Genomic DNA, 72,089 nt, shown 5'->3' with positions numbered 1-72,089 from the left:
TTTCTCATCTCTGTCAGCACCAAGACCGGTGATTGCTTCCTTGATCTATATACCTATTGGTATGTCATGAGCCCAATGTCTCTTTCCAAGACTAGGTAGTTCATTCAGGAAGTAAAGCATTAAACAAACAATCAAATTTCCATATCTGAAAGTTCCTTTCTTAACTCCCTTGATCTTCCCAAGGTTCAACATTAATTCACTCCTCATCCATTCACATAAATCATATTTTGCATTATTCCTTAGCATCTGATATGAAACATGAATAAATGAACTAGCAACAAAATTCAATCTATTGGATTGAGTTACCTTATAATCTATTATCATGCTTCCAAATTTCACATCAATGTTGGTGATTGTGCTGATCCTCATTGATCTATTATCAGGAGTTGCACCAGTGAGTTTCTCGAACTCTGTGTTGGAAATTTTCTTGCCTGGTTCTTATCCGACTTTGGGTAAGTGAGTGACTACTTGAATAGCCTCCTTCATGATCATGTAAGGCCTATTCGACCAAATAAACTCATTGTGAACCCTGATCAGAACATATATGATAACTTCATCCTTGAATTCTAGTATGTACATAATACCAGTTAACCCTAAATCCTCAATTGATTTGTATTCCAGTTTGATGGTTTCAGAGTCTCCTAGTATCATGGATTGATACATGCTTTTTATGTCCTCTGTGCCTAGATCCTCGAAGGTGCAGTGAATGTATGCCCTCACATCTTCAACATACATCACACCGTTAGGAACCCTAGAAAATGCTCCCGCAGAGTCTTCCTTCTTAGCAATTTTGGGAACCTCCTTGAATACAGGCCTTAACCTATCCTTGAATTAGACAATGATGGGATTCGCCTGAAAATTTGACTTTTCTTTGCTTTGAATTCTTGAATGCTCGGAAAATGAATTCACTTACCCCTTTTATCAGTGAATAAAACCCTTATCTTTCTCTGTAATAAATGCTTCGCAAACAACCCTACCGGGTGTCGGTTTCACAGTCTTGTGCCGGGTGAACCTTTATTTATGATGAACACAACTCTCCAGATCTCCTTAGATCTCCTCTGGGGTAATATGCAGGATTTTGCAATGACTTTTCCAACCCCTAAGGGTTATGCCTTAGTTACTGATGGAATTTCCTATCGATGGATGGATACCCTATTCTACTGGTGGAGTTACTGGTGTAGATCCATCTCCACTTGGTTCTTTATATTTTCTAATCCATCTCTTGGTGCGATCTTGTTGTATTTCATCTACCTTCTGCTTTCCTTTCTCATTATCTTTATCATTGCTAACCGGTTGAGTCTTGCTTCTACAATATTTAGCAATATGACCTATTTTATTGCATGCATAACATGTAACATTGTTCTTTTGAATTGCTTTGACAAATATGGTGTCATTCCTTGACCTACAATGATTAGAAAAATGTCCAAACTTTCCATATGCATGACATTTAACATTCATTCTGCAATCTTTTGATCTATGACCATATTTCTTGCAATTAGTGCATTGACTGGGAATAAAATTATAATTTTGATTTGCTTTATTTCTACATTGTTTAGCGATATGCCCAAATTTATTGCAAACAAAAAATCTACCATTGAATTTATAAGTATTAGATTGCCTTACCGGTTTCCTCTGTTCTGATGAGTTTTGCATACCGGTTGTCTGATCTTCATGTGCAGTACCGGAGCTTTCACCTTGTACAAATCCAAGTCCTCTAGAATCATCAATCTGCCTTTGTCTTTTCAATAAGTCATCCAACTGTGCAACACTAATCCTGAATTTTTCTTTATACTCACTTGCATTAGTTAGATCATCTCTCAGATTAGTTATTTGTCTTTCAAGTTCTTGTTCATTATTCCGGGAGTGTGCCAAATTAGTTCTCAACAGATTATTCTCATGAGTCAATCTACCACATTCATCAAATTTTTTCTTCAGAGATATAACAAGATTATCTTCCTTGTTCTTTATGTCCTCAATATCTTTTGATAACTTCATAGTCAGATCTTGCATTTCATTCTTCATGAGCATGTTTCCTTGACTTAGTTTCTGACATTGTTCCTTAAGTACATTCTTCTCCTCATCATTGCAAAAATTATTTTCTCTTGGCTTGAGCTGATGATAACATTTCTTGTAGGATAAGAATGAACTCATTAGCAGAATTCAATTCATCTTGCAATTTAAAGTTTTTTATCCTTTCAGCATCATAATCCTCAAGAGCCATCTCAAGTTGCTTCTTGGTGCAGGAGCATCTAGTTGAGTAAAAACTCTCCTTTTTGAGTATTTCATGCTTTCATGTTTGTAATGTCTTGTGTTAGGTTTATGATGTTATTTTAGGTTGTTGTTTGTCTTTTCTAGTGGTTTTGATCTCATTCTGTGCTCAAGAGGTAAAGTTTTGCCTTTCAGGACTTGAGTTGACAATTTTGGCAAAAATGTGTAAAACTGCCTAAAAGGTCTCAAAATGCTTTCCAAAGCATTGAAACATGTTTACTAAGTGTTTTTAAGAATGTCTTAGGTTTTTAGATGAGTTGATGAAGTTTGGTTGTAAAAAATGTCATTTTGTGCAACAAAAGTTGCCCACCTTGTTGAAAAGTTATCATTTTTGAAGTAAAAAATGTGAAAAAAAAATCCTACAGCTATATGTCCATATAGGACATCATAAATAACTAAAAAATCTTTAAATAGACCACCCTCAAACTTTTTTAGGGTTGGCAAATGTGGAAACAAAGTCATTCTCAATAAAAGAAGTGAAATTTTTTGGGTTTTATGGCAATTTGAACTTGTTTGGATGCAACAATCTGTAATAAACTATTTTTGTCCATACTATACTTGTTGAGAAGTGTTTTTGATGTTCATTCCAAGAAATTAATGTAATTGGTTCTTTGTTTTTCATTGAAAAGAGAGTTGTGGTTAATTGTTTCAGTTTTGTTACTTCACTGCCCTATCAAGGGTTTGTACTCCATAATGGATCAACTTGACTAAAAACCTCATTGGGCTCTAATGGAGGAACTTGGTCAAGTTGATGAGAGATTGTACAGTGTAAATATCTTCTTGGTTGGCCAGGGTTATGCACAAGGAGTTTATGTGAGATCCTACTAGGCAAGTTAAGTGGGTAACTTGGCTAGTAGATTGAAATTATGAGAAAAATGTTGTTCTCAAAGTCTATTTGAGTTAACAACGTTGGAAAAAGGTCTACACCTTCCCCATGAGTGATTTGAAGCAAGTTGGAGCACCAAACTTGATCCATTTTGCATTATAAAGTGTCACTATTTGTGAAGGGCAACGAACTCCCTGTTTTGGGAAATATAATAGTTTTTGGCACCAAGATTGTCTTTGAAACCTTCCATGCATGAATATTTCACCATACTTGTTTAATGTAGAGTTAAATTATTTTTAAAAGGTTTATTTATGCTATGGTGCAGGAATTTTGGAAGTCCTAACCCTCTATTGTGCAGAAAAGACAGTGAAAGATAGTGAAAACAGTGAAAATGATTGTTTTTGTCATCCTCTACAACTAGTTTGCTAAATGTTTGTCAAAATGACAAGTGGTAATTGTGGGATAATGTCTTCCAAGGTATGGAAGGGCCCAAAAACCAATCTAGGGCCTTGGTTTGAGAAGGAGTTGTGAAATCTAACATTGCAAGCTCAAAACCCTCACTAACCCTCTTCATGGAGCCTAAGACCTAAAAAGTCCCTAAGCCTAGACCTCCTAAACATCATTCAAGACAATTTTTTTGGAAGAATCACTCATCATTGGGCTGGGTGAACAAAAAAAGTGCCAATTAGCCCTCCACGGGCTACTAGCCTTCTTGGACTTCAAAACTGCAATTTCAAGGACCCGATTGGTTTGGGGTTGTTGGAGCTTGTGAGACCTTTGGTAAACTATCCATGAACATTAAGAAATACCCCTCCACCTTCTTGACAAAGGACATAAACTTTTGGGGTTTGCAACCTAGCAAAGGGGGTTGAGTAGAAGAGCAAAAATTGCCTACGTGCTATAAGAAAATACATGATCAAAGACAAAACCTTTGCCTTGCTTGATAGAACCTTTGGAGGAGTTTTCCTAGTCTTGGTGCAGTAGGTATGAATGTCTAGGAACTAGAGTATTGAAGTTAGAAGAGTATACAATCAAGGAGGAGTGAGTTGAGTAAGGGTATAAGCCTTCATTAAAGGATGGATATTGGAGAAGCTATGCATGAGATACTTAGCATTAAAACCTCAAGATAATTTTACAAACATACATGACAGTCACAAACAAGACTCTTGTAAACCAATTGAACCATTAGACCTAATTCACCTTGTGGATTACTTCTCTAGCATTCTCCCTATCATAGTGGTATCAGAGCTATCAAAAGATTTAGGAGAAAAGGATCATTAGGAGAAAACATGGTGACTAATGCTGAGTTAGCAAAGAAGGTCGAAGACCAAGAAGAAGAAAATAGAGCAGTCATAGAGAGGTTAGAGCAACTAGCAATGAAATTAGCTGAAGTAGAAGTCAAAATTGAAGAAGTACATGATAAGGTTGGAGATCAGGGCAAAATGGTGGCAATAGAAGATGAGGTTCCCATACCTGACCCTGTTATTGAGCAAGAACCATTCTTGAAGGCTTTGAGAGCTATGAGTAGTAAAACCTTAGAGGGAGTGGCTCTTTTCAGTGGAAAGATGGATCTAGATGCTCTTATAGAGTGGATTGAAGGTCTAGAAAACCACTTTGAATGTGATGGAATAATTGAAGCACAAAGGTTAAGGTAGAAAAGTCAAGGTTGAGAGGGGCAGCCTTAACTTGGTGGAAGTTCATCCAAGAGGAAAGGGTGAAAGAAGGTAAGCAACCAGTAGCCACCTGGAAAACAATGGTAGCCAAAATTAGAGAAACCTATCTTCCTGAAGACTATGAAGTGCAACTTCATAGGAAAAGACAAAATTTGAGACAAAAAGACTTAGATGTTAGTAGCTACACTAAGGAGTTTCAAAAACTATGCATGAGATCCAAGGTAGTAGAGGATGAGAGTATAAAAGTGGCAAGGTACTTGAATGGATTGAGATGGAACATCCAGGAAGAGATGAGTTTGCTATGCCAATAAACAATACACAAGTGTTATCAACTAGTACTTAAGGTGGAAGAGAAAAGTAGGAGAAAGCAAGAAAAAAACAATAGAGGTAGAGGCAGGGGTAGAGATGGTAGAGGCCAAAGAGGAAGTTTTGGTAGAAGAGGAGATCAAAGACCCCAAGGAGAATCCAAACTTATTGAGAAAAGTGGGGATTCATATAGCAAGAGCAGCTATAGAGGAAGGGGATCTAGCAACCCAAGTAGAGGTAGATCTAGTGGACCAGGAAGGGGGTCCTACTTCTCCACCATGAAATGCTACAACTGTCAGAAATTAGGGCACCCTACCTATAGATGTCCAGAGAAACCCACCTCATCACAAGGGGTGAAAGAAGAGTGAATTATGTGCAAGAAAATGCAGCAAGTGGTAAGACTCATGAAGTGAGCTTAGCATCAGAAGATGGGGAAAGTCTAATGATGAGAAGAGTTTTGATAAAAGAACCAATCAAGGAGGAAGCTACTCAAAGAAGGTTATTGTTTAGAATTAAGTGCAAAATCATGGGAAAGGTATGCAAGGTGGTCATAGATTCTGGATCCACATATAATATAATCTCAGAAGAAGTAGTTGGTAAAATCAAACTTGAGAGAATCCCACACACACATCCCTATAGGGTCACATGGTTGAATAGGGAGCAACATATCCTTGTAAATGAACAAACATGGGTAGAATTCACCATAGGAGGGTATCAAGATAAGATCCTATGTGACATTCTTCCAATGGATGCTTGCCATCTACTTCTTGGTAGACCTTGGCAATTTGATAGGAAAGCCATCCACAATGGGGAAAAGAACTCCTACTCTTTTCAGAAGAATGGAGTTACATACAAGATTCAGTCCATAAATGATGAGAAAGAGGGCAGGAAGTCAACAAATCATAATGTCTTAATTGTGAGTGAGAAAGAGTTTATAAGTACACTTGAAGAAGGTGAAAGAGTGCGATTTGCACTCATAGTGAAACCCAAGGAAGAAAAGATAGCAAATAAAGTTGAGATGTCATATGAGGTGCAAAAGATCCTTGATAACTTCAAAGAAATAATCAGTGATGATACACTTGTAGCCTTACCACCTGTAGATCAAGAAATTGGGAAATCATCAAAGCAAATAGATATTAGCTAACCACAAAGCCAAATTGCAATGAAATAAATCCTAATTACAATCAATGAAGAATTGAAAACAAGACATTCAAAATAAATGAAAATCCATCACCAATGTCTCTTCCAATTGACCTCCATTGTCCTTCTTTCTCCTTCAAATTATTTTGTTTGTGGATCTCACCTACAAGTGCAAAATGCAAGTATGAAAGCAAGCAAGATTGACAAGATGAAAATTGTAGCATAAGGATACTAGAAGCATGGTTTTTTTGATCTTAGAAACTCATCCAATTTATAGACAAATTGGAGAGAGGACAAGATTAGCATGAAATTGATATTAGAGGTAATTGATTTCAAAAATGGCAAAATTGAGTTGAAGGAAGAAGGTTATGACACCTTCTATGTCATGAATTATGACATATTGCCAATGCAAAGGTTAGAGGACTAAAAGCCTATGACATCTTGCTATGCCAATGGTATGATGCATGAGAAATTCATGCTTCCACTAAAGCACAAAAATAGGGAGAGACTAGAGAGGAATTGATTAGGTGGAAATTGAATTTAGCAAATTAGAAAATGAGGTGGAAATTAGGAATTAGGAAAATTAGAAATGATGAAATAGAAATTAGGTGAATTAATTAATAGGTTTTCATCCATTAATTAATTCATGAAAGAGACCTAGGACTAAATAAATAAATTTATTTAACCCACAAAGAAGAAGAAAAGGATTAAATGAACAAATCATAAAACCCTATAAATAAGATAACAAGGAATTAGGTCAAGACAATAAGAAATTAATGTAGGTTCGATCATGATTCTGATTGACAAAGGACCAATGTTGATAAATGATTGAGATTGGTTGACAAAAATCAATGACAAATTGACCAAGATTGACAAGGAGACCAAATTGATAGGCGCCAATTGACAAGGAACAATGACTAATCGATCCAAATTGACATGATTGAAAAAGACAAGGATTGATGACGAATCGATCACAAAATGACAAGATTGACAAGGATCGATGATGAATCAATCACAAAATGATGAAATTGACAAGTTGATAATCACAAATGATTACTAACAAGCTAAAGATGATTGAAATATTGACAAGAGGACAAAACCCTAATTCTATCATCGATTAGAATTGACGATGTCCAAAATGATGATAAATGAGCATGCACATTGATGCGACAAGATAAGATCGACCAAAATCATGACTGAAGATTGTTATCGACAAGACCTAATTTGAAAGCGATAAAAATGAGGAATGCAGAAAAAGGGCTCGATGCTCGCAAATGATAAAGACTAAGTGCGCAACATAGAAGAAATGTTAATGCGACGCAAGAACCCTAAAATAAGGCAATGCATACATGTTAAAGTATGACTCCACAAGCGTTGACCATTTTTAGACGTCTACATTTTGTCCCTCTTTGAGAGAATGCAATTCTAAGCGTTGTTTCAAAGAACAATAATGAAAATGCCCCAAACAATAACAATGACATATACATGCCCCCTCGAGGAATTGGCTGGAAAAATCTAGAAAAGAGGCCAATTAGTCGATAAGAATAATAGAAAATGATAGGTTCGGACAGATCAAGAATTGAAGGTCGGATGCACAAATGACAAGCAGTAGAAGGTGCAAAAGACTGAGACTAGCATAAGATGGAGAGCATGCACATTCATCTAGGCACTGACAAAGATCTATAAATGAGACAAGGAGAAGGAAAAGAGCTCATTTGCACTAGCCAAAGTGGAGGAATTGTTTCTCAGGAAAAGAACCCTTGCAGAGAGATGGCAAACATTCCAATGGTAGATCACGTTGGGGAATGTGTACGCACCTATAGATGACCGGACGACGTGGGAGCAGTGGTATGTAGCTCAAAAACCCATATTGTCAATTTCATGAATTTTGCTTGATTGCGAGACATTGCAGGCCCACAGGAAAGGAAAAAATGGACATCTATGCCTATGTGGGTGCATTCTGCGCCTATGTAAGGATGTTCTACACCTATGTAGGGTACATAGGCACAACTTGATGCTGCACAGGTGCAGGACAAGGCACACAAGCGCAATTGTGCACTGAGAACACTAATTTGACTGAAAATAATGTGTGGATGATCCCGAAAAGAGGGATAAGGGTAGGATAGGTCAAAATAGATAACAAAAACCCTAATTGGGGCATGAAACAAAGAAATATAGCCCTTAGGAGAAAACCCTAAAACTAATAAAGTGTGCCCCAATTAGGATGCAGAGTCGATAGTATCCATTGATTACATGGGAAAATAGACCCGACTGCTTCATGTTGCGACACAGACTCAGGAGCATGGACAGAGATACATTAGCAGGACTTGGATTATACTATATTACGTACATGCCCAAGATTAGGGCAAACACAGGACTTCTCACTGCATTGGCAGAGCGATGGCATTCAGAGACTTCCTCTTTCCATCTTCCGACTGGAGAGGCAATAGTGACACTAGAGGACGTGTGGCGTATCCTCTGCATTCTGATTCATGGGAAGATGGTGGTGTATGACCCAGTGATAGGGAGAGACTCTTTGTGTAGATTATTTGAGTGCGACGCAGATGACCTTGATATCATAGAGAGGGAGATCCACTGGGAGACCATGGCAGTAGAGTATGATCAGCGATATGTGGTGATAGCAGTGGCTATAGCATGCCTATTAGTAGGTGACAGATGAGGACATGGATTCCCTATTGGATGGGGAAGAGTGCTAGAGTGGATGGCAACAGAGGGGACTGTGTACACATGGGGACCATGTGTGCTTGCTATGCTATATTTTGAGCTACATCAGATAGCATATCAGAGGGTACAAACTTTGAGCTGTGGGGTCACACTATTACAGGTATGGGCATTTGAGCACATAGCCATATGTCAACCGATTGCAGAAAGATAGGTAGTACCACACCGACCATATGTGTATTACTATGGGGGTACACTGAGACAGGGTCCATTCGGATACATATTGTATTGGTGACATGAGCTGGATAGATTGAGAGAGTTCACATGGAGACCATATCATGATTGCCCTGGATGGTTAGATGATGGTGATGAGCTATCATATTGCAGATAGGAGAGATACCTAATTGGACGACCAGTGAATCACCAGAGAGTGATTGAGATGTATCTGCTAGAGAGAGTTAGACGATAGTTTGGAGAGAGGCAGGATGTACCGATAGGGACTGCACACTTTGCTCGATCTCATAGAGAGACGAGTCAGTGGGGGAGGATGATCCAGCCACACATAGCATATGTTGACTTCACACAGCTATAGCAAAGATAGTGGGATTGGAGATCAGATGTTGTAGATGTCGGGATGATAGAGGAGTATGAGTGATGGTTTGCATGATGGCGGCCAGTGCCATTGACGGATCCTGATATTCTAGTACCTAGGAGACAAGAGGACTTCCCACTCGCTGGAGAGGAGGAGAGAGATGATGAGGATGGAGATGAGGATGAGGAAGATGATGAGGATGAGGAGGATGATGAGGAGAGAGGGGATGATGAGGAGGAGGACAAGAGGGATGATGAGGATGATGAGGAGGAAGAGGAGGAGGACAAGAGGGAGGAGCCAGATCTAGCCCATCATGAGTCATTGTAGGATATACCCATAGAGCCAGAGACAACTAGCATAGAGGAGATGGATATATGTAGGGCCACCATAGTGAGTCAGCATGATCACATTGCGACATTAGAAAGACAGAATGCTATCTTGAGGACAGAGCAGGATCAATTCAGAGCAAAGATAGGTAGACTAACAATGACTCGAGATATAGCGATAGCCCAGGCACAACAAGCAGAGTAGAGAGTGACCGAGTATGTTGGGTTGATTAGAGATGCTAGTGTGCATGAGATGGCATAGATGTTATTAGAGGCAGGAGATGAGATGCACCATTTGAGGACTCTATATGAGAGTGCAGTTCCACTAGAGCAGAGAGCAGCATCATATCAATCATGATCGAGGACAGAGAGCAGGCCACGCTCTTGAAGGTTAGTGAGCAGCATGGGGGTGAGTGGACCGATGAGGCCACCATAGCCAGGACCAGGGATAGGAGGAACTTCATCCTTGAGACATGGTAGGGATGAGGAGGACAGAGGGAGCACCCAGTGATAGAGGCACATTCTCTATATGACGAAGACATATATAGTTTGACATTATGTACTCATCCTGCGGGCCATATGTAAGACAAATAGTCCGATTTTGTACTCCGATGTTTGGATATATGATATGATATGCAGCTATATGATGGAATGCAATGTGTTATGACTTATGGTTACTTTCCATGTATGGATGTCTTATGCACTGTTTATGTACCATTGTGAAACATGTATGAATATTGTTAATGTTTTTAGATGCATTTATAAGATGAAATGGATAAAATGCTTTGTATGGACTTGATATAATGCAAATGTACTAATCAATGAATGTAGGATGCAGCTTATGTTTGTGGAGATCGAAGAACTTGACCGAACGGACTGCCCAGACTGATGGAAGAAATGTTAGTAAGAAGAAACTGGACAGAGTACAGTTAGAGATGAAGGAAAACTTGCTTTCACAAATGCACATAAGTAGGTGAGAACCTTTATTTAATGTAGCAAAGTGGATGCAGAGCATCATGGCATTGAAGGCCAGAGCTGGAACGCAACCCCTTTTGCAAAAGATAGACACATCGCACACAAGGAATGAGTGAAGCATCCTAGGGTGCATACATCAAGGGTCAAGGTCTGTGCAGCATTCACAAAGTGGTCATACTTATCACAGATGCCCAATGATGTAGTTGCCCCAGTTTGTGACAAACATTCCACAAACAGCAAACGCAACAAAAAAACAAAAGGGACCATGAACCATCACGGTTACTCTAAATCACTCAGTTACATCATCGAGCAACATAGGAACATGATCGAAGCCAAAGATAAATCAGTTAAAAGATAAGACGCACAAATTCAACCAAGTCAAACAAACAGTCTGATCGTCATTGTCAAAAGTGGAAAATAAGAATGATCATGATGTCTAGTTTCAGGGAATGCGGTACCCCATCTAAGACAAGACACAGTCTGATTTTGAGTATACCACACCCTGTATAAGACCCATGATAATAGTGGCAAGGACAAATGATATTGATGTTGATTGATTGACATGACATTTTTGATCAATTTGAATGTTTGGTTTGATTGAAAAGTTCATCTGTTAATGCGTGATTTTATGAAAGCACAATGTTGGAGTGGTTGTCGTTGGAGGTATGCTCAGCGATCTGTTTAGGCACAAAGGGGACCATTTATTGACAAAATGCAAAATGCCAAAGAAATTGTTTTTGGATTTTGATGTTTTTCACTTTGTAGGAATTTTGAGTTTTTTACAATTTTTTTTGATTTTTTTTTTATTTTTTTTGTATTTTTTAGTTTTTGATTTTTTTGTATTTTTCAGGATCATATTTGAAGAACTGCTGATAGAAAACTATATCTAGTACTTTCGAAGGTGCATGCTATTTACAGGATTAGACAGAGGTTCACCATCTGGGGTTGCAAGCTGATATGCCCCCGAGCCATAGGCTGCAGTAACTATGAAAGGTCCAACCCAATTAGGCTCAAAATTTCCTTTGATGATGTCAGTAGATTGTGTATTCTTCAGGTTTTCCTTGAGGACCAAATTTCCCACTTCGAAGTGTCACCCTTTGACCTTCTTATTATAAGAGCGACGGAGATGGTTTTGATATGCTTGCAAATGTGTCAGGGATGTCTGACATTTCTCATCTAACATCTCAAGCTGATGCAACCTAGAGACTCTATGTGTCCCATCATCAATCAAGTGTTGGAGGGAAACACGCAAAGAGGGAATTTCCACTTCTAAGGGTAGAATGACTTCTGCACCATACACCAAGGAATAAGGTGTTGCGCTAGTAGGGGTGCAGATGGAAGTGCGATAAGCCCATAGTGCTGTATTCAACTATACATGCCAATCTCGACCAGCGTTATTGACAACCTTTTTTAGGATCTTAATGATGGTTTTATTGGATGCTTCGGCTTGACCATTACTTTGTGGATAGTAAGGACTGGAGAAACGGTGTTGGATGCGAAACTTTTCACAGAGTTCCTTGACACCTTTATTTTTGAATGGATGACCATTATCTGTGACTATTGCAAGAGGAACCCCATATCTGCATATGATATAATTTAGTAGAAACTTTGAAATTTGAACACCAGTGATATAGGTCGTAAGGATAGCCTCGATCCATTTGGTAAAGTATTCTATGGTTGTGATGATGAATTTGTGTCCATTTGCAGATGTCGAGTGAATCTTGCCAATAAGATCCAATCCCCATTGAGAAAAGGGCCACGAAGATATGACAAAGTGAAGTTCTTGGGCTGGCACCTGAATGTAATTTCTATGTATTTGACATTTGTAGCATTTCTTGACAAAATCATGACCATCCTTTTCCATAGTGGGCCAATAATATCCAGCACGAACCAACTTTTTAACTAGACTCAGACCATTGAAATGGCCCCCACATATACCATCATGAACCTCGCGTAAAGCCATTTGATCTTTGTCAGAATCCAAACACCTGAGGAGGGTGTGGTCAAAGGAACGACGGTAAAGAGTGTCAGTGATGATGACATATTTGATGGTTTGGCATATGAAGGCTCGACGTTGGTTAGAGGAAAGGTTAGGTGGTAAGGTTTGGGAGTGCAAATACCGATAGATGTCATTGTACCATGGGGAATTAGGACCAACAAGAACACACATCACATCTACTATCAAAATTTCAAAAGAAGGGACAAGCAACTATTCGACCAAAAATTCACATCTGTCCATATTATGGGGCATATTTAACATGGAAGCAATAGTTGACATAGCATCTGCTGACTTGTTTTGTATTCTTGGAACTTGATTGAAATGGATATCAATAAATTTTGTCTTTAAGAAATCCACCATATGCTTGTAGGGAAGAAGCTTTTCATCCTTTGTTTCATAGTCATCATTCACTTGACGGATGACTAACTGGGAATCTCCATAGACTTGCAAATGTGTAATGTTTCATTGGATTGCTACTTGGAGTCCTATGACCAAAGCCTCATATTCTGCAATATTATTGGTGAAATCAAAAGTTATTCTGTAGGATTTAGGGATAGCATCACCTTGAGGGGTGACAAACAATATACCTGCTCCCGAGCCAAATTTGGTATGGGATCCATCAAAATATAATTTCCATTCATTAGAAGATGTGACAACAAAGACCGATTCATCTGGAAAATCAGTCAACATTGGATGATCATCATGAATAGGTGCCTCTGCAAGTTGATCCACTATGATTTGTCCTTTTATTGCCTTTCTCTCAATGTACTCAATATCAAACTCACTTAGGATCATAACCCACTTTGCCAGGCGACCTATCAAAGCTGCCCTACTAAGCAAGTATTTCAAGGGATCAATTTTTGCAACTAGCAATGTCTGATGATTTAACATATAGTGTCAAAGCTTCTGTGTTGCAAATACCACTGCTAAACATGCCCATTCAATAGTTGAATAATTCAGTTCATAGCCCACTAGTGTCCGACTGATATAATAAATAGCGCGCTCTTTGCCTTTCTCATCTTGTTGGGCCAAGAGAACTCCCAGTGTCGTTTCAGTTGCAGAGATATACAATATGATTGGCTTCCCTACTATAGGAGGCATTAGAATAGGTGGCGACATCAGATAATCCTTAAGAGTTTGAAACGCTGATTGACATTGCTCAGTCCATTTAAAAGTGACACCTTTATGCAATAAATGTTGGAAGGGATGACATTTGTCCACCAATTGAGCTATAAACCAGCGGATTGACTGTAGCTTCCCTTGTAGACTTCTTAGTTGACGAAGATTGGAAGGAGGAGGCATATCCATTATTGCTTTAACTTTTTTGGGGTCTACTTTGATGCCTCTGTGAGAAACAATGTACCCTAATTATTTGCCAGCTGTAACACCAAAGACACATTTCTTTGGGTTGAGTTTGAGCTTGTAGGTTTCCATTCGATCAAAAATTGGGCCAAGGATGGCTAGATGACTATCTCTTGTGATGGATTTGCATAATAGGTCATCAACATAGTCTTCCATCAAAGTATGCATAAAATCATGGAAAATTGTTGTCATATTTCTTTGATATGTTGCTCTAGCATTTTTAAGGCCAAAAGGCATCACATTCTAGCAGTAGGTACCCCAAGCACATGTGAATGCAGTCTTGTGTTGATCTTCAGGAGCAATGCGAATTTGATTATATCCGAAAAAATCATCCATCAATGATAGCATCTCATATTTGGCAGTCATGTCAACTATGATGTCTATATTCAACAATGGAAAGTCATCTTTAGGGCATGCTTTATTGAGATCCCTAAAATCCGTACAAATTCTTATGCCCCTAGTTACTTTGCTAATTGGTACCAAATTTGAAATCTAATCTGCATAATCAATTGGTTTGATAAAGCCCACATCTAATAATTTTTTGAGTTCTACTTTGACTAAGAGAGCCACCTGGGGATGCATCTTTCTGAGTTTTTGTTTGACGGGCTTGGCATCTAATTTTAATGGCAAGTGATGAAGGACTAATTCTGGATCAAGGTCGGGCATATCTGCATAAGACCATGCAAAACTAATCTTCTTTTTAAGAAAGAAATTGACAAAATCTGTCTTTTCTTGTTTTGATAGAGAAGTAGCGAAATGATTGACCTTAGAGTTGTCAGGTGTACCCAAACTTATCTCTTCGGTCATTTCCACAAGCAATGTTGATTTATCTTGACTTGATGAGGGTATGTCCAATCTTCCACCTTTGGGTGCCTCAGAGAGGTTTTTACCCGTAGGTACGTCTTGTATTTTTACTTTTCCATGGTCAGAGAGCGCCTTATGGTTTTCACCCAAAGACTAATTCTTTTGATTTTTTACTGTTGCTTTTTCTTTTTCATTTTTATGACTAGAAGATGGAGTTGACTCCCCAAAATATGCTGTGGAACTAAATCAATAGTAAACCCTACCTTATGATCACCTTGTGGTATGCCTTCTCGTAGTCCAAGAAATTCAGCAATTGCTTCATCATTTTGAAAACAATCTAATATGAGTGGATCTTGTTGGTCATGTTGGATAAGCTGAGGATAGACAAGGGGCATGTCATCATCAGTTTTAAGGAGAGAGAGGGTCGAGATGGTAAAGATGTAAATGTCTGTGGTATCACTGTCTAAACTACTCATATTTGATTTGGAGCTTGGGTCCTAGAATGACTCTATCCAAGCATTAGGACATGTTTTGGGTGGGGAAGTTATTTCATGTTTGTCTTCCATGGGCAAATCATCAGGGTCAAGGAAAACATTTTCAAGGGCATAGGAGCTAGAAGAAAAGGAACTCCACTCCCATTCATTGGAATCAGTTTCAGGTTGGGTATCCTCAAGTGTTGTTTCATCATCAGAGTCATGCCCCTTTCCACACGTGGTCACTTTGGTAGACGAGGGTCCAATTCACAATGGTACAAAACCTAATCCTAAAGTTGGATGTCGCATCTTGGGAATAATAGGTTCTAGTCTTCCTTTCTTGTCAAGGCCCAAACCACTGCAGCCATCATATCCCTTTTTCTGTAGTATAGTAAACCCTTTGCCATACCGCTCCACTAGCAACTTGACAGGTGGTGTATCAGTTGGATCCTTATAAAGCCAATCTATGACATCATCATCCAAAGTTTCCTTGTCAAGTTCACCCCATCTTGTAAATGTAGTGGGGGGCTGATATTGAATGACTATCTTAGGTTCCTTTTGCAACAAATATGGTTTGCCATGTGATTTTGGAGATATTGGTAAATTCCCAATTAGGAAGGTTTGGGCCATTGAATACTCTCCACATCCTTGGTCCTGTATCTTCAATTTTCCTTTGACAGCATCTAACAACTCATTAGGATCCACATAATTATGTGAGTGGGCCTCTCTATTGACTGGGGCTTGTTGCTGCGGGGAATCCTTTAGATTAGCACAAAATTGAAATGGATTACGATCTCCTAGAATTGTTATCTCAGTCCCATTATAAGGATATTTTAAACACTGATGATAAGTAGATGGAACTGCTTTCATTGCGTGGATCCATGAACGACCATGAATCATATTGTAAGGGAGATTGAGGTCTAGGACCTGCAGGAAAGTGTTTGCTATCACTGGACCGACTCTGATTGGCAATGAAATTATCCCTTTAGATGGGCGCTCAACATCATCATATGCTTTGATTGTTATTCTTTTGGAAGAATCAATGGCATTTTCTATATAACCAAGACCAATGACTACTCTCAAAGTACAAATGTTAAGACCTGATCCGCCATCTATCAAGACTCGTCAGATCTTGCAATTATGGATAAAGGCTTCAAGATGTAAAGGATCATTATGAGGGAGCTTATCAGGGGAAATATCATTATTAGAAAAGGCAACATGTTGGGAAACAGCTAGATGTCCAATTTGGGCTTGAAACTAGTCAACATCAATGTCTGTCGGGACAATGGACTCAGTTAAAGCTTTATCTAGGACTGCACGATGCATAGGGGACATTTTCAACAATTCAAGAATTGATATTTGTGTAGGTGTCTTCCCCAGATGATCTAGGAGATTATACTGACTTGTAGGAGTTGATTTGGGAGGAATTGCAGGAGCTCCTTTCAAGACTATTTTGGATCGACGAATGGTGACTACGCAAGAAGGATCTTGTCCCTTTATTCTTATGGTGGAAACATACTCATTTGACGCTCGAAAACAATTGATGACATTGTTATAACCAGTTTTTGCATAATTAAGATTCGCTGTTTGGGTAGAGTTTGAAGAAGACGCTTTACCCTTGTCATGATCAAGTAAAGGAGTTTTGAAAATTGTATGATCAGTGTTAGAGGTCACATTGGGTGGGTCTACCTCAATTACTCCTTGATCTAACAAGTCTTGAATCATATGTTTCAATTGAAAACATGATGCAGTTTTATGTCCTTTTGATCGATGGTATTCACAATATGCATTATCATTCCACCAATGCAGCTTTACCAATGGTTCTTCCTTGACATCTGGTAATTTGATAAAATTTGCTTGTATCAATTGTTTCATTACTGACTCAATAGGCTCTCCCAATGGTGTAAATTATCGAGGGGGCCCATCCCTTGATCTGAAAGGTTTTAGTTGCTGGTTTTGTTGCCGACCTTGTTGTTGATTATACTATTGGTATTGTGGCTGTTGAGTAACATTGCTTGCTTGTGTCTGATTTTGTTACATAGCCAACACATTAGGAGCGCTCAATGTCTTTATCATGAACATGGGCTGATTTGCATTCACTGCTCTTGTGTCGACAAATCCATCATTAGTGACATTCTTGTTTTTGTACCAAAATCTATTTTTCTCCCCTGAATTGTTTGTGTTATCAATGTCTTTGTTGAGTTTAATGAGTCCCTTAGCTACAAGAGTAGTTTCAATGTTCATCCCTTTCTTAATGAGCTTCTCAATGGTGCTAGGACTTTTCAATTTGAGCTCATACATCATTTCTGGGACCAAATTTTGAATGAATAAGTTCACTTGTTGTTCTTCAGGTATAGCTAGGGAAGAATGATTGTACAAACTTCACCATCTTTGCAAGAAAGTCACTAATGGTTCACCTTGCTTTTGCTTGGTGTTACATAAATCTGACATGGTCACTTCATTGTCAATGTTGAATGCGAAGTGGGATATAAACTTTTGAGCCAATTCCGACCATGTCTTTATGTTCCCTGGCAAATGTGAATACCAATCCATGGCTTGTCCTGTGAGACTTCGTGCGAATAAGTGCATCAAATATGTTTCCTCATATCTCACTTCAGTACATGCTGCGAAAAATGCTCAAACATGGTCTTTTGGATTGCCGTTCCCTTTATATTTCACAAAATTAGGTGCCTCAAAATGCTTAGGAAAGGGAGGCATGTACAAGCTCTTGTCAAATGGATTAGGACACAAATCTTGATCTGTGTAAAATTTCTTTGCCCCTTTGGTTTCCAATGCATCAACTTGTCGTTGCAATTTCTCAAGCTGTTGTACAAATGTGTCAGGTAACGAAGATTTTGGGAGTTCATCATTCACTCTTGGGTGTACTCTTTGTTGATACATCCTACTCTCTATTGGCTATTGACACTCTGAAATTGTTGTCTTTGGTGTCTCTGGCATATAAAGGTCTTGATATAGCTCTTGTTGCTGTGGTTGTGCCATGTCTTGACATTGACCCTTTTGCTGTGCTTCTTGTGGTGGGATCATCATTTGTAGCCTAGGTTGATATTGCAATTGAGGGTGTTGTTGATATTGCATGGAAATTAGTTGTGGTTGTGATGTATGATAACTTGTTTTGCCTAGCTCATATTGAGGCACATGTTGTTGTTAATGCTAACAAATCAGAATTTGCTGACTTTGTGTCAACTATTGTTGTCCTGATGTAAATCCCATCATTTGTAAAAAACTTTGTTTGGGAGGTTTCTGATGTTTCTCCTTGAGATGGGGGATGGCACTTGCATTGACTTGCTATGTTGTTTGTCCAATCCATTATGGTGGTTGCAAGTTTGAATTAACTTGTAATGGTGCAGAAGACACTACAACGTGTTGTTGAATGTGATATTGTTGTTGTTGTGCATTGCTTGTTTGCGCATTCGATTGTGCCTTTTGTGCATTCCTCAATTGTTGCAACATTTGTTGTTGGTGCACACCACTATCTGTGGCTCTTTGTGTTGCCACTATCAAAGGTTCTATCACAATATTTTGTATAACGGGTACTTGAGTATTTGCCAAACATATTGAACTTGATGGGACATAGAAACTTTGTTGCATTGTAGGATTGTTTTGAACATTAGTAAGATCAGGCATTCCAGTCGTAAAACTTTCTTGCATCTTAGATTTTGATCCACTGGCAATCATTTGAGGAATCATTTCTTGTTGAGGGACAGTTGTCAACATTTGTGTGGCCATCATTTGATCTCGTACTAAAGGTGTTGTATTAAATAATGGATAGTTTGTTGTTTCAAATGGTGACTTTTGTGGAATAGTCACTGTCGGCGTTTTTGAAGCACATTTACTCATCAAGGTGTGTTGAGGTTCTTGTTGCACATTTTCTTTGTTTGGATGTGGAGAGAAACTTAACAGCTCACCGCCTTGTTATTTTTGCACATTAATTTGCTCACTTGAGGAGGTCACATTACTCATCATGTCAAGATATTTTTGTGGGAACATCTTAAAGACCTTGTTCAAGAATTTATCCATCTTTTTTGTCAACTTCGGATCTTTAAGGAACATATCAACATCATCGGAAGAATCATAATCTGATGAAGAACCTGGTAAAACATTTGGATTTATTTCTTGTTGAATACCTTGATCTGAACCAAATCCTTATGAAAGAGTTTGTTCCTCATGTAATGTTTGAGTTTGAATTTCATGTTGCAGGTTCAGTTGATTCCAGTCAAAATGTACATTTTCCCTTGGTGTTGGTGGAACACTTCCATATCCCAGTTTCATGGGTACAAACACTAGCTCATATAACGGAGGTGGTCCAAGTTGAACCATTCCATATTGTGGTAATGATGTGTTTGACAAACCTTCAATTTGTACTATTTGACTAGTTTGAAACTGTGAGTTTGATATGTTGTCAATGGGTTGATATGTTGGTTCGCCCATCTTCTTAGATTTTGACCTTGTTTCAACAGGCATGTCACAATGCAAATGCAATATTTTTGGAATTTTTTGATTTTAAAAGGATGATGTATGATATGAAACTAAATGCAACCTAAATAGATGAAAATGCAATCTATGGCAAGAATGCAACCTATGTTTTTGTTGTTTTTCAAGATTTGGACAAAATTTTTGGAATGCAAACCTAAAGACTCAACCTTGGGAAGCTGAAATGAAGCCAAGACCCTAAAGGACAAAGGACCAAATGACAATAGGACAAATTGACAATGTCTCACCTATATGCTTGGATACTAAGCTAGGTTTGACAAAAATGATATTAATGAAAGGACAAATTTTAGACAAGGTCAAGACTCCCTAACAACAACTTAGGGTATCATCCAAAGTTTTGATTTTTCAAGTTTGACAAACCAAATTTGAGACTAAATGCAACCTAGGGAAGACCTAATTTTAGCATGACAAGGATAATGCACGAATGTCACCTAAATGGAAATCTAGCTTGGATATGACAATGAAATGCAAACTTAGGGAAATGATTTTGAACCTAAGTGCAAAATGAGGACAATTGCAATGAAAAGGACTAAAATGAAGGGAGATAACAATATGTCCTAGGACCTAAGTTGGACTATGCAAAACCTAGCCTTAAGTTACATGAATTTTGAAACAAAGACATTTAATGTTTTGACAAGCCATGTTCAAATGTTGGATGAATACTTGGACAAATTTGGACTTTTGTTTGGATTTTGTTTTTTAATTGAAGGTTGTTGATTTTCAAAACCCAAGTTGATTATGAGCACTTTTGAAAGTTTGTTTTTTATTTAACTTTTGACAATCATGGAAGACAAAATGTTTGTTTGACTTTGACTCAAGACAATCAAGCACATTCACAACAAATCCTATGGCTAGCAAGGGCAATATCTGTTGAATCCTCTAACCATAAAATACAACACTCAGCTAGATAGCTAGACACTTGGTAGCACTGGCTCCCCCTTACACTGCACTCACTTCTCAGGCATACCAAGCTTCAAGTTCAAGGGGCATCACTTCCCAAGAACTTGCTATCTCTAACTGAGGAGTACATGAGAGGTGTCTTCGGCATGTGTGCATCACAACGCCTAAGCCAACGCCTAAGCCAACAGATAGAAGGATTTTGGCATCTAAAAACAAGAGATTCTAGTAAGGGCATCCATTCAGGTGGGTATTGATCCACTGAATAAATCATCCCAATACCATTCCAGCACCCGTTGTCTACAACTTTTGTTGCATCCACAGTTATTTAGAGTGGTTCGGAAGAGCTTGGCTTTAGCCCGTCACCACTTTGGGTCGTTCCCTCTCACCAATGCCTATGCGAAGTGCCAGGAAAATCAGGAGGCAAGCCCAACTCTAAGGCTTAAAACATACAATCAAATTGAAAACAAACAAAGCATGCATGGTGTTCATTATCCTTTAAGAAATGAAATGTGCAACTACTTTAAAAATTTGCAAGCAAGATGTTTTAATGTGAGTCTTTCACCGCGTCCTGCATAAGATTCATTAGTAGTTGCATTTTTAGTCTTCATCACACATAACGCCAAGAGGCTACACAGAGAATTAGTACCAAAGAAAAACCCTAATGCAAGAAACAGATTGCAAACAAACAAACTTGCAAGAAAAACAACTAATTTTACCCCTGTTTCTGGCCTTACACAGGTGCAACTCTCATCAACACAGGCGCAGATCTCATCAACACAGGCGTAGATCCCTTCTACACAGGCACATATCTCATCTACACAGGTGCAGATCCCTTCTACACAGGCGCATAAGTGTCCAGAAAGCTCTGAGTTGCCCTGTTTCTTGAGTTTTTCACCCGCAAACAGCTCAAAAAGCACTCAAAACATGGTTAAATGGTTAGTTCACGTCGGGTTCACCAAAATGTAGATCAGGAAATTGGGAAATCATCAAAGCAAATAGATATTAGCTAACCACAAAGCCAAATTGCAATGAAATAAATCCTAATTACAATCAATGAAGAATTGAAAATAAGACATTCAAAATAAATGAAAATCCATCACCAATGTCTCTTCCAATTGACCTCCATTGTCCTTCTTTCTCCTTCAAATTATTTTGTTTGTGGATCTCACCTACAAGTGCAAAATGCAAGTATGAAAGCAAGCAAGATTGACAAGATGAAAATTGTAGCATAAGGATACTAGAAGCGTGGTCTTTTTGATCTCAGAAACTCATCCAATTTATAGACAAATTGGAGAGAGGACAAGACTAGCATGAAATTGATATTAGAGGCAATTGATTTCAAAAATGGCAAAATTGAGTTGAAGGAAGAAGGTTATGACACCTTCTATGTCATGAATTATGACATACTGCCAATGCAAAGGTTAGAGGACTAAAAGCCTATGACATCTTGCTATGCCAATGGTATGACGCATGAGAAATTCATGCTTCCACCGAAGCACAAAAATAGGGCGAGACTAGAGAGGAATTGATTAGGTGGAAATTGAATTTAGCAAATTGGAAAATGAGGTGGAAATTAGGAATTAGGAAAATTAGAAATGATGAAATAGAAATTAGGTGAATTAATTAATAGGTTTTCATCCATTAATTAATTCATGAAAGAGACCTAGGACTAAATAAATAAATTTATTTAACCCACAAAGAAGAAGAAAAGGATTAAATGAACAAATCATAAAACCCTATAAATAAGATAACAAGGAATTAGGTCAAGACAATAAGAAATTAATGTAGGTTCGATCATGATTCTGATTGACAAAGGACCAATGTTGATAAATGATTGAGATTGGTTGACAAAAATCAATGACAAATTGACCAAGATTGACAAGGAGACCAAATTGATAGGTGCCAATTGACGAGGAACAATGACTAATCGATCCAAATTGACATGATTGAAAAGGACAAGGATTGATGACAAATCGATCACAAAATGACAAGATTGACAAGGATCGATGACGAATCGATCGCAAAATGACAAGATTGACAAGTTGATAATCGCAAATGATTACTAACAAGCTAAAGATGATTGAAAGATTGAGAAGAGGACAAAACCCTAATTCTATCATCTATTAGAATTGACGATGTCCAAAATGATGATAAATGAGCACGCACATTGATGCGACAGGATAAGATCGACCAAAATCATGACTGAAGATTGTTATCGACAAGACCTAATTTGAAAGTGATAAAAATGAGGAATGCATAAGAAGGACTCGATGCTCGCAAATAATAAAGACTAAGTGCGCAACATAGAAGAAATGTTAATGCGAAGCAAGAACCCTAAAATAAGGCAATGCGTACATGTTAAAGTATCACTCCGCAAGCGTTGACCATTTTTAGACATCTACACCACCTCCTAGAGCCATTAGCCATCAGATTGATTTCATACTTGGAGCCTCTTTACCCAATAAGGTAGCCTATAAGATGACCCCTGAATAAAATGAAGAAGTAGCAAGGCAAATACAAGAAATATTAGACCAAGGGCTGTTTAGGAAGAGCATTAGTCCTTGTGCAGTACCTATAGTGTTGGCACCTAAGAAGGGTGGAACATGGAGACTTTGCACAAATTCTAGAGCCATAAACAAGATCACCATCAGATATAGATTTCCCATACCCAGGATAGAGGATTTGATGGATTGCTTGGGGGGTGCACAATATTTCAGTAAGATTGACTTGAAGAGTGGTTACTGTTGTTCACCAAAAGTGATAACCCAAGACACCTGTAAATCTATCTATGAGATAGCCAATCTCAATCAATGAAACACTTCAGGGCTGGGACAACATAACATAGGATCCTAATGATCCTCCTGCACTTCAGGTTCTGCTAGACCTAGGGGGGGACACCCTTTTGATGCATTGAATACAACAATCACAAACATAAGACTGCATCAACAATGAGCAGACAAACCATTCCACAAGCTCACCAAATTAGGTAATATGTACAGATGGGCTGGATCTTATACAAATAATAGGTGACATAGAGCTTTGGAAGGATAGAACATTAACCCCTAAACATAAAGGGAAATAGATTTGTCTTTTAAAATGTATATCTGAGACCATTCCCAAATCTTTCAAAGACTAGTGCCTTGTTCATTGGGCAGCAGAGTCACTCACAGAACTACAAATATGAATCATAGATGCAAGTTTTTTTTCCTTAAACAAGATATTCATGCATCAATACCTTATATTAATGCACTATTTGATTCATTCACAAATTCATCAGATATGGATACATATTTCATTATTTATGATTGACTATAGAATTTAAACTCTTCATTGAAGAATGCCTACAAACAATCATACAATCTCCTTGAGATGACAAATTTCATCCTCCTTGAGGATTGAATTCATAATAATGAAAAAACATATCACCGAGACAATCTTGTGGGAAATTACTCATGCCTGACACAAGTAAGACCTGCAATTAAAACCATATTTACAACAGTGCACTGCAATCTCTATACCCTGAAACCAAATAGAAGCATTTACAAACTTGGGTCAAGATCTTCAGAAAATGGAAGCCATCAAATCTGGGGCATTTTCCAAATTTCTGGAACCCTTACAACTAAGAAGAATTCGGAATAAAAAGAGGAGGGAAGAAAATCAAATCTGCAACTGAATTGCCAAGTGTCTCCTCTCTAACTGAATTTTGTTCCCATGGAAAATACCTCCAAAATATCCCACATTTGTCAAAATTAACCTCATAATTGGATTCCTCACTCCGAGAGCTTTCCGGCGATATATAATACTTTATATTTTGGCCAAAATTTAGACCCTGGGCGAATTAATTCCCATTTGTGCTCAGTCATTTAAATATTTTGAATTTTAATATAGTCAGAACTATATCATTTATTTGTTTTAATTTTGATTTTTGCCTCCATTTGTTCTCTGACTCCTTGCCACGTGGCGGCCTCTGATTGGTTGATGGGGTTGATCGGACGCCACCTGGGATGACACCTCATCACCGCCACGTCATCTACTTCATCACTGCCACTTGGTCGCCACATCATCACCACTGGACTACCACCTGTGTGCCAACTGTGTGCCACCTCACCGGGACCCGCCTGCTAGATTGCCACCTATCACAACACGTGGATGGCTCTCGTTCACTTTCACTATTTCGCAGGGTGTAACTCGCATGCATCTTCCTTTCGCGAAATAGCGTGCACCGTCGATCCATCTTGAACTTGCTCACTCGTTAACCTGACCTTTCTCTACAAAATTTTGCCTATCTGACTCGGGAAGCATGCCTACGTGGGGTCCACCTAGTCACCATCCAATCAACTCTTTCATTGCCTCGAGAAGCATGCTTGCGTGTGGGCTCGCCTTGGGTGCCTATAGGCACCATCTGTCAAAAGCCTTTATGGCTTAGACATATTACTATAGTACGTTTTTGTTTATAAACATCAAAAAAGTCCACTTCCCAGCCAATGTGGGATAATGCATTATGCCTGGGACTGCATATGCTGGAGCCTTTTTTGAGACTTTCATGGTGATTTTTCTTTTTTGCAACTTGAATGCCTCTATTTTCACACAAGGAGGATGTTGGAAGATTCATACTCATGTGAGGAAGAGGATGACTGAAATTTCTATTTGCAATTGATTTTCTTTCTATTTCAAAAGCCACATTTCATCTTGTTTGGATTTTCTATGCTTCAATCTGTAGGTTCACATAGAGGGAGAGCAAGCATTTACACATTGTAGAATGCACTTTGCATTGGGAGGTTTTGAAATGCCTTTCTAGATCATTGCATTTGCTTAAAAGAAAAGGCATCGCTGCCCTCCAGACTCTATATTCTATTCCATGCAGGGAGGAGGCAGCTTGGTTGTGGAGTTCGGCTTTTACACCTGCCAATGGCATTTGTTTAAAACACATTTCAATGCCCCCTCCAGTTATCACGTGGGGAAGGGAGGTGCTATGTTTTCTTTAGTAATTTTTGATTGCTGCTGGTATCCCCATGTCACACTGTTCCTTTACCACACAGAGGGAAAACTTTGGCAGAACATGGATTTGAATTACACTTGCCAATGTGCATTTGCCATTTGCTGTTAACAAATCAGCACTTGCCTCCAAATAGCCACGCAAAGGGAGAATTGCTAAGTTTTGAAAGTTGGTTGCTTTAATTTATTTATAACTTCAAACATGCCTGTGTAGAAGGAGAAGATTAACTATTGTTTGCTTTATAATTTTCAATCTGCACCCCCCCCCTTTCTTCACTATGTGAACAACAAAATCTTCTACAAACTACTTTGGCCACCATGCTGCCTTGGAGGTCTATTTGGGGGTACGTGAGGAGAAGGAGGTTAATGCAGTTTGCCATTGTTTAAATTTTTTTACTGATCCCTTTTCTCAAAACCACATGCAGCAAGGAGAATGGGAAGACCACATGGAGCTCTTTGTTTTGATCTACCATTGCAATTTAATGGAAGTCTTCATGTAAATACTCTCCTCAATCTAGCACACTCAAATTTAATCCATAATATAGGAGAATATTTCATGCTTGCACTTGCACTGTGCTTCAATAAATTTTGGTTTTGAAACATTTCTCTAATTTCCTTCAAACCTCTCCAATAGAGATTTTGCATACTTGTATATATCTGTCCCTAGGAGATTGCATACCATTACATTCGCTGAAAGAAGCCGAAGCATTTGAATAATGATGTTGGTGATGTGAAGGCCAAGGCATGGGAAAATGCATTGCCATGAAACAAGAACAGTTCGCCACAGAAAAAAATAAAAATGCATAACCATGAGCCAAGTCGGGCCCCAAAGTGGGTCCAACTAAAAAAAAATTTGTTTTCATGCAAATGACCTCTGGAATGCTTCACGGACCTCAAAAATACCTCTGGGAATGATCGGCATCATTTTCGGATCATTAATCCGCATTTTACAACCTTTAGGCAATTACGCCACAATTTTCGCATTTAATCACGAAGACGTAATTTTCAATGTGGTCAAAACACCTTTCTGGAGCTCGTCGTCTAACAGGCGTGTACTTTGATATACAAGGATGACTTCTTCCAAACGGTTTCTCAAGATGAGTCCCGAGCGAAGAGATATTAATTTCCAAAAATGCCCAACTGGCTTTGTCGACACTGCGGACTTGATGAAGTCAATGTTCTGGCAACACATGATGCCTTTCTTAAAAATACCAAACGACCTTCGTAGGTCCTCAAATTTGGAACATAGGTACCTTAAAGTACATATTAAATCTTTGAATTCTCAGTTCGATCACCAGACTGACAGGATGCAAATGGCGTACTCACCAAAACGGCTACATTAACTGATATAACACTGGAGTGCGGATAACTGAATTTGATGGCAAAATGAGCTCTTTTGAAAACCGATCAAACGGATTGGTAGAGCCTTGAAATTTGAAACGTAGCTCACCATTTATACCAACATTAGCCCGGAACAAACATTCTAACATGACGCTCACCAGGACATTTTTACACTTGTGCAAACATCACAAACTACAAACGGATTGAGCTATGAAAACTGAGCAAATGGATTCATAGGGACTTGAAATTTTGCATGTTGACTCACATTTATGCATAAAATTCAATCCATTTTGAAATTATTCATGATAATAAACATGGAAAAAGATATAAACACCCAAAGTAGGCTACTTAATAAAATTTGCACTTGTGCCTAGAATGCACTTTCAGCTCACCCCTCGAAATGGGTACCTAGTAAACTTATCCAAACTAAATTCTGAAAGTTGTACATCACTGCATAGGCCAAATGAAAGGTGTGGGACATGAATCCCGAGCCTTACCCTCTGAAAATCAACCGGCTCCATTTTACCCCCTTGCTAACTAGGCCATTCAAACTGACTTATTTTAATCATTTGGAAATGCAGGGCAAAATTTTGAAATGGGCCTACAAACTTGACTCAGTTTTAAATACTCCCAACAGTTACCATCAGATAAGAATCAAGGAGGGTGATGAATGGAAGACAACTTTCAAAATGAATGAGGGTCTCTATGAGTGGCTTGTTATGCCATTTGGACTCTCTAATGCTCCCAGCACATTCATGAGACTCATGAATGAAGTTTTACATGATTTCATTGGCAAGTTTGTTGTTGTGTATTTAGATGATATTCTTATTTTTAGTAAAACTAAGGAAGAGCATCTGAATCATTTAGCTATTGTTTTGAGAAAGTTATCTGATGAACAACTAACCATTAATCTAGAAAAGTGTGATTTCTTGAAGCAAGAATTGGTCTATCTTTGTTTTGTTGTATTAGGAGGCAATCTAAAAATTGATCAATCTAAAGTTGCAGCAATAACCAGTTGGCCAACTACTAAAACAACCAGTGATGTTAGAAGATTTCATCGTTTAGCACAATTTTACAGGAAATTCATCAAGGGATTCAATGAGATTTGTGCCCCTATCTTAGACACAATCAAAGGAGGTGTAAAGGTAAAGTTTCAATGGATAGATGCAGCCAATAAAGGGTTTGAATTATTGAAAACTAAAGTATCTTCTCAACCAGTGCTCATTTTACCTAGTTTTGATAAGCTTTTTACTATTGAATGTGATGCTAGCAATATTGTTGTAGGAGTTGTTTAAAGTCAGGACAATAGACTAGTTGCATTCTTTAGTGAGAAGTTAAATGATGCCAAGAAAAATTAATCTTCCTATGATTTAGAAATTTATGCATTAGTACAAGCACTTAGGAAATGGAGACATTATCTTCTTCCTAAATAAACACAGATAATCAGGCATTGAGTTTCTTGAACTCACAGGATAAACTGAATCATAGGCATGTTAAATGGGTAGAGTACTTGCAAGCTTACACTTTTACTCTAAGCATAAGAAGGGTCAGTTGAATAAAGTAGCAGATTCTTTGAGTAGGAGGTTGTTAACTGTTCATGAGATTCAAGTACAGAGCATTGGTATTGATAGTTTTTTAGATATGTATCCTATTGATGATGATTTTGCTGAAGCTTATAAAGTTTGTCAAGATTTTGAGAATCATTTCCATGGTGCATATGCTGATTTCACTTTGGAGGATGGTTTTTTATTTAGGGGTGGACAGTTATGTGTTCCAAAAGGTTCTATGAGAGAGAACCTCATCCAAGAGAAGCACAATGGGTGCTTAAGTGGACATTTTGGACTCAACAAGACCTTAGAGTTGGTTCAGAGATTCTACTATTGGCCCAAGATGCAGAGAGACATTAGGAGGTATGTTGAGAAGTGTTTGGTATGCCAGAAAGCAAAAGGTAATTCCTCCAATGCTGGTTTATGTCAGCCTCTTCCCATTCCACATAGGCCTTGGGATTGCATTATTATGGATTTTGTGGTAGGATTACCTAGAACTCAAGGCAGATTTGATAGCATCTCTGTAGTAGTTGACAGATTTAGTAAAATGGCTCATTTTATTCCTTGTAAGACAACACATGATGCAATTCATATTGCTTACTTATTTTTCAAAGAAGTTGTTAGAATACATGGTTTGCCTACTAGCATTGTTTTAGATAGAGATATGAAATTTCTTGGTCATTTCTGGAAAACATTGTGGAAGAGATTGAGTACTAATCTCCCTTTTGGTTTAGCTTATCATCCACAAACTCATGGCCAAACTGAACAAGTCTCTTGGAAACTTGCTTAGGTGTTTGACAAAGGAATATGGATAGAGCTGGGATTAGCTCATTCATCAAGCAGAGTATGCCTACAATGATAGTGTCAACCGGTCTACAGGTAAAAGCCCTTTTGAAGTTGTTTATGGTATGCATCCAAGGGGTATAATGGAGTTGAGAGATATAACTAACTTGCAACCTAAGAGTGGAACAATAGATGACATGTCTCAATCCATGAAGGAGGTTCATGAGCAAGTAAGAAAGGCTCTTTAGGATACCTCCCAAAAAGTCAAGGCAAGAGTGGATACTACAAAGAGAGATGTTCAATTTTCTATAGGAGATTATGTGATGGTTCATTTGAATAAGGCAAGGATACAAAAAGGAGTTCCAAACAAACTTCAGATGAAAAGAATAGGCCCTTGCAAAATCTTGGCTAAGTATGGGTCTAATGCTTACAAAGTTGATTTGCCTACTGATATTTCTTTGTCTCCCATTTTTAATGTTGCAAATTTGATTTCTTTCAAGGGGAAGCCACCTAAGGAGATTCAAAGAGTTTCATATGTTACACAATCCCTTTCTGATCTTTCTTTACCTCCTCTCTCTATTCCTCAATTAGAACATGTTCTAGACTCTAGAGTTCTCAAGAAGACAATGATTCACACCTATATGGAGCACCTAGTCAAATGGAAGGATAAGCCTATCTCAGAGGCCACATGGATACCTGAAGCTGACTTTCAGAAGTTTGGAATCCCTCCTTCTTTTCTGCCTCAAGGAGTCACATGACTTCTTTGTCTTTGGGGGAGTATGGTGCACGAGCACCTAGTTGAGTAAAAACTCTCCTTTTTGAGTATTTCATGCTTTCATGTTTGTAATGTCTTGTGTTAGGTTTATGATGTTATTTTAGGTTGGTGTGTGTCTTTTCTAGTGGTTTTGATCTCGTTTTATGCTCAAGAGGTTAGGTTTTGCCTTTTAGGACTTGAGTTAACAATTCTAGCAAAAATGTGTAAAATTGCCTAAAAGGTCTCAAAATGCTTTCCAAAGAATTGAAACATGTTTAATAACTGTTTTTAAGCATGTCTTAGGTGTTTAGATGAGTTTATGAGGTTTCGTTGTCAAAAATGTCATTTTGTGCAACAAAAGTTGCTCACCTTGTTGAAAAGTTGTCATTTTTGAAGTAAAAAATGTGACAAAACACCTAGAGCTATATGTCCATATAGGACATCATAACTAACTAAAAAATATTTAAATAGACCACCCTCAAACTTGTTTAGGGTTGGCAAATGTGGAAACAAAGTCATTCTCAATAAAAGAAGTGAAAAATTCTGGGTTTTATGGCAATTTGAACTTGTTTGGATGCAACAATCCATAATAAACTATTTTTGTCCATACTATACTTGTTGAGAAGTGTTTTTGATGTTCATTCCAAGAAATTAATGTAATTGGTTCTTTGTTTTTCATTGAAAAGAGAGTTGTGGTTAATTGTTTCAGTTTTGTTACTTCACTGCCCTGTCAAGGGTTTGTACTCCATACTGGATCAACTTGACTAAAAACCTCATTGGGATCTAATGGAGGAACTTGGTCAAGTTGATGAGAGATTGTATAGTGTAAATATCTTCTTGGTTGGCCAGGGTTATGCACAAGGAGTTTATGTGAGATCCTACTAGGCAAGTTAAGTGGGTAACTTGGCTAGTAGATTGAAATTATGAGCAAAATGTTGTTCTCAAAGTCTATTTGAGTTAACAACATTGGAAAAAGGTCTGAACCTTCCCTATGAGTGATTTGAGGCACCAAACTTTATCCATTTTTCATTATAAAGTGTCACTGTTTGTGAAGGGCAGCGAACTCCCTGTTTTGGGAAATATAATGGTTTTTGGCACCAAGATTGTCTTTGAAACCTTCCATGCATGAAGACTTCACCATACTTGTTAAATGAAAAATTAACTTGTTATTAAAAGGTTTATTTATGCTATGGTGTAGGCATTTTGGAAGTCCTAACCCTCTAATGTGCAGAAAAGACAGTGAAAGACAGTGAAAACAGTGAAAATGACCGTTTTTGTCATCTTCTACAACTAGTTTGCTAAATGTTTGTCAAAATGACTTTTTGTAACAGTGGGATAATGTCTTCCAAGGTGTTGTAGGGCCCAAAAAATAGTCTAGGGCCTTGGTTTGAGAAGGAGCTATGAAATCTAACATTGCAAGCTCAAAACCCTCACTAAACCCTACATTTATGCCAAAAATTGAGGACAGTCACTAAACCCTCTTCATGGAGCCTAAAACCTAAAAAATCCTTGAGCCTAAGACCTCCTAAACATCATTCAAGACAATTTTGTTGGAGTAATCACCCATCGTTGGGTTGGGTGAACAAAAAAGTGCCAATTATCCCTCCACGGGCTACTAGTCTTCTTGGACTTCAAAACTATAATTTCAAGGACCTGATTGGTTTGGGGTTGTTGGAGATTGTGAGACCTTTGGTAAACTATCTAGGAAAATTAAGAAAGACCCCTCCACCTTCTTGACAAAGGACATAAACTTTTGGGGTTTGCAACCTAGCTAAGGGGGTTGAGTAGAAGAGCAAAAATTGCCTACGTGCTATAAGAAAATACATGATCAAAGACAAAACCTTTTCCTTGCTTCATAGAACCTTTGGAGGAGTTTGCCTAGTCTTGGTGCAGTAGGTATGAATGACTAGGAAGCAAATTATTGAAGTTATAAGAGTATACAATCAAGGAGGAGTGAGTTGAGTAAGGGTATAAGCCTTCATTAAAGGCTGGATGTTGGAGAAGCTATGCATGAGATACTTAGCATTAAAACCTCAAGATGATTTTACAAACATACATGACAGTCACAAACAAGACTCTTGTAAACCAATTGAAGCATTAGATCTAATTCACCTTGTGGAGTACTTCTCTAGCATTCTCTCTATCACTTCTCCATAGCCATGTTCAAAGATTCCGGTTTCAGGATCTTCCTCAAGTTGTTAAACTTCTTCTAAGGTACCAATCTCTGATACCAATTATTGGGATCCAAGAACACTGAGAGGGGGGGGGGGGGTGAATCAATGTTCTACCGGTAACACAAGATTTTATCCTTTTATACCATACATATATAAACCAATAAACATATAAACATATAACTTGAAGCAAATAAACCATCCACATAAATGAACACCATAACATACATAATTTATACGTGGAAAAACTCAAAGAGGAAAAACCACATTGGGATTTGTGACCCACAATATCAATTCATTAGCCATATGCAAGGATAATACATATAATGGGGGCCTGCACATACAGGAAGGCACACTACCTAGAGCATACTACTCATCACTAAAGAGTCTCACTAACTACAAGCTTCTACTGAATTAAAACAATAAAATTGAACTCAAAAATGCATCTACTATGCCAAATAGAGTTCCAGTTCTAGCTCTACTTTATACCAACTCATAAACCCTAAACACTACTACCGGTATCTCTTCTCCTCCAAAAATGCTTTATCTATAGATCATTGCATGATATAACATTCACATACAAAATGATCTACATTCATATACTTTGCATTATACAGTTTTCTCTATACTCCTATGTCACTTCATATAACTTATATCTTATTCAAAATGACCTAACAGACTGACCTATATATTCATTACAAACAATATGCCTTATGTTGGCTTACAATGTATTACAAAATTTATTCAATGTCGGCCTCAACAATAATTACAAAATGATTTACTAAATAAATCTTCCTTGATGTCGGCTTACTTCAAGTACTGATGTCGGTGCTCATGTAATCCTGGATACTCCAATGTCGATGTCTACTAGTATATGCCTCCTAATGCCGGTATATGTCTTCCATCTGATATTTTTGCCATCAATGACAACAAAATGAATCCGATGAGTGTCAATTGCCAACATCTCCTTGCTTCGGTGCATAGTCAGATCCAATACCATCACCTTTCGGTTCCTCACTTGTCACACAACTTCTTGTCATTTCTTTCTTACATTCATAAAATCTATGTTTGATTTCTCCACACTTGAAACATTTTCCAGGAAATTCCCTACCAGTACTACTGCTAACTTTCCTCGGTGTCAACTATTTTGGCTCTTTACTCCACTTAGGTTTTGACTCCTCTTCTTCAACCGGTTTCTTCATACTATCATTCATCTTGAATTTTTCCTTTCCCTTGTTCAGTTGTCTTCTTCTCACCTTCTTCTCAGCCTTCAAAGCATACTGGTAAGATTGTTCAACTGTGGAAACCTTCAACATACTCATCTCATCTTGAATGTTAAAAGCCAATCCAATGATGTACCTCGCCACCTTTTCTCTATCCATCTCTCTATGTCTAGATATAATCACTACCTTGTAGAATTCCTCATTATATTCCTTCATAGTCATGTTTCTCTATTTTAGGTTCTACAACTTCTTGAACAGTTCCAATTCATAATCTCCCGATATGAACTTGGCCTTCAATCTTGCAACCATCTATCTCCACCAAGTGATCTTCAATTCACCATTCTCCACTTTGTCTTTCTACAATTCTTTCCACCACAAGGCAGCATGCCCTTTCAACTTAGTTTGTGCCAACTAGACTCTCTGTGGGTCCTTGACATCCTTAAACTCAAAGTAGTCCTTCAACTTTCTGATCCTCCGAGTTCAACGTTCTGGAAAATTTGGAAACCTCAACTTTATGAGCTTTACTCGCTTGTGCCACTGCTCTCAAGAATCTTTCCTCTCTTTCATCTTTCAGTCCTTCAGCTTCCTCAAGATCTTCACCGACTTCCTCATATTCATCCTTAGATTCAGGGTTTCTCTGCAAACCAGCCAAAGCATTTCGGATTTCATTCCTTACTTCATTCTTGAAGTCTTCCATCATCTGCTTTACTCTCCGGGAGTTTGTCCTCCTCAATAGAATCTCTTCTTCCACTTCGGTGAACTGCCTCAACTTGGCAATCTGACTACCAGTTTCAATTGCCTCCCCTCGATGATCTATTGAATACACACGCAACCTGCCTCCAATTGACAATTTGTCCACCCCAAGGAATGTCTCAATGTTCACAAACGATTCTTTCACTAGCTAATCCATAACCGGTAAAAATCCTCAACAGAGTCAACGAGATTATGCAGCAAGAGAAACACAATGAAAGCAACAAGGGAACATAACAAGTTTACATAAACTGATCATATTTAATCCTTAGAGCTTCTGGAAATCATATGACAATGATTATATTATCATGAAAGAACATCCGGTAAATAACCGATTACATGCAGGCTTCAAGCTAGATACAATCCAACCGAGACTCTAAGAAAACTGGATCACAATATGCGAATCTCAATCCTTATTCTAAGTTCTACTTCCTCCACCTCTACAAATGATTACATAATATCATATTTATACCCACCGAAACATATTCGGGTCGGCCTCATAAGATTACATTCACCAATGTAGAAAAATGAAACGTGTAACTAGGTCAGCCCTAAGAATTAAATAAATATTTCCAGAAAATAGCAACCAAGTGATATGGTTTAGTAGGAAGGTCAACCATATGCCAAAGAACATCAAACAAGACCCAAGATATATCCACACACCAAGAATCACATCAGTAATGAAGGAAAACCATTCGACAAGCACAAGAACTATCTCAGAATGTAGAAACAGTCAACCAGAAGAGATAACTGACCGGAAAAGAACCCAAATAAACTGAAAAAAATTGAAATCAGGCACATGAAACCTTCAGGAAACTGAAAATAAGAAGTTCCACGAAGAACAAGCAACTACCAGTGCCAACTGGTAAGAACACAAAAAACTACACAAAGAACTAAACAAGAACAAAACTAAAAGGAAATTTTTTTGGTTGATGCAAGATTGCTCATTGACTGGGGATGCTCTTGCATCACTATTACACCATCATATCTTTTCATACTTACAAATATTCTTTTATCACCTATCATATGATGTGAACAACCGATGTCAATCACCCATTCTTCAATCTTAGCAGCTAAATATTTCTCCTCAACAATGCAACTTGTAGGATTCACTAATACCGAATCATCTTCCTTGATAGCAAGAAATACAAATTCGTCTTTTGAATTCCCATTCTCTGATTCCTCATTTGTTACACCTTCATCAACAACATAATAGCATCTATTCTGATCTTTGTAATTCTGGTAGGGCTTACAGGGCTTATCATACTTATCATGCTTATCATATCTATCATTCTTGTCAGATATATCATGCCTTTCAAATTTATCATGCTTATCATATCTAGAGATTCTCTCAGGACACCTAGAAGAAAAATGTCCTATCTTATTACAAGAAAAACATTTCAAAGGCAACTTTCCATCATACTTACCAGCTCCTTTAGGCAATCTTTGAGCAATAAGGCTTCAAGCTCATCCAATTCTCTTTCTTTCTCTTCGATCTCTCTCTTCTCTCTTTCAAATCTTGATACCCAACAAGAAATTTCTCCCAGATTATACTTCTACTTCCCAGATACAGAGGCTTTGAATTTAATTTTAGATTTACCATATGATTCTCCAAATTCGCTAAACTTAAATGCAGTAAGCTTTCCAACCAACATGTCTCTAGTCACTGTAGTCACACACTGGATCTCATCAATAACAACTAATTTATGTTTGTAAGCATGGGGCAATGATATCAACACCCTAGCAACAATCTCATCTTCTTCAAGGGTTCCACTAGCACATCTGATATTCATGTTAATATCATTCACCTTAGCCATAAAGGTTGATATATTTTCATCTTCTTCCATCTTCAATGCTTCATACCTCCCTTTCCAGCTCTGCAACTTAGCAACTTTAACTTGCGCATCTACTTCATACAAAGTCTCTAGCTTCTTCCAAATCTCATGTGCAGTTTGCAAACCCGTCACATTAGTCATCTTTGAATCAATCAAGGAACTAAGAAAATATTCCTTAGCTCTTATGTTATGTTCAACATCCTTGATCTCAGTAGCAGGAACCTATCCATTCTGAGGAACATTGTAGACATTCTTTGTAATCTTCCAATACTCTTCTCCAAGACATTTCAGATGAACTTCCAGCCGATCCTTCCAAATAGGTAAACTACTTCCATCAAATCTAGGACTCTCCTTCTTGAACACACAAGTTTTCATCCCAAATCTCCTCAAGCGGTCAAGCTTCTTCCAGAGGATCTATCTCTAATACCAATTGTTAGCAGGAACCAAGAAGGAAAACTGAGAGGGGGGGTGAATCAGTTTTCACCAGATTAAAACAATTTAAGCACAATCTCAGATCTTAACAACAATAATAACAATAAAGCTAAGAGTTCAATGAAACCACAACACATAACACCAAGATTTTTGCGTGGAAAAATTGGTTAAGGAAAAAACCATGGTGGGAACCTACCCACAATGAGATGATACTCTGTAGTAGTATGTGTAAATATCACAATGGGGAATGCACATGCATTCAAGCACACTGCCTAGGGCTCACTGCTCAAAATAAGATGACCCAGAAGGCTCCAACCCTTAGGGAAGGTTCACTACCTTACAATAAGATTCAAACTACAATCCAAATTTTATGAACTGCAAAATTAGCATCTCCTTATGCCTGATGACAATTTCGGTTAAGCAAATTTGTTTGTCCTACAACAATCTCTACCCAATACACCATACTGAAGGATAAATTCTCTTATGCACCATATACACCATTCTCTGATAATGCAGACACAACACTGATACTTAAAATTACATGACTATATCACCTATTTATACAAATCATCAACCTTGACTACTAGGTCGGCTAAACCCTAAACTCTCAATTAAAAAATTACATATGTGAACCATCGAACCAATATAATGATACAAATGACATAGCATTGACCTAAATCAAATCTCCAGACATGCATCACCACCAAAATTCTCGCCAAGATCAACTGCAATGTGCTACACCACCAAGAATATCGCATAACACGAAGAATCTCACCGGATCAACAAAATCACCAAAAATGTGCACAATAATCAATGTGAACCACCAAGAAAAATAGGACATGATCAAGAAACACCAACAAGCACATTAGAACCATCTGCAATAGCTGCACCAACATCACTTATTCAAATCTTCATCGATCAACACGCTAGCTCACATGAATACTCAACAACAACAATTCAAACTAGAAAGATAACTTGCGGAGCACCAAATCAAGAACCATCTGAACTAAAGACACACATGAACATCCAAAATTTTCTCCCAAATTTTCAACCAAATATATTATCACATTGGAGCACACCAGAGAAAATACCAAACTCTGCCAACCACTGCATAGAAAGACTGAACTATAAACTGGATCAAATAATATGATCAAGCAATCTCCCAGATCACTGAAACCAATAAGGAATAAATTATTCCAACATCCCAAACAAATAAACTAATTATATTAATGCAATGCAATCATCAGAACACCAAATAAATCTCTACAACATTGGAACATAGGAATATGTTAACATCAATGCAACAACATATCCTAGTAGCAACAATATCCATCATGCTAGCTAGATAGAAAGTTAGGATAAATGAAATAGAAAAGATACCACAATGATAAGAGAAGAGAAAAGAAGAGTAGGAGCAAATGAAAGAAAGTAATAAACAAGATATCCTATGGAGAAATATCTTAGGAGAGTAATACTTTGACATAAAGCTGGAAAGATATAAGGACATAGAAGTAAAATCTTGGAGTAATAACAATAACAAAAGAAAGAAATCAGTACACTAGAAACCAATCAGGAAACCAACAAGTAGCTACCAAGCACCCTACAATTCTAAAATAAACTCTAGCATAATGGACTCAGTCATTAAGATTCTATTTTTTGGAACCGATACTATTGGTGCAAAATAACACTATTTCATTTTAGAATTTATAAGGGAGAAGATTGGAAAATTCATAGATAAGGAAATATTGTTGGACTTTGTGAGAAACTTATGAAAAGATTAATTAGAATGGTATGCTAAACACTACCCTCATCATTTGGCCACATGAAAAAGTTAAACCAAAATTCTTATTAAACTTTAAGGCACTAGTAGTTCAGCTTGAATGTGTACAAAATTGAGAAGCCTAATACAAGGCACAACATCCATTAAAGAATATAAAAGAATTAAAGAAGTTTGTATAAAATTGGAAGAACCTCTAACAAAAAAGAAAATATTGACTAGTTCATTTCTAGATTAAATAGAGATATAAGAGCTGAACTAGATGGTAGGTATTTTCAAAAGTATGGTAACCTAATCACAATGGCCTAGCAAATAGAATCCCAACCCTAGAGACTCTAGAAAAAGGACTAGAATGTAGAAATCGTACAAGATGTGTAGGAGAAAGTAAAGAAATTGGTAATATGTCAAGAAATTAGGACTTTTGAACCGAATAGGATATGGTGTTAATTTTTTTACAAATAAGGGAATGTCTAGAACAATTGTCCAAAGCATAGGATAGACAAGAAACTAGAAACAACAAGAGCAATAAATCCAAATTCTATTTATTATGCATATTGTCAAGAGTGGGATCTATATCTCACCAAGAATTGTCCTATAAATATACTTCCAATCTAGAATGTAGGGAATATATGCTGCCTAAATCATAATCATACATCGGTTGAGAGAGATGAAGTAGGATATTGAATTCCCCTTTGGAAAGACAACATGAATGCTTGTGCAAGGAATAACTAAGGGTACTTGGAGGATGACCAAAATTTGGATTATAGAGGAGGATGAGGAAGAGATTAATGAAATAGGAGGAGAAATGATGCAACATGTTTTAATTGTGGTAAATTTCACCACTACACATCATAATGCTAGGTGAAAAAGAGGAAAAAATGTATATTTTGTAAAGGAGAAAACCATACAATGATCACTTGCCAAAAAGCTAAGAACTTTTATACCAATCACAATAATAATAAACCATCCTTGAGTTATTGACTAAGAGGGGCCAAGGGGATCTAGAGAGTACCACAATATGGTGTTAGAGGCTTCCATAGGATAGAATTGTGGAACTCAGATACATCACAAGAAGATAGCTCTAGAGAAGAGTTGGTAACTAAAAAGAAGCATATGAAAACTATAGAGAGAAAGAAAGATAACATGCTCACTAGATAGGGCATTGATACTAGAAAGAAAAAAAAGAGATCCCTAGTGGAAGAAGAATGTGATGACTACTATAGTTAGGAAGAAGTCGAGGAAGAAAAATAATCGACATTGTGTATACCTAACAAGAAGTACTAAGACATGATAACTAAAGAGGCTAAAGATTCCATAAACCAGTAGTGAAAGGAGGAATTTGAAGGCTTTATTGAACCAAAGGTAAGGACATTAAAAAATTTAGCCACCATGGCCAAGGAAAATGACCTAATAGGGAAACTAATACAATGGGGAAAATATTGGAACAAGAAAAAACAAGTAAATCAACTTTCAGAAGATTGAAATTGGAAGAACAGTGCCTTGCTAATAAACATGTAGATAAATGATCATAAGATAAAATATGTTGTAGTGTCATAAATTATATCCGCATTCAATTTTGTCCTCATCTAGACCTCACCTTGGCATTTCATTTTTGGTTCCTAATGCATTCTTTAATTCTACTCACACCCTTCACAAACCTGTATTTTCACCTTCTCTCATTTCTTTTCCCCAAATCTAAGGCTTGATTCTTAGGAATAGGGTACTAGGGAACCCTAGTCTTAGCTCAGGACCATGGCCCCACAATACCTTGGTCCTCACAAAATTCACATCAAGTAGGTGGGAATTTTGATCCCATGTCAGTGTACTCAAAAAATTCAAATACTTTTCAAACAATCAAGTATAAAAGGAGGCCTACCCCTCCCATTTGAAATCTAACAAAACCTATTTTTTCTAATCTAAGTTGAATTATACCATAACAAGTTCCATTCAAGTGAGAAAGAGATCAAACATTTATCAATCATTGGAGAAGACATGAAATCAAGTTCAAGATTTCAAGATGGCATCCATGATCAAAATTCTATGAAGACATTCTATATGGCATTCTAAAACCCTTGTGTGAGGATTCAAGAAAGTTCATCAAGGTATACAATTCAATTACAATCATTCAATTTTAGATCTATCCTTTCCCTCAAAAGGAAATCATCTTGCTACAATTCTATTATATTTCCATTACAATTATCATTTCAATTTAAAGGTTAAATATTATACTGGGGTTTGACCCAGATAAAATGCCTATCCACAATCCCTTTTGCTCTCTTTCTATGTAGATGAAATTGACCTAGGAGTTGTGATTGAAGAGAGTGATAGAGTTGACAAGGGTGAATAGGTTCATATTTTGATAGAGAAAAAAACAAAGAACTAGGGTGACCTACCATCCTAGTATTGATAATTTTACTCGAGCTTCCAACAGTAGATCCAGTGTGTCTCCCTGAACTAGAAAATATCCCACTTTCATGTCTCAAAGTTACAAGACTAGGGTGACCTACCATCCTGGTCTCGACAATTCAGCTTGAACTTTTGAGAATAGGTTTTGATCTTGTTCCTCTACTCGGGTCCATGTCTATGGCTCTATCTTATATCTGTAGTTGTATGATATTATTATTTCACTTCAATTTTTCTTTGTTTTACCCTAACTCCAAAATTTACATCCAAATTTTAACTCAAAAGGGGGGGACAACAAATTGATAAATTTAATTAGTATTTCAGACCTTTTCTTATATGGATTGTGGCTAGATCTATTGAATTTACCCCCCTCTTTTAATGTAATGGTCCTTAGTCAAGATTAGTGGTTTTATTATCTTAATTGGTGAAAACCTAATTTTACCAACCAAAATGTAATAGATGGAAAATTAGGGTTTCATAAGTTATGCTTTGTAAAGTAGGAAATGACCCAACTTTCTCATGCATTACATTAAAAAGAGAACAAACTCAATAGATCCAACCTGAATTCTATGCTAAGAAGAGGGTTGGATGCTAATTGGAGTCCTATTTCCTTTTTGTTTGAGTTGAAAATGTAATTGAAAAGATGCAAATTGAATGCCAAATCTAGGGAAAGAAGGTACATGCATGAAATAGAAACTTGGATTGATTATGCTAACTAACAGTGAAACACAAACTTCACAACAAGTACAAAACTAGGTAGGAAATCATACAATGCACTTGTGACTAAAATTTGATGTTTATCTGGCAGGACCAGGGTGCTAGAACACTTTGGTCTTCTAGGGTTGATATGATGTCAGGAAATATGTAACCTGAAGCAGTCTAGAGGCCACTTGTGAAATTTGATGCAAAATTCCAAGGGTTAGGGCACCCCAACACCGAATTCCTTGGTTATTCTCAACCTACTAGCCAAGTTAATCATTCCATTCCTATGCCTACATCATTGTCTAGTGTGCATATATTTAAATTTTCTATAATGACTACTTCCACACAAAATGTTAATCCTACACATGTTAGTCATGGGGGAAATCCTATTAATCAACGTTCTTACATACTTCCTTCTATGAGTCTTACATTTTTTCACAACCATCTCCCATACCAACATACCATTAGTTTTCCCATCCTTATTATCAACCTCCACCGATTTAAAACAATATTATTCCTCCATCACAATCCAATATGTCCAATTTTGATTCCTCCATTGAAGCAACTATCAATAACCTAGCCCAAACTATTACACCCTTACAACACCGTATGGATTCTATAACTCAATCCAAATTCAATGTTCCCACATTTGATGTAGAGAGCCCATTATCTGATGATATTGACTATATGGTTCCTCCTAAGCATATAAAAATTCCCCAATTGGAGTATTACAATGGAAAATGTAACCCCTTGACTCATGAGAGTACATTTCAAACTTTGTGTAATGATTTCTCTCATGATCTAAGACATGGAAAAATTATTTACTCGAACCTTTAGAGATAAAGCTTTTCAATGGTATCATTCTTGGAATTCTTATTCTATTACTTCTTTCCAACAATTAGCTAATGCTTTCATTCAACAATTTTAAAATAACATTGGTCCTTATAGCATCGTAAATTATCATGGTACAATTTACATCTCATGATTGTGCCCCTACTTTAGCATGCCATGTCCTCATCCCCTTTCTAGGTCTGTTTGTTCCTATTCTCTAGCTTTGAGGCCATGACAAACCTTTTGTGGGTCCCACCATGGGATACCCACCCTCTTTCATTATTATTTTGGTCTTAATTATGATGGGACCAAGGAATGGAACACCTTGGTATGGACCATGACGCACCAAAACACCATGGTCCCGCTCAATCTAGACCCAATTTGAAATAGGGTAGGGGCTATATCTCATCAGTAAGATTTTATCCTCGTGGATCCACACGACCATTGGAGGTTGGCCTAATCAATAATTTAATTAGACCCCTATATAAAGACATCCTATCTATAATGGTAAAAAATTAGGGTTTCCATCATTAAGGTAAAACCCGCCAATTTTAGGTTTAGGGGCCACTACACTAAAGAGAGGTGAACCCAAGAGATCTAGCCACAAATCAACAAGGATAGGGTTGAGAATTCTATTGGATTCACTAGATTAGAAATCGATACCCTCTTTAAAATTGAATTGTTGAAATGCTAAAATTAGGGTAAATATGCTAAAATTGAAGAGATTATGTAGGAATAGTGAGATATAGTTGTTGGATTGAGCCATGAACTTGGATCTAAGCAATATAAGCGTTTTTGTATCTATTCCCAAAAGGAGCTCTTGAAATTTTGGGACCAGAATGCCCATCACTCTAGTCCTCTGCACTTTTCCTCATCCAAAGGGGAACCTATTCGTCTCTATGAATAATGTCGATCCTAAGAGTCACAACTCCACACCTATTTCCTACCCACAAAAAGAAGGGGAAATTGCTGTGAATAGGGGTTTTCCTAAGTCAAAACCCAATTTAGGAAAATTTAGGAATTAACCTTGAATGAAATATTGCAAATACTAAAATAAATAATGGAAAAGTATACCTCATATCTGTAATTGTTGATAATGATGCTTTGCTTCTTGAATGTAATCAAATATGTTGTATGAAATGGCATTAACATTACAAAACCCTAATAACACACACATGCTTGCATATCAATGATGTATTTTTTCTCTATAATGGTTGAATGAAGAATATGTAGCTTTGAAGATCTCCGAAAATGCCTAATAATGAATACTTCATAGATGCACAAATGCTTGATTGTCTAGATACAGAGACTTAGATTGAAATGAATTGATCAAATGTCTTTATATAGGGGTATCTAGGTCTTTTATTGATTAGGTCGACCTCCAATGGTCATGTAGAGCCAACAATTTCATTTCCTATCAGAGAGATAGGCCCATCTCCCACTTCAAAATAGGGTCTGACCAAGGTGGACCAGGGCATTGGACACTCTATTCCTAGGACTAGGGAACTAGGACCTTGGACCTCCTCAGTCAAAGACCATGGTTTAGCCCCAAGAGAAGGACAATACTCCAGGAAATAAAATGGCAAGTGTACATGACATCAAAATTGAATTTTAAGTCATTGAATAGACTCAGATAGGAGATGAGAGGGAGACACACTAAAGTAGGGGGACAAATATGAGGTGTAAATTGACACAGTGACAATTTATGACACTACACTATCAAATTATTTTAGATCCTATAATATACATTGATCATTCGTACATCCATGAAGCATTCATTATCAAGCATTTTTAGAGATCTTCAAGATTGCATATTCATCATCAGCTATTGTGGAGAAAAATTACATCAATATTATGCAAGCATGTGTGTTTTATTAGGGTTTTGTGTTTGTCATGCCATTTCATTCAACATTTGTGATTATATTCAAAGATAAAAACATCATCATCAACAAGTGCAGATCTGAGGTATCTTTATTCAATATTTATTTTAGTATTTGCATTATTTCATTCAAGGTATATTCTTAAACCAGAGTTTGACTTAGGCAAACCCCTATTCCCAACAATTTATCCGTCTTTCTATGTGCAGGAAATAGGTACATTGCTATGTTTGGGAGGATCGACAGAGTTCATAGAGATGAACAAGTTCAACTTTTGATTGCAAGAAATTCAAAGGACCATGGTGAATTGATGTGCCCTAGTCCTCAAAAATCAGATCAAACTTCTAGGAATAGATCTATGAAATCCTATTTTGCTCAAATCCAGGTCGGTGCTCTGTACGACATCTATAGCTCATTGTTTTTGTCAATTTACATAAGAAATTCCTTGATTTATCTTATTCTCAATATTTTCACAATTCAACTTAGAAAGACGGAACCAAACCCAAACCAATGAATCTAATCAGGAATCTCAACCCATTCCTTAGTTGGATTGAGGCTAGATCTAGATTAGATTCACCCCTCTTTCAATGCATTGGTTATTTTGGTTAATTGGTGGTATTATCCTACTTGGTGAATCCCTAGTTCCAAATTACACCATTACACTCCTAAGATTACTTTGATTGATTTGATTAATTGTGAGAAAGGAGTTAAAGGAAAAGTGATTGATTTTATTGGTAGATATAAACATTTGCATTCACAAATTTCTTATCTTGCGATTGATCATGATCTTCAAAGAATTTTTATTGTTAAACAAAAGGATATTAGAGATAAGATTCTATTTTTTTGAGTTTACTTCTTTGACACAATTGTGTGTAGTGCTTCTTAATTATTAGCTTCAAGTAAGATAATTTGAATCATCCTCTTTAACGGATCTGGTTGATAAGAATGAGAATGCTCAACAATCATTTATGAAGTTCAAACCCAACAAAAGCTTCATCAAAATAGATGACAACATCAATACTAAAGTGGTAACAAAAAAAATAGGTGTAGTTCCTTTGTCCAAATACTTTAGAAAAAAATTAACTCTTATTTTTGAGTCTTTGTATAGTATAATTTTGAGGTTGATGAATGCTAACGTGTTGCAACTTCCTCCCATCAAACCAATTGATCATTCTAAACCATTTCTTATCTCTTATGATCCTAAATATTTTTGTCAATATCACTATCAACCTAGTCATGATACTAAGAAATGTTACCAATTGAGAAATAAGATTCAATAATTTATTGATAACAACACTATATCTGTAGCTAGTGTGAATGACAAAGGGAATAAGTTTGTAGCTCATCCTAACCAAAACCTCCAAATCTTCACCAATTAATTACCTTCTCATTCTAACAATGTTGTTGAGTTTGAGTCACTTTATTTTTCTCCTAATTACCTTGGTATAAAATCTAATAATATTGTGAACCTTGCTGACAAACCTCAACCGAAAAAAGACTTGTGCATTACATTTGATCCTAGTGAAACTATTGTTGAACCTGAAGGCCCATTATATATTATTGCAAAGATCAAAGAAAAAATCTCATGAGGGGTGCTCTTTGATCTAGTATGTATGGTGAATGTGATTATTGAAGAATATGTTTTTACTCAACAATTGAACCAAATAACATATGATAAATTTGACATTATGGTTAAGGTGTATGTATTGCAAGGTGTGCACACTTGGTCTCCTTGTCCCGTGTAGCACAATGCTTGAGTTTGTGACATGGCTTAACTGCCTCCTGTGGATTATATAAGTCTAGTGGTTGTATCAGGCATTGACAGGTTGATCTTTTGGTGCAATGACAACCACACTTGTAACAAGTGGTATCAGAGCTTGGTCACATGTTCTAACCCCTCACTTGCACTAGGGGGGATTGTTGCAAGGTGTGTTACCTTGGTCTCCTTGTGTTGTGCAGCATAATGCTTGGGTTTGTGACATGGCTTAACCGCCTCCTATGGTTTCTATAAGTCTAGTGGTTGTATCGGATATTAATAAGTCAATCTTTTGGTGCAACGACAACCGTACTTGTAACAGCATGATGGTTTTTCTCATCCTACTATTGGTTCCATTACTCTTCTCCTTGAGGTTGGTACTAAATGCTTAGATGTCACCTTTACTATTATTCCTACATCAGATCAATTTCATGTGAATTTGGGACATCCTTGTCTCTCTTCCATGAAAACTATCCCTTCTACAATTCATAAATGTTTGAAATTCCCTCATAATGGCACTAATATAATGATTAACCATAGCCTTTACCAACCCATAGGGAAGCATGAAAATTTCACTCTTGATTCATTTTGGCCTAAAAAACCTGAGCCCTTAAAATCTCAAAATGACATCCATTTCTTATCTTATCAAAAATGGAAAAATGAGATGATAATGGCCTTGAGTAAACCTAGAGACACTACACCCATGGATATTCCTTCTCCTCATAATGGACCTAGTATTCTTCCTACTCATTTTATTCCTCCTATATATACCATAGTCCCACCTCCTACATCATATAAAGGAAAGAACTTGGAACCATCATGTATCTCTTAGCCTATTGGGGTTTCTTCCATTTCCCCCCCTATAAGGGAAGGAAAGAAGCCTATGTCACTTAATCTCTAAGCTTCATAAGTCTTGAATAAAACTAAAATGAATCAGTGTGCAAGAGAACACTAACAAAGACATCGTGCTAAGGCTCGCAAGATTGCTTCCCAAACCATTTCCTCCCCGAAGACACCCCCGTAGACACCAAATGTTGACTTGGTCCATTTTTTCCACCCTTCACCTAACCCTAAAGAGGAAGTTCAACTCAAATCACCTAAATTAAAAAGGCTCAATAAAAATGATGGTTCAACTTCTTTTCATATGAAAGATCCTATTTTATTAATTTAGATGATGATATGGAAGCTAATAATGATGTTGTTCATTCTAATGCTAATGATCTTAATGATTCTGATTATATGCATTAGCTTGTTGAAATTAATCATGAGTTATCTTCATAGTTTTCAAAAGCATTAGTCCTAGCTCCTACTGGCAAACAAAGTGATTCATCACTAGAGAAATGGTCTTTGTTTGGAACTTGCGGTAGCTCTATCTACTATGCTTGATGTGTCTCCTCTTGAATCTTTTCCACCATCCCTAAATTATGTTAAGCTAGATTGGGAGGTGGTTGATTTGCTTGATTAGCTTCATTTGTGCCATGGACTCTCTTTTGTGTGTTTGCTTGTTCATAATGTGATTCCCTTATGATGTGTTTCTTGATATGCTTTTGTGTTATGTTAGGTTATCTTGGATGACCCTTTTTACTTTTTTAATGCGAGGTAATAAAAAGGTTGAATCTATTGTGAGATTCCTTTATTTGTATCTCAGATCTTTTATATGTCATATCTATGCTATGTCATACATGTGCTCTTATTTGAAAATGTTCTCTTGTGTTGTCTACTTAGGGATGATGCAAAGTGTTGAGATCTCTTTTCGGTCTCTTCCATGTTGACTCAAAAGACATTTTTTTGTTATATCTTGTGTTATTCTTCCATTGAGTTCATGTATTTTCTACCTTTGGGGGATGAGGTCGACTCAATATAATTATTCTTGATATACATTATTTATCATAAGTGTATTATTGACCCCAAAGTTAGCGGATCCCTTTCGTGCTTTTTCATATATGTTTTGTGAACATTATCCTTTGATTTGTCCTTTCTTGGGGGCATCTCATTGTTATAGTGTGCTTGTCTTTTGGATGCATGGTACCTTATATGTATTGATCCTAATAATAAATATGCAATAATTTTAATGTGGGGGCATACACTCCACTGAATTTTAAACTTTATGCACACACCATGACATGTTTTCAATATCCAAGTTACTTTGCAAACTGAGCCTTCTTTTTTTTGTAATTTGGTATTTTTTTTCATAACTCATAGTAAGAAAATATTATTAGGCCAATATAGTCATGCTTTTTCTTTCCCTTTCATGTTTTGTCCCTTTTATCTTAGTATTAGAGTAATGATATCCTAAAGTCCTTGGGGGCTTGGTGTGTCTTGTCTCTTTGGTATCTTGGTGAAAGTGTTTCAATGCACCTTTGTACTTTATCATGAGTATGGGTATAGTCTCATACTCCTGCTAAAGTGAGGGCTAAATGTAGCATCTAAATTGTATCCATATACAATTTCGTTCTCACCTAGACCTCACCTTGACATTCCATCTTTCAGTGCCTAAAGTCTTCTTTGATTTTGACACACCCTTCACAAACCTGCATTTTCACCTTCTCTCTTGTCTTTTCCCCAAAGCTACATTCTAATTCTTAGGACAAGGGTGCTAGGGTACTCTGGTCCTAGCTTAGGACCATGGCACCATAACACCTTGGTCCTTACAACAATCACATCAAGTGGGAGGAAATTTTGATCCTATGTCAATCTACTCCAAAAGTTCAAATAGTTTTCAGACAATAAAGTATAAAAAGAGGCCCACCCCTCTCATTTGGAATCCAGCAAAACCTAAGCCATATAATCTAAGTTGAATTACACTCTTGCAAATTCCATTCAAGTGAGAAAGAAATCAAGCATTGGAGAAGTGAAGTCAAGTTCAAGCATTCAAGATGGAATCCATGATCAACATTCTATGAAGACATTCAACATGCCATCCTAAAACCATTGTGTGAGTATTCAATAAAGCTTCATCAAGGTATACATTTCAATTACAAGAATTCAATTTTAGATCTAGTCTTTCCCTCAAAAGGAAAGCATATTGTCACAATTCAATTCTATTTTCATTACAATTATCATTTTAATTTCAAGTTTAATTTTTAAACAAGGGTTCGACCCAAGGCAAACACCTATCCACAACACCTTTTCCTCTCTTTTTGTGTGCAATAAATTAACCCAAGAGATATGATTGAAGATTCTAATAGAGTTGATGATGACAAAGAGGTTCAAATTTTGATGAGGCAAAAAATAGAGGACCAGGATGACCTACCATCTAGGTCCTGAGATTCTAACAATGGATCTAGTGTGTCTCCTTGATCTCGAAAAGATCTCACTTATAGGACCCAACAATTCAGCCCGAACTTTCAAGAATATGTTCTAATCTTGTTCCTTTGCTCAGATCCCTATTTGTGGCTCTGTTTGATATTTGTAGTAGTCCGTTATTATTATTTCACTTCAATTGTTCATTGTTGTACCCTAACTTCACAATTTACATCTACATCTCAACTCAAAAGGGGGAGATAAAAAATTGGTAAATTTGATTAGTATTTCAGCCCTTTTCCTATTTGTATTATAGCTAGATCTATTGAATTTACCCCCTATTTTAATGTAATGATCCTTAGGTAAGATTTGTGGTTTTATTATCTTAATTGGTAAAACCCTAATTTTACAAACCAAAACATATTTATGGTAGATCTTAGAGTGGACCTAAATATCATACCTTCTACAACATAGGAGATACTAGGAAGGCCAAAATTGATTAAAATGCCAATGAATATTAGCCTAGCGGATGGTTTTGGGATGAATACCCTAAGTACATAGAAGAATGTGGAAGTTCACATAAAGGGATTAAATATTGTGTTGATTTTGAAGTAGTGCTGATTAAGGAGCTCTTCCATACATTCTAGACTCTATTTGATCTACAATGGTTCATAACTACAAATGATATAATAAAATATAGAACTAAGGAAACCTCTTTTGAAAATAATGAACAAATCATTCACATACCACTCAAAATTAAAGATGTATCTTAAATAGAATTGCTACACAAGAACCCATACCAACCTTTATGTTAGGTATCACAATCATCCACATCAAAACACACACTATTTGGGTTTTATTTGGTATGCATGATTAGAAGTTATACCCCTTGCACATCTAACAACAAAGAAACCATACCAAGAACCCACAATATTAAGCAAGGAATCTCCCACATCAAACTGCCATGATTTTCTAGAGTAAGGGATACTATGGAATATATCATGAATATAGAAAAAAGAAATTATGGAAGACAAACTGAGGATGGCTACCCTACATGACATAGTAATTTGCAAAGTTAGTTGCTAGTGGAATACACACATAGACACTATTACAACCTAGCCTACATTCTATATTCTCATTAAATCAAGATATAGACAACAAGATGGAAAATTCTCTACCATTCCTAAATATCAAGGCACTATTTTCCCAAAGGACCATCTCTACACTTGTGTTAGCACATGGACACAAGAGAGAAAATATTATCATTTCCTATACACCCAACTATTTAGTGGACACTAACAACAGTAGTACATGTAGACACCTAAAAATGTCTCATTGATCATGTACTAATTATTCGTCTAATTAGTTAAATAATTCTTTAATTATTTAATTAAGTTAATTAATCTATTTCTTCTAATTTCATATTTCCTCATAATCTTTCTAATTATTCTATTTCTATTTCTATCATCATTTAATCATTTTCTAATATTAATTAAATATTTATTATTTAATTAATTATGGTTAATTCCCTAATTTAAATAATCTTTATTATTTAAATAAATTAATTCTCAATTTCTATTTCCTATTCTATTATCATTTAATCATTTTAATCATTTTCTAAATATTAATTAAATATTTATTATTTAATTAATTATGATTAATTCCCCAATTTAAATAATCTTCATTATTTAAATAAATTACTAATTTCTCAATTTCTATCTCTAATCATCTAATCATTCAACCCTCTTCTAAATATTAATTAAATATTTATTATTTAATTAATTGTGATTTAATCCTTTAAATTAAATAATCTTTATTATTTAATTAAATTCCATTTTTAAATAATTAAATAGTTTCTATAAATTATTTAATTAGCTAATTAATTCTTCCATTTCCAAATCCCCAAATTCTAATTTCATTTAATTTCATTTAATTTCATATTCTTCTAATTTCTTCCAAATTTAAATACATGTGCATGATTTCAAAAACCAAATTGAAAATCAAAGTCAAGTTCTAAATATATTCAAATGCTAAATTGAATTAAATAAATTCAATTATTTGAATTAAAATCTCATGCAAAGATTAAATTGATAATCTAAATCTAAATGCAAGCACATGCTAAATTAATTAATTCAATCAATTAATTAATTAAATCATTTATCTCTTCAACTTCTATTTCCATCTTTCAGTTAGCTTTTTTCTAAATTTAGCTCTCTGTGTCATCTTCTTTATTTCCACTAATCATCCTTTTTCTCAATCAGTTGACTCAATTAATCTATTCAATCTATTGAGTTTCACTCCTCCAATCAACAGTTCAACTATCAACTTTCATTTGAGCTCACCTGAGTTTACACCTCTTGATCATTTTGTTCCACCTTTCAATCAATCCTCTTCTATTTTCTATAAATTGAGCATCCAATCTCCATTTTCAATCCTCCTCAATCTTTACTCAAAATCACGAACTTTGAATCTTTGTGTCACTTGCAGGTTACCAGTGCAATATCTAAGAGCCATCATACCATGAAGAGGAGAAGAGCAATGGAAGCAATATGCACATCTTGGAATAGGGAGTTTTATTTGAATTGATTTCATTCTTAATTCCTGTTTTGCTTGATGATTGCATTATTTCATTGTCTAGTTTGTTAGATTAGTTAATTAGACAGGGATTCGTGATTTCCTTTGTGCTTCTAATTTATAGCTTTGTTTATTTGAAGATGAATTCTATCATGCATTACATTTTGGTGAACCCGACATGAACTAACAACAATTTAACCTTTTTTCTGTGTTCTATGTGATTTTTGTAGATTGTGTGGAATTTTTATTTTTTTTGCAGGTTGCACGAATTTCAAGAAAAGATTTTCCGTCACGCAATCAAACATACATCGTCACACAATCGCATAGACAAAATTATGCATTCGACCCTTCGGGGTCACGCATTCGCACATACGGGGCCACGCAATCGACCTGTCCAGATCACACAATCGACCTTTCTGCATTACGCATTCGTCAGGTTAATTTCTATTTTATTTTATTTTTTGTCTGTTAGTGCTTCTGTATAATTCTATCTTAAATTTGGGTAATCCGGAATCAAAATTTCTTTTTACTTCAGGATTTGATTAACAAAGTTTATGGCAAGAAAAGTTCAATTCAAAATTTCAGGTGCGAGAAGGACGAAACAACAAAGGAGGGAAGCTAAACGATATCAAAAATTTCTCCAAGCAGAAAAATTGATACAGGATTCAGAAGAACAATTGGCCTTAGACAAATATAATAGCCTAGTTCTTTCCTATATAGTTAAATATGATCTAATCAATATTGAGTGGATGATGCGAGATTTGGTTAGGGCTTCACAATTGGTTGTGCAGATTCCTGATAGAGTTTAATTTTCTTTAGTGGTTAAATTTTTTTTATTTTTTTTTGCTATCTGCATTTTGTCACTCAATCAAGTTGTCATTGCTACGCAATCATGCAGATATCATCACATATTTGGTGTCATGTTTATGCATTCAGTCTGTCAGGGTCACACATTCGATCAGTAAGTATTACGCATCCGCTCAGGTATTATCATGCAATCGCCTCTGTCAAGTTTTGGGTTTCTATTTTTTGATGGTTTAATTTTACTACTAATCTTCTATTTACAGCCTGTGGCGGATTTGCAGAGAGGATTAGATTAGTAATTTTGCATGCACACCTCACACTTCAATTTTTAGTGCTTAAAATCAACAACAGTTAAAAAGGACATGCATGCACACCTCACACTTCAATTTTTAGTGCTTAAAATCAACAACAGTTAAAAAGGACATGCATGCACACCTCACACTTCAATTTTCAATGCTTAAAATCAACAAAAGTTAAAATTGACATGCGTGTATCTCACACTTGGTTTTTGGTACTTAAAAATCAACAAATGGTTAAAATTGACATGTATGCCTTCATTCTTGGATTTCGTGTTTAAATTGACATGCACATGCATATCTAACACCTAAATTTGGGTTATAAAAAGAACGTGAATCAGGTTGCATTAGATTAAATCATTTTTCATTTTCTTAAGGGAAAAGAACTTTTTATTGTGTCTGGGGTGGACCTACTGTTGCACCAACTGCCTTTCTACTCGCCATCGGGCCTATGGGAGAAAGAAGGAAGGTGACAAGGACATCCAAATTTTCTTTTTGTTCTACGTAGTGAGGGGTATCTTTGACTGGGGATTTCATCACCCCACAGAGGTACTTTGAATTGGGATGCGTTGGGGATATCATCTCTCCCAATGTACTCTTGAGTGGGTTTTTTGAGCTGCTATATAAATATACTGGTCAGGCGGCTAGAGTGCTGAGTGAATTCGATGTATGTGGGGGCCTTCCCTGCACCGATAAGCTCAATTAAATTCTTAAGTGGCTTGCTCTAATAATCTGTCATTGGATCAGGACCCCTCAAAACCTAATACTAAGAACCAAATTAGTTGCCAAAAATCCTACATTCAGTGGTTCCGGGAGTACGGATCATACCCCATAGATACCCTTCATGTACCTTACACTATGATACATGAATCCCTCGGCTAAAAGATCTTTGGATCTTTGGGGTAAGAGAGACTGGCATGCCCAAGAAGTATGTGTTGTGGAGTGGAGCCAGTGCTACTAGACTCTCTATCTATTCATTTTGTTTTGGTATTTTATTGTAAGGGCCTCACTGAATGGTGTCCAATATCCAGCCTAAGACTGTTTTCCATTCTTTTTATGTATCATTGTACTAGACCGGTATTGAGTCAGTCCCTTGGGCTATTTTAGGCCCTATCCCACGTATCTCTGATTTTTCTAAGATTGTTTGAAAATTGAGTCAGTCAGCTATACATACCTGCCAACCATTGTTCTCAGATTTGGAAAACTGCAAAACATTGTCCTACACACAAAGTTACCAAAAACAAAGTCCATTTTGAAACTAATTCTCAAAATGTCCTTACATACTTGTGATCTTAGGCATAGTCCCATTTACGTCCTCATTATCATCCTAAGTCTTTTGCATAGTCCCATTTTACCTCCTCATTATCGTCCTAAGTCTTTTGCATAGTCCCATTTACATCCTCATTATTGTCCTCAGTCTTTTGCATAGTCCTATTTTACGTCCTCATTATCGTCCTAACTTTTTTGCATAGTCCCATTTTACGTCCTCATTATCATCCTAAGTCTTTTGCATAGTCCCATTTTACGTCCTCATTATCATCCTAAGTCTTTTGCATAGTCCCATTTATGTCCTCATTATCATCCTAAGTCTTTTGCATAGTCCCATTTAGGTCCTCATTATCATCCTAAGTCTTTTGCATAGTCCCATTTTATGTCCTCATTATCATCCTAAGTCTTTTGCATAGTCCCATTTTACGTCCTCATTATCATCCTAAGTCTTTTGCATAGTCCCATTTTACATCCTCATTATCGTCCTAAGTTTTTTGCATAGTCCCATTTTACATCCTCATTATCGCCCTAAGTTTTTTGCATTATCATCCTCATATACGTTTGCACCTAGACCTCATATACATCTAAGTCCATTATCATTTATAGGTCCATAGCATGTGCCTTCATGGGTCTCCCAGGTGATGGCTTGCTCCCCTTCGAGCAACCTAATCTAGTTCCAAATGACAGTCAACGAGAAATCATTGATGGTATAGCTAACTTAGCTTGGGATTTAAGAAGAAGCACACCCTAGTGTATGGGAGTTATATACGAGATAGATATTAAGTCTAGGATTGCCCGTAAGATTGATAGAGAGATTGAGGCTGAACAACTTCGTCAACAAATAGAAAGACTTGCATTAGAGAAAGGTAGAAAGGCTAGAAAGGTCTCACATCAAAATCCTCAATAGAGAGTCTAGTATAGTATTGCATACCTCATATTTACGTCTACTGTCTAGTGTTAGGTCATCTTGCATAGAACCATCATCATATAGGACATTTTTAGATGCCCGTCACAAGGTCCCAGAAAGCAAAAGGAATAATGGACCCGAACAACACACAGTCTATAAACCCTACTTGGAACATGGACATGTCAACAGGTCAACACTCAGGTACATAGACAATGTCCACCATAAATGAATTACAACAACATCTGACAAAGGAAGAAATTGAGTCCGCACAACAAGACCCGCATGTCCTCACGATCCTAGATGCACTTATACATAGTGATAGGGACAAGTATCTTTCACTATTAATACAAAATGGGGCAAAATTACCTGAGGATTTTGATGTCACAAAGATTTTACCACCAGGAAAAACTTTAGGTCAAGATAACAATCAAACATTACCCTTGATGCAAATACAAGTAATGACCTCTAGTCTTCCTCAAAACGTACCTCTTCCAACAAATGTCAACACAAGTGCAAAATTTCAAACAAGCATGTCATCTTCAGTGATCAATGCTAGTATACCATCACAGAGCCTATCGATAATGTCAAGTATCTCAACACCTATTCAAACGCAAGCAACAAGTGTAAACCAACCTCCAATTTCCTATTCTATGGGATCCACATATGGTTATCAAAATCCAAACCTAGGTACTACCAAGTCAACCAAACATGGGTTCACATATCACCTATTTTATAGTACCTACGGGAACACACAACACACAAGGTTATAATCTTGTTACATTCCAACAACCTTCTAGTTATGCAACCATGAATCCTTTTGTAGGACATTCAAACATGCAAGGTATACCTTTGACATCAACCGATATCTTGACACAACAAATACAGAGTTTGCAACAATAGATGATGACCATGCAAATTGGTACCGATAAAAAGAGCTACACAATGCAAGACTTATGTCCTTATCCATTTGATCACACAGTATACATGCCACCTTTCCCACAACACTTTGAAACACCCAAATTTGATAGATATCGAGGGAAGGGTGATCCTAGAGATCATATCAAAGAATTTTTTATGGCATGTATAGAAGTTGCCTCAGAAGATACTTATCTAATGAGACTATTCCCTAAAAGTTTGGGAGGTCTGGCTTTAGAGTGGTTTTCACATCTACCACCAAGCATCACGTCATGGGGAGAATTAGCTGAACAATTTATTGCAAACTTCTCGCACAACATTGACACCCCAGTTACTTTGATGGATTTATGTGTAGCTAAGCAATACAAGAATGAAACATTTGCATCCTTCATACAATGATGGAGGGCTCTCTACAGAAGATGCAAGACATTTATCCCAGAAATAGAGCAAGTGGATATGTTTACAGAAAACTTGATTCCAAAGATTAAGTATCCAATACAAATGCATTGCCTTACCACATTCAAACAAATCACAGAAAAGGCTCTCAAATGTGAGAAGGGCTTGATAGAACAAGGTCTTATTAAGTATGGAAACACAAACAATAGTGACAAATCTAAGTTTTGGTCAAAAAAAAAAAACGCGACCAATGATGGTATTGTAGATGCTAGAACTATAAACATAACCCAACCCATTTTATCATTTGGAACGAGTCAGTCAACAAATCCACATACTGGGAATAACACCAATGTAAATGCTATGCAAAATACAAACACAAGATACCCCAGGGTAAACACTCCAAGAAGGAATTACACACCTTTAGGAGAACCTATTGAGTCGGCGCTCAAAAAGTTAATACAGACAAACATTATCACTCTACCTGAGGTAAGAGTATATGAACTAGGTCCGTTCAAACCCACATGGTGGAATGACAATGATTTTTGCGATTATCATAGGACTAAAGGCCACAAAATGGCAAGTTGCTACAAACTAAAAAACTTGGTCCAAGATATGATAGACCAAGGGGACATCACAATTGATATGGATAAGACCTCAGCAAACACAAATCATACGATTTTTAAGGATCCGTTTGTTAAGCATGACAAGGGAAAAGCGACTGCATCAGGTACCCAAGACAACACAACTAACTACATGAAAGTCTCATATGACTACACTATTCATGCCATTAGTTTAGGAGATACGACAAACAAAGATTCACAAGAAACATTTGATCAAGAAGACCAATATCAAGACACTCATAAAGATGACAACCAAATTTTCATGATATCCGAAGGACCAAAGTACGATGAGGATACAAATCTTTGTCTCCAAGACTGGGGGCAAGATCAACCATCTCACTCAGATTGCTTTGAAGATGGACTCATTGAACATATTATGAATGTCAAACATACACATTGGGACTATGAAGAAGGATTTAATATAAATCTAGTTAAAATAGCTTATGATACCAATGATACAATTGCTACAATCACAATTACTCCTAGAGATAGAGACTGTGCAGTCGTTACTCGCAGGCCAAAGGTAACCTTACAAGGGATACCACAAAATCATCCACTAGCAATAGGGACTTACAATGTAGTTGACCAGCTTAAGAAAACTTTGGCACAAATATCCTTATTCGAACGTGAATTTCACCCAATCATAGAGCTATAATGGACAAAGCACTCCAAGATTCAGTAGTAGACAGAGATATAGATGAACGTGCCTTCCAGTCTATGGTAGGAAATCTGACACAAGGTACACATATTGCTTTTACAGAGAAAGATATTCCTAGTGATAAAATGCTTCATAATGACCCACTACATCTGGAAGCTTACATTCACAAGAAAAGGATCAGAAGAGTACTTATAGATGGGGGAGCCGGTCTAAACATTTGTACATTAAAGCTAGTCAAAGCATTAGGATTCCTCCAAAAGGATAAACATCAAGGCTTACGATGATGAAGAACATCCATCTAAAGGCATTGTAACATTACCTATACAAGTAGGACCAATAACAACAGAGGTCACTTTTCAAGTCTTGGACAGAGAACTGGGATATAACATGTTATTGGGCCACCCATGGATCCACACCATGCAAGCAGTACCATCCACATTTCATCAGTGTGTCAAATTCCCATACAATGGTATTGAAATTACCATAAAGGGTGATCCAAATCCATTCCAACATTGTAATTATCTAAAAGACAGTGTAGATAATTAGGTACCTATCAATCAGGCTGCACCTCTCACTACACAGTTGGAAACGTTAAAGATCATAGAAACACAAAAAGATATGGGTTATGGAGAGTATTCTATTACAAACACTTCAAATGGGAAACAATTATCTCTTTCTCCTAAGTCCTTTGGGAAACCTCATACTACAGTACAAAAGAAAGACAAAGGAAAAGAAATTGTCAGATACTCAGACTCATGCTCTTTCATTAGATGGGGAGACTTAGAGGAAGAATCTTTGAATGAAAATGTTAACCATTGGATATATAGAGAAGAAGATCATATGAGAACACTCAGAATACATACAGATCAGTACGGCAATGGATTCAAAATACTCCAAAGACATGGATATGATGGTACCACAGGCCGGGGTTACAAAAACAAGGAAGACTAGAACCTGTTGTTCCTAATGATAATCTAGGAAATCAAGGATTGGGATACAAGCATGTACAACATATCACACAAGCCAGACAGTGTACCCTTGATATACTAAATTGACCAAGCAAACCATCAGATTACATATCACAAAGGAATTTGTCCACATAGGCTCTTCCATCTTCATCTCAAATAGGCAATCAGGTACCTACACCACCTAGCGCAGAATTAGATGGGGAAGACATGAGACAACTCTTGCAAGAACCTACCAAAGAGTTACAAAATGATGCATGTATTGACACAATAGTACAAGCTAATGTGGCAACAGATGCAGGATTACCCCCACCACCTGAATCCCACCCATGGTTATTGTCACTACTTCTACCACGAGAGGCAACTCAGGCTCAACCTAACGAAACAAATGAAGAAAGATTACAAAGGCTTATACCTGGCTTAAGAAGAGTCACTAATGTACAAAAAAGACTAGTCAATCTACAACAGAATCAGGGATAGGAACAAGAAAAAATAAGTGATGATAGCCCATATGATGAAACATATATTAACAGTGAGACATATTCTCATGACTATGAATTCTTATCACTCCATGATTCTACCCCACCAGAAAGTGTAATATCAAACAATCAAGTCTTCATGTTATCAGACTCTACTATAGAAGAGAATAATGATTTACCCCTAGTACATTCACACTTGATTGATTGGGGGCAAGAAGGAAAACCAATGCTGGATTGGTTTGAAAATGACGAAGCAATTTCAGAATTTCTAGGAGTCAGAGAAGGATTTCCGCAAGGTGATCATAAAGTAGGGTTTTCTACAGACCTAAATAGAATGACATACTTTGGAGAAGAAATTACTTCTCAAATAGAAGATAAGAATCAAACTACCCATAATGACAAAAGTGATTTGGGTAATCTTCCTATGGAAAGAGAAATTTCAGCATTACTTATAGAGGAAACATAAGAAGTAAACATAGCAGAAGGGGAAGTTGTACATAACATCCATCTGGCAAAATCATTGAGCAAAGAAGAAAAAGATAGATTCATTCATTTTTTCAAATAATGACCTATCAACTTTTCTTGGTCCTATTCAGACATGTCGAGCTTAGATTCTAAATTAGTGTTGCATCATTTACCATTGACACCAGGAGTTAAACCTTACAAGCAAAAATTGAGAAAAATGCATCCAAGTATCGCAATACTGGTTAAAAAAGAATTACAAAAGTTGCTGGAAGTAGGTTTTATTAGACCTATTGACTATGCAGAATGGATATTAAACCTGGTACTTGTGACTAAGCCCACAGGAGGCATCAGAATCTATACCGATTTTCGAGATCTAAATAAAGCTTGCCCTAAGGATGACTTCTCACTACCTAATATCGACATGATAGTTGACCTAACAGCTGGAAATGAGATGTTATCCTTAATGGATGGTTTTTCAGGATACAACCAGATTAAAATTGCACCAGAAGATCAACATAAAATGGCCTTTGCATGCCCATGGGGAACATACTACTAGAATGTGATGCAATTTGGTCTTAAAAATGTTGGCGTAACATACTAGAGAGCCATGACAACATTATTTCATGACATGATCCATAACATAATGGAAGATTACATGGATGACATATTGGCTAAATCGCAAACCAGAGAAAGTCACCTTGCAGTTCTTACACAAATATTTGATCAGTTGGAACAATATAATGTCAGATTAAACCCAAAGAAATGTGTGTTTGGTGTAACAGTAGGTAAACTATTAGGGTTTATAGTATCAAATAGAGGAATTGAAATAGACCCTGCCAAGGTCAAGGCAATCATTGATATGCAACCTCCATCAACACTTAAACAACTCAGAGGGTTACAAGGGAGATTGCAATCCATAAGGAGATTCATAGCACAATTGGCAGATAAGTGTCACCCATTCCAACATTTACTCAGGAAAGGAGTTATTTTTAAATGGACAGAACAATGTCAGGAAGCTTTCCAAACTCTAAAAGAGTATCTTTTGAACACACCAGTGTTAATATCCCCTATTCCAGGACAACCTCTATTGTTGTGCATATCAACAACAAACTTAGCTCTGGGAGCTCTATTGGCACAACATGACAAAAATGGAAAAGAAAGAGCCATTTATTATATAAGTAGGACTTTGATCGGCTATGAGCTTAATTACACCCCCATAGAGAGAGCTTGCTTAGCAGTAATCTTTGCATCCCAAAAGCTCAGACACTACATGTTGAGTCATAAGGTACAACTCATTGCATGGTTTAACCCACTCAAATACCTATTGAGCAGAGTAACATTGACTAGGCAATTGGCTAAGTGGGTTATGATCTTGAGTGAGTTTGATATAGAATACATAGACAAAAAGCTATCAAAGGACAAATCATAGTAGATCAATTAGCAGAGGTTCCTATACAAGATAGTCACCCATTGCTGATAGAATTTCCAGATGAATCCATGTTTACACTAACTACCTCAGTAATGTGGAAGTTGTACTTTGATGGATCATATACAAATCATGAATCTCGAGCAGGTATTGTCTTCATTACTTCTCAAGGGGATATTATACCTAAGTCATTTAGGATCAATTTCCCATGCACCAACAATATGGCAGACTATGAAGCTCTCCTCATAGGACTTTGTATAGCTATGCAATGGAAAATACAAGAGTTACAGGTCTATGGTGATTCACAGTTGATAGTGAACTAGGTCAATGATGATTACAATATGAAGGATGACAAACTCATGCCTTATAAGAAGTTGGTCGAAGATTACAAGGAGAACTTTAGCAAAATTACCTTCGAACAAATCCCTAGAATACAAAACAAGGCAGCAGATGCAATGGCAACAATAGGGTCTCTTCTGAATATTCCTGCTAATGAAACTTAGTTTGAGTTTATCATAGAATAGTTAATGCTACCTGCATATGAGACCCCCCTATCAGACTATGTATGTGCAATTATGGGACCAAAATCATCTTGGTACAATGAAATATATACATATTTGAATACCCAATACATGTCACCAGATCTATCCAGAAATCAAAAGAAGACCTTTATTCGTCAAGCATCTACATACACCATCATAGCTGATACTCTATATAGAAATGGTTTCAATGGAACTCTTCTCTGATGTCTGGATGAGAATGAAGCACACCTTGCTTTAAAAGAATTCCATGATGGAATCTGTGGGGCTCACCAAAGCGGTCCGCCATTGTCAAAGAAACTGTTGAGAATTGGGTATTACTGGCCAACCATGGAAAAAGATGCTTACAAGTATGTATAGAAGTGTAAACAATGCCAAATGCATGGAGACCTTATTCATGCACCAGGACAAGATCTTCAACCCATCACATCACCATGGCCATTTTCACAATGGGGATTAGATCTCGTAGGTAGAATCAACCCTACTTCATCCAATGGGCACAAGTTTAACTTGATAGCCACTGAATACTTTACAAAATGGGTTGAGGTAGTTCCTTTAACATACACTACGGGAAAGTAGATATCAAAATTTATGCTCAACTACATTATATGTAGATACGGAGTTCCAATGTGCTTTGTTACAGATAACAGGCATCCATTTAAAAACCAGGAAGTGAAAGAATTATGTGACAAATTTCACATACAACAAACATTTGCCACACCATATTATCCACAAAGTAATGGACAAGCAGAGGCTACAAATAAAACAATATTGAAAATTCTTAAGAAAGTAGTCACTGACACAGGACGAGACTGGCATCTCCAGCTAAATCCCGCTCTCTGGGCTTACAGAATAGGAGTGTGCACCCCTACAGGAGCAACACCATATTCCTTGGTCTATGGTATAGAAGCGATACTCCCCATTGAAATAGAAATACCGTCTCTAAGAGTATCCTTACAAAACATTATATCAGAAGAAGACTAAAGGGTAGCGAGGTTGCAAGAACTAGAAACCCTTGATGAAAAATGACAAACAACATTCAATCATTTACAAGGATATCAAAATAGACTGAGGCGAAGCTATAATAAAAGAGTCCACCCACGAACCTTTCAAGTGGGGGATCTAGTACTTAAAGAGAATCAAAGGAACTTAGCAGAACGAGAAAGGCCAGGGAAATTCGAACCTAATTGGCTAGGTCCTTTCATTATAACAAGGGTCGTAGGCAATGGTGCCTATCATTTGGCTACCTTGGAGGGAAATCCAATCTCTGACCCTATGAACAACATGCATCTTAAGCGGTATTACACCTAAGGGCTGTGTAGTTTAGGTTTTACTTTCCACATTGCATATCATATCATTTAAAACACTGCATTATATATAGTTTATTTTTCAAATGCATCACATTCTTAAAGTTCTGCATTCTCACATAGAAGCATCAAATAAAACAAGGCAACTGTTCAAGTTTATCATTCATTTGCATCTTGAAAAGAAAACAAGGGTCATCGCCTTTCTTAGATATTCAGACATGAAGTCTTTGGGGTTCTAAAGTCATTCATTCTCAACATTACCCTGCAACAACGTTTTACTTATGGTTGGGTAGTAATTTCACTATTTGAGACTTGGTAACCCACAATCTATCAATTGCTATATCTTACACCTTAACAAGATCTCTAATTCATTCTAGACACCTAGTTGATCATATGACTAGTGAAAAATCTAAAATTCTACTTCAGCGCCACTGTAATTGTCACACCCAAGTAGGTTTCATTACTTACAAGTCAAGGCAAGAAAATAAAAATAAAAAGAGCTATGCCAAATATCCATCTAAAGGCAAAAAGAGCAATGATATATAACTAAAATATCATGTATACAAATACGATAAAAAGCTTGACTATGGGAACATGCTAGTAACTCCATCAGGGCTATGAACACCTACTGGAAATGGAGCAATATTTGAGAAATTGCAGTCTATAACCTCATCGGAGCTCTCAAGGCTTGTTGGCAGCGAGGCTCTATTCGAGATGCTTTTGAAGTTAGAAAAAACTATGTAGCTAGTCATATAGGATGCTAAGGATCTTTAGTGAACACAAGAGTAGGAATTAACTCATCTGTACACACATGGACAAAAGAAGATCAAAGTTTCAAGAACCAATGGGGAATTTTTCCACATCTCCATTTGTAAATCCTAGTTACTAAGTGTGTTGAGATGAATGTTTCGAAGGGTCTTAGAGATCAATTGACCGCTTATCTATGAAATATTTTTCACCTTCATTTTCAATCAGTGAATTACAAATGCTAAAAAACAAAGATAGTCAACCTTGTTCGAATAGGAAGTGCATCTTCATCCTACATATTGCATTCACATAGGTCATGTCAAAAATTTCTTTGTCTCCACACGCATTCTACAGATCATCATGTCATACCGGTCTGCACATTGGGGGCATAACTGAAAAAATCCAAAAAATCAGATAAAGTCCTAAAAAAATCCAAAAAATCAGATAAAGTCTTGAAAAAATCCAAAAAATCAGGTAAAGTCTTGAAAAAATCCAAAAAATCAGATAAAGTCTTGAAAAAATCCAAAAAATTAGATAAAGTCCTGAAAAAGTCCAAAAAAAAACAAAAAACATTGAAAACCTCAAAATCAACCAAAAACATCCGTATAATGTCCTAAAAAAATATACCAAAAACAATGAAAAAATTAAAATACCAAAAACATTCAAATACAATTCTCAAAAGATCAACCAAAAACATCCATATACGATCCTGAAAAAAATCAAACAAAAACATTAAAAAATCTACCTATATAATCCAAAAACATCGAAAAAGCTCTTGGAAAAGAACTAAAAATCGAAAATCAATCAATCAAAACTTGCAATAACATGTCTTGTGAGAAACAAATACCCTAGCAGATATCCATCAAACACTTCGCACAAAGTTAACAAAGGATACGACTATCTAGTCAAACATCTGCAATCAACTGATCAAACTGTCTTATCAATCGTATCATATCCATATCAACGTGATCATTATCTTGTATTAAACAAAAGAGGATACACTCAAAATTAGATAGGTCAGTCTTAAATGGGGTCCGCAACTTTATGAGATTAGACATTATCAACCATCACATCAAACAACTGAGAACGAAGGCACAAGGTCAGTATAACTGCTGAATTTTGTCCAGGTCAATCTTTATCTTTTATCATTTGGCGACAGATTATGTTCCTATGCTACTCAAGGATGTCCACAAGTGACTAGAGGAGCCATGATGGGCATTATCTTTTTCTTTGTTTGTTGCTTATCTGCTATGTGTTTGTTTCTTCAATGAAATATCTTTACATCTTGGTTCCTTATACCCTGATGTGCTAAGCTCCATTGTTCAATAATAAGGCTCAGTGATGAATATATATTGATGCAATAAAATATGTGACACAGGTTCGTGATTCATTCAATTTCATTCTCATTCTCATCTCATTTGCTTATTGATATTTTGTTGATTTCCCATCTTCTCTCTAAATCGTATTCTTTCTAAGCATTATTTTCTCATAATCTCTTTCTTAATCATTTTATATCATCTAACATTATTCTATTTCATCAATCTATTTTATCATTTTCTATCTTAATATCATCTTCACATCACCTATCTCTATCTGTAATCAACTAACCATTCTTCTATCTTTCATCTCACATTCTTCTTTTTCCGAGAGATCATTCATATCTTTAATGCATAAACAATCTCTCGAGCGAGCATTACACCCTAAGTATCACTGGGGCATACTGGGGCAAAAATTTTCGTTTTCTTTGAAACAACATCATTCTGACATTGTCTCAAAGAGGGGCAAATGTAGACACCTAAAATGTCTCATTGATCATGTACTAATTATTTATCTAATTAGTTAAATAATTCTTTAATTCTTTAATTAAGTTAATTATTCTATTTCTTCTAATTTCATATTTCCTCATAATCTTTCTAATTATTCTATTTCTATTTCTATCATCATTTAATCATTTTCTAATATTAATTAAATATTTATTATTTAATTAATTATTGTTAACTCCCTAATTTAAATAATATTTATTATTTAAATAAATTAATTCTCAATTTCTATTTCCTATTCTATCATCATTTAATCATTTTAATCATTTTCTAAATATTAATTAAATATTTATTATTTAATTAATTATGATTAATTCCCTAATTTAAATAATCTTCATTATTTAAATAAATTACTAATTACTCAATTTTTATCTCTAATCATCTAATCATTCAACCCTCTTCTGAATATTAATTAAATATTTATTATTTAATTAATGAGATATAATCCTTTAAATTAAATAATCTTTATTATTTAATTAAATTCCATTTCTAAATAATTAAATAGTTTCTTTAAATTATTTAATTAGCTAATTAATTCTTCCATTTCCAAATCCCCAAATTCTAATTTCATTTAATTTCATATTCTTCTAATTTCTTCCAAATTTAAATACATGTGCATGATTTCAAAAACCAAATTGAAAATCAAAGTCAAGTTCTAAATATATTCAAATGCTAAATTGAATTAAATAAATTCAATTATTTGAATTAAAATCTCATGCAAAGATTAAATTGATAATCTAAATCTAAATGCAAGCACATGCTAAATTAATTAATTCAATCAATTAATTAATTAAATCATTTATCTCTTCAACTTCTATTTCCATCTTTCAGTTAGCTTTTTCTAAATTTAGCTCTCTATGTCATCTTCTTTATTTCCACCAATCATCTTTTTTCTTCCTTCAGTCAGCTTTTTCTCAATCAGTTGACTCAATTAATCTATTCAATCTATTGAGTTTCACTCCTACAATCAACAGTTCAACTATCAACTTTCATTTGAGCTCACCTGAGTTTACACCTCTTGATCATTTTGTTCCATCTTTCAATCAATCCTCTTCAATTTTCTATAAATTGAGCATCCAATCTCCATTTTCAATCCTCCTCAATCTTTACCCTGAATCATGAACTTCGAATCTTTGTGTCACTTGCAGGTTACCAGTGCAATATCTAAGAGCCATCATACCATGAAGAGGAGAAGAGCAATGGAAGCAATATGCACATCTTGGAATAGGGAGTTTTATTTGAATTGATTTCATTCTTAATTATTGTTTTGCTTGATGATTGCATTATTTCATTGTCTAGGTTGTTAGATTTGTTAATTAGACAGGGATTCACGATTTCCCTTGTGCTTCTAATTGATAGCTTTGTTTATTTGAAGGGCATTACACCCTAAGTATCACCGGGGCATACTGGGGCAAAATTTTTCATTTTCTTTGAAACAACGTCATTCTGACATTGTCTCAAAGAGGGGCAAATGTAGACACCTAAAAATGTCTCATTGATCATGTACTAATTATTCGTCTAATTAGTTAAATAATTCTTTAATTATTTAATTAAGTTAATTAATCTATTTCTTCTAATTTCATATTTCCTCATAATCTTTCTAATTATTCTATTTCTATTTCTATCATCATTTAATCATTTTAATCATTTTCTAATATGAATTAAATATTTATTATTTAATTAATTATGGTTAATTCCCTAATTTAAATAATCTTTATTATTTAAATAAATTAATTCTCAATTTCTATTTCCTATTCTATCATCATTTAATCATTTTAATCATTTTCTAAATATTAATTAAATATTTATTATTTAATTAATTATGATTAATTCCCCAATTTAAATAATCTTCATTATTTAAATAAATTACTAATTACTCAATTTCTATCTCTAATCATCTAATCATTCAACCCTCTTCTAAATATTAATTAAATATTTATTATTTAATTAATTGTGATTTAATCCTTTAAATTAAATAATCTTTATTATTTAATTAAATTCCATTTCTAAATAATTAAATAGTTTCTTTAAATTATTTAATTAGCTAATTAATTCTTCCATTTCCAAATCCCCAAATTCTAATTTCATTTAATTTCATATTCTTCTAATTTCTTCCAAACTTAAATACATGTGCATGATTTCAAAAACCAAATTGAAAATCAAAGTCAAGTTCTAAATATATTCAAATGCTAAATTGAATTAAATAAATTCAATTATTTGAATTAAAATCTCATGCAAAGATTAAATTGATAATCTAAATCTAAATACAAGCACATGCTAAATTAATTAATTCAATCAATTAATTAATTAAATCATTTATCTCTTCAACTTCTATTTCCATCTTTTAGTTAGCTTTTTCTAAATTTAGCTCTCTGTGTCATCTTCTTTATTTCCACCAATCATCCTTTTTCTTCCTTCAGTCAGCGTTTTCTCAATCAGTTGACTCAATTAATCTATTCAATCTATTGAGTTTCACTCCTACAATCAACAGTTCAACTATCAACTTTCATTTGAGCTCACCTGAGTTTACACCTCTTGATCATTCTGTTCCACCTTTCAATCAATCCTCTTCCATTTTCTTTAAATTGAGCATCCAATCTCCATTTTCAATCCTCCTCAATCTTTACTCTGAATCACAAACTTTGAATCTTTGTGTCACTTGCAGGTTACCGATGCAATATCTGAGAGCCATCATACGACGAAGAGAAGAAGTGCAATGGAGGCAATATGCACATCTTGGAATAGGGAGTTTTATTTGAATTGAATTCATTCTTAATTCTTGTTTTGCTTGATGATTGCATTATTTCATTGTCTAGTTTGTTAGATTTGTTATTTAGACAGGGATTTGTGATTTCCCTGGTGTTTCTAATTGATAGCTTTGTTTATTTGAAGATGAATTCTAGCATGCATTACATTACATACTTGGTATATTAATCAAGAGTGATGAGTAGAAAGTAAGGACTAGGATGAGGTCTACCAAGATTTTGCCCACACATTTTCTTTTTGGGATGATAATGAAGAAATATGTAAATCACTAACCAAAATAAAGAACATCATTTTCAAGAACGTACTAGAGAACGCATATGTGGAACCCAACCCAAAAACCTGAGAGTGATGGAGTATGGAAACTACTTTAATGGGTGGATAAACAAACAAAGCTAGTGACAAACAGATGCTACAAAATCCATAAAGATGAAGAAGAGGCATAGCCTAAAATTCACCTTTAGGTAGGAGACGAAGAATATGAAATATAACTTCAAAAAGACTTCAAAAATTATTACTATAATCAACCATTGAATCTTTGGGAAGAAAACATATCTACATCAAATAGTCCAAAAATAACAAAGATTGGAGATTACTGGGATGAACCAATTGTGGGAATTGTAACTAAGCTATTGACAAAATATGAAGAAATGTTTCCTTGAATATTCACCAAATGAAAGGCATCAAGGAAGAAGTCAGGGTTATGAAAATTCAACTCAAGAAAGGCACTTTGAACCTGTCTGGAAAAGACCCTATAGGTTGAATCCAAACATGAAGAAGAGAGTCAAAAGAAAATTAGACAAAATATTGGTAGCTAACATAATCAAACATGATGGTAGCTAGATGCCTCTTATCCTTTTGTTTACCTGGATCTAGGTGTGCCTGGATTTTCAAGATTTAAAGAAATCTTGTCTACATGATCCGTTCCCTACACCCTTTATCAAAGAAATATTAGAATCAATTGTAAGAAGAGAACTATATTCCTTTACTAATAGATTCTCTAGATACCTTCTGTAGACACCTAAAAATGGTCAACGCTTGCGGAGTCATACTTTAACATTTGTGCATTGCCTCATTTTAGGTTTTTGCGTCGCATTAACATTACTCCTATGCCACACACTTGGTCTTTATCATTTGCGAGCATTGAGTCATTCTTCTACATTCTTCATTCATCTCGCTTTCGAATTTGGTCTTGTCGACAACAATCTCCAGTCATGATTTTAATCGATCTTATCTTATTGCATCAATGTGCATGCTCATTTGTCATTATTTTGGACATCATCAATCCTAATTAGGGTTTTGTCCTCCTGTCAATCTTACGATCGATTTGTCATTGATCGTTGTCCTCTTATCAATCTTGTCATCTGGCGATCGATTTATCATCAATTCTTATCATTTTCAATCTTGTCGTTTAACGATCGATTTGTCATTGGTCGTTGTCATGTTCGATTTTGTCATTTTGTGATCGATTTGTCATCAATCGTGGTCATTTTCAATATTGTCGTTTTGCAATCTATTTTGTCATAGATTCTTGTCCTCTTGTCAATCTTGTCATTTTGCGATCGATTTGTCATCAATCGTTGTTTGTCTCAATTATGTCAATTTGGATCAATTTGTCATTGTTCCTCGTCAATTGGCACATTTTCTCAATCAAATCATTTATCACATTGGTCATTTATCAATTCAAAATCATGATCGATATCAATTATCTTCAATCAAGACCTAATTGTCATTCTCGCATTGCTAATTCGTCTTCTAAGGTTTTATGATTTAATCATTTAACCTTGTGTGTCATTTCTTCCTCTAGGATTAATAAATTGTTTATTTATCCTAAGTCTTCTCATTGCAATTAAATGTTCATTTAATTGACTAATTATTCCTCTTTGTGAATTAATTAATAAATGACAAATTATTAATTAATTTACCTAATTTCTAATTTTCATCAATTTCTTAATTCCTAAATTCTTAATTCTCTAATTTCTTAATTTTCTAATTCCTAATTTCAATTTCCTCCTATTTCTCTCCTAAATTCATGGAAATGACATAGAAATTTGTCATAATTTGTCATAATTGACAATCAATCAATTTTTGACATAGAAGTTGTCATAATTTGTCATAAATCATCAATCAACAAATTTTGCATAGAAAGTGCATAATTTGTCAGAATTTGTCATAATTGACATAATTGATTTGCAATTTCCATTTGAATTGAATCATGCTAATTTGATCTTTTTCTCCAATTTCTCTATAAATTGGATGAATTTCTTCAATCGAATCCCCTAATCAGATTATCGAATTTCTAGTTAATCACGCTTCGAGTATTCTTGAGCAATATCTTATTTACTTGCTTTCATATCATGATCATGCACTAGTAGGTGAGATCCACAACAAAACTATTTGGAGAAGAAAGAAGGACAATGGAGCCGCATGAAGGAGCATTCAAATCATACCTTTGGTTTTCTTAATTTCTAGTTTTGAATGTTTTTATTTCATGTCTCTATTGAGTGTTGTTTAGGATAGATCATTGCAATTGTGCTTTCGTGATTGAGCTAATGATTAGTATGTTTATCTTTGTTTGTGATGATTCCTAATTTCCTAACGTACACCTTCAAGTCTGGATACAAGAAGAATATCAGCCTAAAACAATTTTTACCACTGAATGTGGGTCATTCATGTATACCGTAATGCCTTAGAAACTAAAAAAACAAAACATTTAGTCTTTGGCTGGATAATGGTAAATACCTTCAAAGACTTCATTCATGATATCTTGGAAATATACCTAAGAAAATGGATAGTATATGGGTTAGTCAAGGTTATATTCAAGGAGTCCAAATAATATTGGAAAAATGCAAGAGTATGCAAATCTCTTCAAATTTGAATAAATGTATTTTCCAATTCCCTTCGGTACTCTATTAGGTCACATTATTTGTAAGGAATTTTTTATGGTAGATCCCATGAAGATTTATCTGGTCTTGAATTGCCACCCCCTATGACAACCCCATAAGTTAAGACATTCCTGGGATATACTGACTACCATATAAAATTACACCACTTGAGGAACTACTAAGAATTTGGAAAACAAACAAGACCATAGATTGGATAGAAGAATGCTAACAATCCTTTGACGCCTTCAAACAAAAGATAGAAAAAGTACCTATTCTAAATTTCCCCAATTGGAAACTCTACTTTCATGTCCATGTAGATGCATCCAGCATAGCCATTGGTGTAGTTGTAGCTCAACCAAGGGGAAATAAGGATCATTCAGTTTTGTTTGCTAGTAGAAAACTTTCTGAAGAAAAAAGAAATTACACTACTATGGAAACAAAAGATTTAGCTATGGTTTATACACTACAATAATTGTAGCACTACTTCAACTCCATTCACCTTCTACATTGACTAAGAACCTCTAAACTTTCTACTAAATAAACTAGTAATACAAGGATGAGTATGTAGATGGATCTTGCTATTTCAAGAATTTAACTTCAATATTGTGGCCAAACCTGAAAGGAACAATCAAGGGTCAGAATACCTATCCCAAATTGATACAAGAGAAGATCCTAAGGACATCAATGATGAAGATCTACTAAGAACACACCTATTCCAAATCATAGCAATTCTAGAGAAGCTTCACAATATCAATTAGCTACTTTCAGTAGGGACATACCCTTTGGATATAAATGTTGGCAACAAAAATGAAGGAAAACTAAGAGGGGGTAGGGGGGTAAATTAGTTTTCACTGGATTAGAAAATTTAAGCACAACTACAAATTTGATCAACTGCAACAAGAATAAAGATAAACACAATAACAACAACACACATAACTCTAAGATTTTTTACATGGAAAACCCGGTTGAGGGAAAAACCAGGGTGGTAACCTACCT

This window comes from Cryptomeria japonica, chromosome 11 (genome assembly GCF_030272615.1).
Source record: "Cryptomeria japonica chromosome 11, Sugi_1.0, whole genome shotgun sequence".
Classification (NCBI taxonomy): Eukaryota; Viridiplantae; Streptophyta; class Pinopsida; order Cupressales; family Cupressaceae; genus Cryptomeria; species Cryptomeria japonica.
Note: the sequence above shows the minus strand (reverse complement) of the source record.